This window comes from Heteronotia binoei, chromosome 11, assembly GCF_032191835.1.
Source record: "Heteronotia binoei isolate CCM8104 ecotype False Entrance Well chromosome 11, APGP_CSIRO_Hbin_v1, whole genome shotgun sequence".
Lineage (NCBI taxonomy): Eukaryota > Metazoa > Chordata > Lepidosauria > Squamata > Gekkonidae > Heteronotia > Heteronotia binoei.
In genome coordinates, this window is record NC_083233.1 from 5,283,834 (window position 1) to 5,347,346 (window position 63,513).

Consider the following 63,513-nt stretch of genomic DNA (forward strand, 5'->3'; position numbering starts at 1 on the left):
GTCTTGAAGGATATTTCAACTTCTGGCTTCCGATGGGGTCCAACTGATACCCTCTGATTCAGTTAAGAGGCTAGCGGTTATACTACCCGCCCAGCATTATTACGGAGAAGCAAGCCAAAGCAGCTGCAAAAAAAGCAATTCACTTAGTCCACTTAACTTAGTTTGTGTTTGGCCATGTGGATCCGTGCCATGATTGCCTCAGGACCAGGCAGCTATAATGTCCTCCACATCAGTCTGCCCTTGAAGGCAGCATTTAGTACAGAACAGGGCAGTCTAATTACTGGAGGGTGCCAGGCAGAACATGCATGTTACACCCATCCTGCAGTCATACCATTGGCTATTGATGAGTTATCGTGCTCAATTAAGCCCTTCATGGTCTAGGATTCATGTATGGGACCGCTTCTATTATGCTTTGCTGCAGCAGCAGCTTCAGTTGTCTGAACAGAACCTTTTGATGTCCTCTCTGCAAATTGGTAAGATGTTTAACTGTCCACTCATGCGAATCCCACCTTGTGGAAAAGCCACAACTACCTGAGATCAGGAAGGCTCCCACAGTACTATCATTGCAAAACATGCAACACAGAAATGTTCAATACATTCTTGTAATGAATTAGGATTGTGGTGGGACAGAATGGTCCAGAAAGGGCCCTTCATATGGGAGGGGTGACCTCATTGCCTTGTACCTTTGTAATCCCACATTCTGCAGTTTACACTGCAAATAAATTGCCTCTACTGTATGATTACTTTAATGCCCTCTTTCTGTACTCTGTTGGTAAGAGCCCCTTGGCACAGAGTGTTAAAGCTGCAGTACTGCAGTCCTAAACTCTGCTCACAACCTGAGTTTGATTCCTAGCGGAAGCTGGGTTTTCAGGTAGCCAGCTCGAGGTTGACTCAGCCTTCCATCCTTCCGAGGTCGGTAAAATGAGTCCACAGCTTGCTGGGGGGGGGGGGGGAGTATAGATGATTGGGGAAGGCAATGGCAAACCACCCCATAAAAAGTCTGCTGTGAAAATGTGAAAGCAAGGTCACCCCAGAGTTGGAAACGACTGATGCTTGCATTTCAGAGAGGTCTGAGAGAGAGCAGAGAAAATTCTGAGTTGTGGTTGCTGGGGATCTGCCGTTTGTTTGGTTGAGTGGGCTGAAGATGAAGGTGATTGTTGCTGATTGATTAGGAGTGGCTGTGTTCCCCACCCTCTTTGCATTGTTAAGCTGCACCTTGCCAGAACTAAAGGGCTCTTGGCCTGTGGCTCTTAGTCTGGGGGCTCTGTAAGGACCAGGAACCCAGATCCCTAATTTCCTTGTGCTCCCAGTAAGGTAAGCTGACCCTCCAGAAGGGGAGCCACATAAACACATCAGGATTTAAAGAGGACTGTATATATATATATATAAAAAAAAAACAGTTATCATGAGGGTAGAATGCCAGCAGGGGGGGGTGGCTTTCCAGTGTTTTGCACTGAGTGTCACATGTATGACCATCTGCCGATAGGACAGAAGTCTTGGGTGTGTGCTCGATGCAAGGAGCTCCTGGTCCTTAGGGAACGAGTTCATACCCTTGAGGCTGAGGTGACTGCCCTGGAGAAGCAGAGACGGTCAGTTAGGCACTCGGGGAAGACTCTCGGGGGCGTATTAGATGAGCCCCGTTCTGAACATGGCAGCCCCATTGCTGCCAGAGAGCGTGAGGGTCGAGAGGGAACAGGGCATCCTGCTGAGGATAAGGGGAATGCGCCCTCAGAAGGGACCTCTTCTTCGGTTGGTGAGCGGGAATCATCCCTGAACAGGGGGAGAGGGGGGGGTTAGGTAGTTGGTGATTCGATGCTTAGGCAAGTAGACAGCTGGGTGGCGAAACAGCGTACTCACCGTATGGTGACTTGCCTGCCTGGTGCGAAGGTAGCGGACATTACGCGTGTAGTAGATAGGCTGATAGACAGTGCTGGGGAGGAGCCAGTGGTCGTGGTGCATATTGGCACCAACGATGTGGGAAAATGCAGTCGTGAGGTCCTGGAGGAAAAAATTAGGCTGCTAGGAGGGAGACTTAAGGCCAGGACCTCCAAGGTACCCGTCTCAGAAGTGCTACCTTTCCACGTGCAGGGCAGGAGAGACAGGCACAAATTAGAAGTCTCAATGTGTGGATGAGACGATGGTGTAGGGAGGAAGGGTTTAAGTTTGTTAGGCACTGGGATACTTTCTGGGACAAGCGGGAGCTGTACAAAAGAGACGGTCTCCACTTGTCCCCAGATGGAACCAGGCTGCTGGCGCTTAAAATCAAAAAGGTGGCAGAGCAGTTTTTAAACTAAATCTTGGGGGAAAGCCGACAGGAGATGAAATGTCTCTGGTTCGGGAGGACTCCTCTCAAAGAGATGAAGGGTTAGCTGTTACTTTTTTTTTTCTCCTTTAAAACAATTTATTGGTAACATATGGCAATATATCTATAGCTATATCTTACATTTGTTTAACAAAAAGATTATCTACCCCATATATTACTTTCCACCCGCCCCTCCCCCCGTTACTTGACCCCCGCCAGTGTTATTTATTTAAAGAAAACAAATATTAAAGGTACCCTTAACTATTAAAACAAAAATTATATTCTTTTTAAAACTTAATCTTTATCAAAAATTGTCCAATGTCCTTTTATTTTCCATTCTTTTTCTACGTATCTTCTAAACTTCTTCCACTCCGTCTTAAAAACTTCTAAATTATAGTCTCTTAATGTTCTTGTTAATTTGTCCATTTCACTCCATGTCATGGGTTAGCTGTTACTTTTCTACCGGTTAATGGATCAGAGTTGTCCACTGAGATGGTGACAAACAGTATGGACTGTCTGCCAAAGTCTCGAGGCAGCAGGAGGAAGGCTGCGGGCCTAGCTTGCCTGGGAAATTATAGATGTTTGTATACAAATGCTAGAAGTGTTCAAAGTAAAATTAGTGAGTTGGAATGTTTAGTGTTGGGGGAAAACATAGACATTGTGGGAATTTCAGAAACTTGGTGGAATGAGGAGAATCAGTGGGACAAGTAATGCCCAAGACTTGGTGAGAGATGTAAAAGTGATCGCACCGCTTGGGAGCAGTGACCATAACGTTATTGATTTCACCATTTGTATAAATAGAAAGTTGCCCCAAAAGACCAGCACAACCACGTTTAACTTTAAAAGCGGTAAATTCTCTGAGATGAGGAGGCATGTGAAGAGGAAACTGAAAGGAAAGGTAAATACAGTCAAAACCCTTGGGGAAGCTTGGAGGCTATTTAAAACTACAATTCTAGAAGCTCATAAAATATATACCACAAGTTAGGGAAGACACAAACAGGTATAAGAAAAGGCCTGCATGGTTAACAAACAAAGTAATGGAAGCTGTAAAAGGTAAGAAGGACTCATTTAAGTGGTGGAAAACTAGTCCAAGTGAGATTAATAAAAGGGAACACAAGCTGTGGCAAATCAAATGCAAGACTGTGATCAGGCAGGCAAAAAGGGACTATGAGGAGCATATTGCAAAAAACATAAAAGACCAACAATAAAAATTTCTTCGAATATATTAGAAGCAGGAAACCAGCCAGGGAAGCAGTGGAGCCCTTGGATGACTAAGGGGTAAAAGGATTACTGAAGGATAGGGAAATGGCTGAGAAGTTGAATGCATTTTTTCCCTCCATCTTCACTGTGGAAGACGAGAAGTGTTTGCCTGCTCCAGAACCACTAATTTTGGAAGGGGTGTTGAAAGACCTGAGTCAGATTGAGGTGACAAGAGCGGAGGTCCTACAACTGATACGACAAATTAAAAACTAATAAATCACCAGGTCCGGATGGCATACATCCAAGAGTTCTGAAAGAACTCAGTTGAACTTGTGGTTCTGACAAAAATATGTAATCTTTCATTGAAATCTGCCTCCGTTCCTGAGGACTGGAAGGTAGTAAATGTCACCCCCATCTTTAAAAAGGATTCCAGAGGAGATCCGGGAAATTACAGGCCAGTCAGTCTGACTTCAATACCGGGAAAGTTGGTAGAAACCATTATCAAGGACAGAATGAGTAGGCACATTGATGAACACGGGTAATTGAGGAAGACTCAGCATGGGTTCTGTAAGGGAAGATCTTGCCTCACTAACCTGTTGCATTTCTTTGAGGGGGGTGAACAAACATGTGGACAAAGGAGACCCGATAGATGTTGTTTATCTTGACTTCCAGAAAGATTTTGATAAAGTTCCTCATCAAAAACCCCTTAGAAAGCTCGAGAGTCATGGAGTAAAAAGACAGGTCCTCTTGTGGATCAAAAACTGGCTAATTACCTGCCAATTACCTACAGAGTCCAGTACAAAGTGTTGGTTATTACCTTTAAAGCCCTATATGGCCGAGGACCAGCCTACCTAAGGGACCGTCTCTCCCCACATGAGCCCCAGAGGGCACTGAGGTCAGTGGGTAAAAACAAAATGACCATCCCTGGGCCGAGAGAGGTCAAACTTAAAAACACCAGAACACGGGCCTTTTCAGCCGTGGCTCCTGCACTGTGGAACCAGCTTCCGGAGGAAGTGCGGGCCCTGCGGAACCTTGACCAGTTCCGCAGAGCCTGCAAGACCGCCCTTTTCAGACAAGCCTATACTGATACCAACTGCTGAGTTGCTTGGAATAAAGAGCCGCCATCCATAATACGATCATGGAATCATTTAAACTGGCAGAACCAGCGCCAAACAATTTTATTGCTGCCAGATACATTTAATACAATTTGAACTATGTATTTTAATTTAATTGACTGGTTTTTATGTTTAAAATTTTAATTGTTAAATTTAAAGTTTTATCTATCTATGTTAATTGTTTGAAATGTTGTTAGCCGCCTAGGCGGGGAGGGCGGGATAGAAATAAAATTTATTATTATTATTATAATTAATAGGAAGCAGAGTGTGAGTATAAATAGGCAGTTTTCGCAGTGGAGGACGGTAAGCAGTGGGGTGCCGCAGGGCTCAGTACTGGGTCCCATGCTCTTTAACTTGTTCATAAATGATTTGGAGTTGGGAGTGAGCAGTGAAGTGGCCAAGTTTGCAGATGACACTAAATTGTTCATGGTGGTGAGAACCAGAGAGGATTGTGAGAAACTCCAAAGGGATCTGTTGAGGCTGGGTGAGTGGGCGTCAACGTGGCAGATGAGGTTCAGTGTGGCCAAGTGCAAAGTAATGCACGTTGGGGCCAAGAATCCCAGCTACAAATACAAGTTGATGGGGTGTGAACTGGCAGAGACTGACCAAGAGAGAGATCTTGGGGTCGTGGTAGATAACTCACTAAAAAATGTCAAGATAGTGTGCGATTGCAATAAAAAAGGCCAACGCCATGCTGGGAATTATTAGAAAGGGAATTGAAAACAAATCAGCCAGTATCATAATGCCCCTGTATAAATCGATGGTGCGGTCTCATTTGGAATACTGTGTGCAATTCTGGTCACCACACCTCAAAAAGGATATTATAGCATTGGAAAAAGTCCAGAAAAGGGTAACTAGAATGATTAAAGGGTTGGAAAACTTTCCCTATAAAGAAAGTTTAAAATGCTTGGGGCTCTTTAGCTTGGAGAAACGTTGACTGCGGGGTGACATGATAAAGAGGTTTACAAGATAATGCATGGGATGGAGAAAGTAGAGAAAGAAGTACTTTTCTCCCGTTCTCATAATACAAGAACTCGTGGGCATTCTATGAAATTGCTGAGCAGTCGGGTTAAAATGGATTAAAGGAAGTACTTCTTCACCCAAAGGGTGATTAGCATGTGGAATTCATTGCCACAGGAGGTGGTAGCGGCTACAAGCATAGACAGCTTCAAGAGTGGGTTAGATAAAAAATATGGAGCAGAGGTCCATCAGTGGCTATTAGCCACAGTGTATATATATATATATATGTGTGTGTGTGTGTGTGTGTGTGTGTGTGTGTATATTTGGCCACTGTGTGACACAGAGTGTTGGACTGGATGGGCCATTGGCCTGATCCAACATGGCTTCTCTTATGCTCTTATGGGACCTTTCCTTTCCTTTTGTACTCTGTAATTGGCTTTGAGTCTCAGTAAGAAAGATGGTCTATGAATGAGTCAAATAAATAGGTATTATCAGTGATGAAAACAGACTCCAAGTTTTTGCTGTCTACCTCCCTAGAATTAAAAAGAAATCAATGCACCCAATATAAAAGAAAAAAGCAGCACACCTCCAACTCTGTTCTTATCTTAAACATTTATTTTGAAGGTAGCTTTATCGCGAACAACCAGAAATTCAGATTTTCCCTGTTGCATCTGGACTTTGTCCAAGAGAGAAACAGCAGCAGCTATGAACACTGTTGAAGATGAGTGGAGGCATTTGTTTTCAGAAACTGACAGCTAATAGTTCTTTAAAAGCAATATATATATATATATATATATATATATATATATATATATATATATATATATATACATACACACACACACACACACACACACTCTAATTCACAAAACCCATTTAATGCACTACAGTTGTTCCAAGTGGGGTAACAGTGGACAAGTTGACATTGTGCAAATTGCAGACTCCACAAAATCGAGCCATCATAATCTCTCCATCATTCCTTTTTGCTTCCGGTTTGCATTCTGGGATCTGCTGCTTGCACAGATACAGAAGCGCTGTGGTGGCTGCTTTAAGGGCTGGAGGTGTGGGAGCATCCTAGGGAAGAGGCTCTTACTCGTCTCAGGTTCTAGCCATTAAACACTGCTCAGAGCAGCTACTCCAGGAAGAACTTTACCTGCAGGCAGTTTTAAAAGCAGACAAAAGTCAGTTCATCATTTATCTTTTAAACATTATGTCAAACTGTAATTGCTAGCACTACTGCAATTCAGGCCAACTTTGTCAGAACTATTCTTAAGGCAATTTATAACAAATTTCAACAATTATAACAAAAAACAAGAAAATTCAAGTCCCAAAACATCAGCAATCAAACAGTGTAGCCAAACAGCAACAAGGAGCAACCAGTATGAGCCATATGTGAACAAACTTGGTTAATGTAATCTCTGAAGTTTCAGGTTGGCAGCCTCCAGTCAGCCGAAGTTAAAGCTGCCTTCCAGGCAAAACTCCAGTCAAGAATTGAGGACCTCAGTTGCCCCACAGACCCTTCTCCAGAAGCACTCTGGGAACACCTAAAAACTACCGTCCTGCAGATCTCTGAAGAAGTCCTCGGGTTCTCCACAAGGAAGAACAAGGACTGGTTTGATGAGAACAATCAAGAGATCCAAGAATTACTGGCAAAAAAGAGATCTGCCTACCAAGCACATCTTGCTCAGCCCTCCTGTCCTGGGAAAAAAGCAACCTTTCGCGCTGTATGTAGCAACCTCCAGCGCAAACTTCGAGACATTCAGAACGAGTGGTGGACCAAGCTTGCAGAGAGAACCCAGCTGTGTGCAGACACTGGTGATTTAAGAGGGTTCTACGAAGCCCTGAAGGCAGTATATGGTCCATCATATCAGGCTCAGAGTCCCTTGCATAGTGCAGACGGCCAAGTGCTCCTCACAGACAAGGCATCCATACTGAACCGGTGGTCAGAGTATTTTCAGGTTCTCTTCAGTGCCAACCGCGTAGTTCAAGATTCAGCAATCCACCTCACCCCACTTCAACTGGTGAAAACAGAGTTGGATGAGATCCCCACCCTAGAAGAGACTGTTAAAGCCATCAAGCAACTGAAAAGTGGCAAGGCAGCAGGAGTTGATGGAATTCCACCAGAGATCTGGAAGCATGGGGGCACAGTACTACATAGCTCACTTCACAAAGTACTTGTCACCTGCTGGGAACAAGGCAAATTACCACAGGACTTTCGCGATGCAATCATCATCACCCTATACAAGAACAAAGGGGAAAAGTCAGACTGCTCCAACTACCGGGGGATAACCCTGCTCTCCATCGCAGGCAAAATCCTTGCCAGAATACTCCTGAACAGACTGGTGCCCACCATTGCAGAAGAACTCCTCCCAGAGAGCCAGTGCGGCTTCAGAGCTAACAGGAGCACCACCGACATGGTATTTGTTCTCAGGCAGCTCCAAGAGAAATGCAGGGAACAGAACAAGGGTCTGTATGTGACTTTTGTCGACCTTACCAAAGCTTTCGATACCGTTAGCAGGAAAGGCCTGTGGCAAATCTTGGAACGTTTAGGATGTCCCCCAAGGTTCCTCAGCATGATCATCCAGCTACACGAAGACCAGCGAGGCCAAGTCAGACACTGCAACGACCTCTCGGAGCCCTTCCCAATAGGCACAGGTGTAAAGCAAGGCTGCGTTCTCGCGCCAACTCTCTTTACGATCTTCTTTAGCATGATGCTTCAAAGAGCCGCAGTAGATCTAGATGAGGACGATGGTGTCTACATCCGCTATCGCACCAATGGCAGCCTGTTCAACCTGAGGCGACTAAAGGCACACTCCAAGACAATGGAAAAACTCATCCGAGAGCTACTGTTTGCTGATGATGCTGCACTCGTCTCCCACTCGGTATCAGCTCTGCAGCATATGACGTCCTGCTTTGCAGAGGCTGCCAAGCTATTCGGCCTAGAAGTTAGTCCGAAGAAGACAGAAGTTCTCCACCAGCCTGCACCCCAGGAAGATTATCACCCTCCCTGCATCACTGTGGGTGAATCAGTTCTGAAGACAGTCCAGCAGTTCAGCTACCTGGGGTGCATCATCTCCTCAGATGCCAAGATCGACAAGGAGATTGACAACAGGCTGGCAAAGGCAAACCGTGCATTTGGCCGACTGCACAAAAGAGTGTGGAGCAACAAGCATCTGAAAAAAGGCACAAAGATCAATGTTTACAAAGCGGTTGTGATGACAACCCTCATCTATGGCTCCGAATCGTGGGTTTTATACCGTCATCACCTGCGACTCCTGGAGCGCTTTCATCAGCGCTGCCTTCGCACCATCCTCAACATCCACTGGAGTGACTTTGTGACCAACACTGAAGTCCTCAAGCGGGCAGAGGTTACCAGCATCGAGGCACTGCTGTTGAAGACGCAGCTGCGCTGGGCAGGGCATATTTCTAGGATGGAAAACCACCGCCTTCCCAAGATTGCCCTGTATGGCGAACTCTCCACCGGCCATCGAAATAGAGGGGCACCAAAGAAGAGGTACAAGGACTCCTTGAAGAAATCCCTTAGCACCTGTCACATCAACCATCACCAGTGGTCTGACCTAGCCTCAGATCGCAAAGCATGGAGGCACACCATCCACCAGGCTGTCTCTTCCTTTGAGAACACACGCATAGCTGGTCTTGAGGACAAAAGGAGATTGAGGAAGAATCGCACTGCTACAGGACCAACCCTAAATCAGACTTTTCCCTGCAGCCGCTGTGGCCGGACCTGCCTGTCCCACATTGGTCTTGTCAGCCACCAGCGAGCCTGCAGCAAACGTGGACTATTGCACCCTTCTTAAATCTTCGTTCGCGAAGCCAAGCCGAGAGAGAGAAATCTCTGAAGGCACAATGACGAAGTTCCTCAAACTGAGAAAAACTAAGAATAGTGGCTACTTTGTACCCCAAAATGTAAGCTATCATAGGCCTTCTTTTAGCAGTTTTCATTCTTTCCTATCACCATTATTTCCTAGGCAACAGAGACAAAGCGCCCTGTTTAGCACACAACTCCTGGAAAAAAACAGTTGCAGGCTACTTCAGTTCAACTTCTTTTTCAGAGAGTACATTATAGAATGAGAAGATTTACAGAGATTGGGAAATGGCTAGTTATCAAAGGAAGCTAAAAGATATTCACAGCCCATGAAAAAAGCCAGCCATAAATTCTCATTGCTTTAAAATGCAAGTCTTTGCAGATCCAAAAACAGTGACTGCTAGAGGAAGCTTCAAATATTATGGCACTCCACACTCTATGAGTACAACCCCCACATGAAGGCACTGAGTCTCATCTGCCTTCAGCCCCAAAGCACTTGTGTCAGGATTGGGCTCAAGCTGAACTACCGAGGGGGTGAGGGGAAAGCATGCAAATTAGGACCTTAAAGGGGAAAAACAGACTACCTTCTAGAAGTTCCAAGCTGGCACCACCACCAGTGCTCACATGACTAACTTTATCTTCAGTGTTCCATTTGGCACAGCATGTAGCAGTGTCTCCCCCACCTGTTCAGCAAAACAAATTGGAGAGCTTTAGGAGAGAATTTTATGTGCATAACAAAATACCAATACAGAAAAAAACTAGGTATCTGTGGGACACATGAGGAGAAAAACTAGCTTATTACCAGAAAAAAAAACCCTTTCATTTGCAATAAAGAAAAAAACCAAGATTTTTTCAGCTACTCAGATGAACAAGAGAGAGGAAGCAGCAGATCAGTTCTTACCAATGATGGTGATGCAGCCTTTCCCTGTAACTTCAACGACTTTATCCATCAAGGCCTTCGTTCCTTTGGCATACTTGTCCCACTCAAACACACCGACAGGGCCATTCCAAACAATCTGCTTGGCTCTGCCCACAGCTTCAACAAACTGTTTGATGCTTTCAGGACCACAATCTAAACCCTAAAGCCAGAAAGGGGGGAAATAAGCTGTTTAATCATTTCACCTAAACTCCGAGAAAACAGTATTGCAAAGCCTCCCCTCTTAACAGAGCTTCGCCCTTCAAACTACCATCCATCCAGCAGGAATCCCAGAAGCCACCGTGGCTTCTCCAGTATTGGCATTCTCATCAAATTTATCTGCAGTGACAAAGTCGACAGGCAAAGTGATTCGCACTTGATTCTTCTCTGCCTTGGACATCAAATCCTTGACTATTTTTGACCCTTCTTCATCAAACAGAGAATTGCCAATCTGAAAGCAGATGAGAATGCATTGTTATAAATACTGCATATCTGCTTATCCAGACAGCTAAACATCCCAAAACTTCAAAAGCAAGATCTGTATCAGGTATATCCCCTCCCATTTTAAATGAATAACAAATCCTTGTGAGGCAGATATCCAGTATAAGACTGCAGAACTCTGATGTCAGCTTGATTTCTGAAAATTCTAATGAAAGTCCAAGGAATTACAAATTATTTCTAAGACAACCAGATTACGTAATTTCATAACACACAACACATACATAACATGCAACACAAGCTTCTTAAATGTACATGCAGATCTTGCATCTTTTCAGGCAGGAAACCTGTTTTAGCAGAATCCATATATACCTAAAGCCCATATTGAAATCATCATCATTTAAGAGAACACAAGCAGTATGCAAAGGAAACCTTTCATGTCCATCCATCCTCTACCCAAAGGCTACTTACCTCCATGTTATTGAGCACTTTGAGGAAGGTGAAAGCCATTCCGCCTCCAATGATCATCTCATTGACCTGATCCAGCATGTTATTGATCAGCTGAATTTTGTCCTGAACTTTAGCTCTGATGAAAGAAGGGCGGGGAAAGAGAACCATATCACTGACTATATTATATGTGAGAAGAAAAAATATTTTAGAGATGAAAACAGCACTACAGCATTACCTCCACAACAACTACAATTACAGCGTGCTAGGAGCTAGAACCAGAAGCCAACATCATGTCTATTTAACCCGTTCAGTGTTAATATGACTCCATTCTATTTTATGAGTACATGAGGTGAGTTACTCAAGGCCAATAAGGAACATTAACAGCAAGGATAGCTGTATACTGGGCAGGATAGCTGCAATCAAAATGAATATTTTGCCAAGGATAATGTATTTGTTTCAAACCATCCCGATTGTAAAAGAAGCAAAACAATTCAACAAATGGCAAAGGAAAATCTCTGATTTCATTTGGGCCGGAAAGAAACCAAGGATAAAGATGAAGATCTTAACGGATGCCAAAGAGAGAGGAGGTTTTCAACTTCCCGATCTAAGACTATACCACAATGCAGTTTGTTTGACATGGATAAAAGATTGGATAATGCTGTTAGATAAAAAACCTTTGTGGTTAGAAGCTCACGGAAATAGATTCGGCTGGCATGCATACATGTACTATGGGAAGAATAAAATGGATGGTTTTTTCTCTCACCACTATGTCAGAAATACATTACTAAATACTTGGATAAAATACAAGAAATACGGGGACGAGAGAAAACCATTATGGATAGTGCCAGCAGAAGTAATAAAAATAACAGCTGATTCTGAAGAAAAAAGAGAAATGTCATATAACCAACTGCTTAAGATTCAAGGAGACAAAATTGAATTAAAAACCTCAGAAGAGCTAAATAACAATTATGATTGGTTTCAAATGCAACAAATTAAAAGTTTGATGGAAAATGACATAAAATCAGAGGGGATTAGACGAGAACAAACAGAACTGGAAAGAGTCCTGTTAGGTGACAATGAAAAATTGATATCAAAAGTATATAAGTTATTATTGAAATGGTCTACAGAAGAAGAAGTAGTAAAGTCTCAAATGGTCAAATGGGCAATTAATGTGAATAGAGAAATACAAATGGAAACATGGGAGCACCTCTGGAAGAACTCAATGAAGATATCAACTTGTCAAAGCATTAAGGAGAACTGTTTTAAAATGATGTATAGGTGGTATATGACTCCGAAAAAATTGGCTAAGATAAGTAAGAAAATGTCGGATAGATGTTGGAAATGTAAAAAACATGAAGGTTCTTTCTTCCATATGTGGTGGACATGTGAAAGAGCGAAAGAATTCTGGAAGATGATACAACAAGAAATCACCAAAATTTTGGGCTATGATTTTAAGAAAATTGCAGAGACGTTTTTACTTGGATTACAATTAGAAAAATACCCAAAAGAAGACAGGACTTTAATTTGGTACCTGTTATCAGCTGCTAGGACTTTGTACGCGCAGCTTTGGAAGCAAGAAAAAATACCAGAGAAATGGGAATGGACCATGAAAGTTTTATCGTGGTGTGAAATGGACAAATTAACCAGAACACTAAGAGACTATGATTTAGAGATATTCAAAAGGGAGTGGAGAAAATTTAAAGGATATATGGAGAAAACTTGGAAAGTAAAGAAATATTGGACATTTTTTTAGTTGTAAGAATATATATACGGAACTTTGAGCAATCAGAAGTGCCTTTAGTATGGATTTGAACTTATAACCTCGGGGAAGTCAACATTGGAGGGAGGGGGGATGGAAATGTCATATGGGTTAATGTGAAAAAAGAAAAAATTAAGAAATAGATAAGCTTTGTAACCATATGCTACCAATAAATTGTTTAAAACGAACAGCAAGGGAGAAAACAGACAAGTAAACATACTCAGGCCAAAACCATCCAATGGAAGAAGCTTCATCTACTGAATAATAATCCTACAGCAGTGCCCCGGAAACCTCCCCCCCAATTTTCCTGCAACAGCAAATTACTTAAAAGAGAAGACAATGTTACTAAGATCCAAGACAACTGGTTTCCACTATCTTTGGCTATGTAATTTCCCTTACAGGGTGGGCCTTACTTCTGCCATCAAAGCAACTGAAGGCTTTGTAGCAGATATACCCACCTCAAAAATCTGAGTGGAACAATCTGGAAGGTCACTCTACCTGTGTGAATGGCTGGATAGAACTGATGCTCAACAATACGAAACAATTCTACTGAATAACAGTCCCTGAAGGCATACAATGCTGCATAAAGACTGGAATTTTCTAATAACCAGAATTGCTACAAACCACCAGGCTGTTTCTAGCATAGTCTTTCAACAACATAAGCAGAGCTTTCTAAACACATTTTTTAAATAGGAGGCTTGGGGGAAAGTATCACTATTGTTTGGAAGGGTTTTGGAGAGAAATCTGGCAAGTTGTGCACAGGAATATTGTTTTGTATCTACAGAAGTGCTATTATTTCCATTACAGATGGTTAATAAAAATTTACAGAGATCACATAGTAGCTCACTGACTGACATGGGATGTCAACAAGGAAATTTTCTGCAGGGATGGACACGAACCAGGAAAATGAAAGTTTGTGGGGTTTCACAACCCATGGTTTGCAAAGCTCCATGAACCTTTCTATTTCCCAAACAGACTGGGGTTTGTGCTCCCCTCTCTCCTGAGTTGCTCCAAAACAGCAGCATGCTTCTAGGAGTGAAAGGGAAGGCGAACTGCTTTCCCTTTGCTTGTAGAGGTGTGCCGCCAAGGTGGCATGACTCCCAAGAGGGGAGATTTTTAAATGCCTCCTCCTCCCTCCCCATGTTGTGCAACAGCAGCAGCATGCTTCCAGGAGTGAAGAGAAGGCAAACTGGCCATCCTTCAGTTGTGGAGGTGCTGCCCAGGTGGCATACTCTGGAGAGGGAAGGGGAGGGTCTTTAAATGCCTCACTGTCCTGTACCGCAATGGCAGAATGGCTCCAGGAGTGAAGGGAAGGAGAGATGGCCACAAACTGAATGAACCACTGCAGAAACCACTGTGGTTCATGTACAAATCACAAACCAGGTGGGTTTGGAGGTTTACAAACTGGCCTGGTTCATGACAAAACCTGGTTTATAATTTGGCTTGTGCCCATCCCTAGTTTTCTGGTCTCATTATGTACTATGCCAGTTTTCACCATTTGAGGCAGAACAGTTACAAGTCTGATCAATAGTGGATTAAAGCAATGGTGCTAATGGCATAACTGAGCTAATAATGGAACCTCAGCATAAGTACATTCCGATAATGGAACCTCAGCATAGGTAAAAGGCACTGCTGTAAAAACAGTAGAAAGCTGTAAGGAGCTTCTATTGTCCATAATACAGAAAGCAGGAAAAGCCTTGCTGGATGCATGGCACTAGGCACATATGTTCCAGGCCACAGACATTTAATGCACTGGTACATGCAGCAATAGAAACAATGGCTATGCAGTGTGCCTAGAACACTGGTGACCAACCTTTTTGGCCCCGGGGACTGGTCCCAGGGCCGGCAGGGTGGGGGCACCCAATTTGACCCCACCCCCACGGCATTTTCTCCTCCCTCCTTTGCTCCTCGTGTAGCCTCACTGCCTCCTCCTGTTTTTCTCCCTGTTTCCTCCTCCCTCCTTTGCTGCCCCCCCCCACGCAGCCTCCTCCCCACCACCACCGTTTTCACCATTTTAAGGCCAGAGAAGGGGCCGTGAAGTGCCTCCCAGGCCAACACCCCACCCCCACCAGCAGCTGATGGGCAGGAAAACCGCAGCAGCAGCACGCCATGCTGCCCTTGCCTCCTTCCCTTCCCCAGCCTTAAAATGGTGAAAACAGGAGGAAGAGGAGGCATCATGGGGGGCGGGGGGAGAGAGGCTGCGGAGGGGGGGGGGTTGGCAAGGCTGCGCAGCCCATTTCAAACAGGCCATGACCCAGTACTGGTCCCCGGCCTGGGGGTTGGGGACCCCTGGACTAGAAGACAATTTGGCCCAGTATCTATACTATACGTATCACATGTCTTCTAAGTATATGGATGTTTAACAGGGTTTCCCCCCCTCCAGTGGACAAAGAATAAAAGCACTTCTCCCTAAAAATCAGTACTGAAGAAGGCTGCATCTGTGCTGGGGGGGGGGGGAGTCTTCCATTAAGCCTGGTATGTATTTGTTAGGTATCCCTTAGGTATCAGTTGCACATCAGACAGTGTTAGTTTACAGACAACTGCTGGGAGGAGATTGTATTTGTACTCAGGATTCTGGTGAAAATTCAGACAGATCTGGCCTCTAACTCAAAGCACACTAACAAAGCTCAGCACAACTTTAAACAAAACAAAACAAAAATAAATTGCACTGAATGGATAATGCCTTGGGGATTTAAAGAGTATTTGCCTCTAGAAGCAGGCTCAACCATTTTTACCACAAACAGATCAGTTATTAAAATAAGTAAACTCAATCTCAGTCACTTTGTATCTTTTATTCTGTGATAAGGATCCTAAAATTATTTTAGCAGTGGCCAGTTTTTTTCAGCCCTTTTAAGTTGTAGCTCTTTCTGCTGCTTAAGAGCATTATCTCATGGGGCTTCAAGGGGAGAAAGGAAAGCAAAGCAAGCAAACTGTTCAAGCAAGTTGATAAAACCAAGAAAAGTGAGTGAAAGAAAAAAGGACGGGACTCTTACCCTCCAAGGATGGCCAAGAAGGGGCGTTCTGGACTCTCAAGAGCTTTAGCAAAGTAATCCAGTTCTTTCTTCATCAGGAAACCAGCAGCTTTCTGTGGCAGATTTACACCTACCATGGAACTGTTGCAGTGGAGGAGAAAAATCACTATTTTTTTCTCTTGCTCTTTTGAATCTACTAGAGATCAATCATCACAAAATTTCTGAAGTCTACAAATATTTCCACTGAAAACATAACTCAGGAATAGAAATCCTGGTACTTTAGTGGTTCATAGGTGTCTTTCAGATCTGCCCATTCACTACCCATGTAAAAGACTTGTGGGTGTAATCTTCAGCCAAGAATTAGAAAAGGCAGTCCCGTTTCATTAAAATATCTTCATGGAGGAATATCAATTCAAAGGCATAGGGAAAGATTTAAAACACAGAAGATATGACTACTTATACTCACTACCAAACAGATAGATCTAAGTAGGCAGCCGTGTTGGTCTGAAGTAGTAGAACAAAATAGGAGTCGATTGCACCTTTAAGGCCAGCTTAGTTTTATTCAGAATGTAAGCTTTCGTGTGCATGCACACTTCTTCAGACGAGGAACGAGGTACAGCTTATGTTCTGAATAAAACTAAGTTGGTCTTAAAGGTGCAATCGACTCCTATTTTGTGTCACTACCAAACAGACAAAGCTAGAATCTTAGCAGGAGTCTTAAACTGGAGATTTAATTCTTTTGAACTACCCAGTTCTGAGTCAGAGCACTACCTCATCTTTCATATTAATGTGAGTTCCTACAGAGGAAGACTCTCTGAAACCTCAGGCACAGAAAAGTTTTCCCCATCAGTTGCTACCTGAGATGCCACGGATTGTACTCTACAAGAAGGATTCCCTTTCTAAAGCTCAGAAGTACTCAAAGAGAACAATCACTGTAAATTCTGATGCAGGCCTTATTCTAGTTCCAGGGCAGTGATCTCCTTGGAAATATATGGCAAGACAACACAAAGTTGTCTTGCTGTATATACAAAGAGTGACTGAGATGCACAGATGTCTACCCAAAAGAATAGCTGCTACACACCTGTGAGCTCTGTGTGCAGTTCCAAAAGCATCATTGACATAAACATCTCCTAGTTTAGAAAGCGAGGCCCTGAAAGCATCCACCTTGGCAGAATCAGCCTTGATCTGTAGAGTGAAAAAGAAATGAGATAACTAGTTAGTCACAGCCATTTCACTATCTCAAGAGGCATTAAAGTCACCAAATCAGTTGATGTGTGAAATAAAACTGTTCAGAAACATTTCCAGAAGAAAAGCAATCTACTCAGCAACACACCACATTTGATACTGAAGGATTTAGAAAGCCTTTCTTCAAACCTCGCCAACTTGGGTTCTACTTTATCAGAACAATGGCATCAAGGAAATGATGACATTACTCTTACAAATGGTGGTGATGGAAAGCAGTCAAAGAATATAGACTTCAGATAGGGTGAACTCTTCCAAGAGAATGTTTCTGTCCATAAATGCCTAACATAACAGGGACAAACATATACAGGCATAGAAAGCATTATACAAGTCACAAATACACAGCTCAGCCCTGTTGCATTTTACTTTATGGAAACTGATCCAATAGCATTATAAATAGTATCATGATTATACAGTACCATGATTTAAGCTCTACAGCTGAACAGCTTTGTATAGATCTTTAAGTTCTACAATAATAATAATAATATCATGATAGTCAACAGCAGATAGAAATAGGGATGTGCTAGCTATTTAAAAAGGTCAAGAGTCTCCTTCCGTTCACAACAGCAACTTGCACAACCTCTGCTGTTATCTGTAGCATTTTTTGTCACTTACCATTAGAATAGCTTTTTGTACCAGACCAGCTGTTTTTCCTCTACGCCCCCCCCCCAAAAGTAACAGTGACAATTCAAACCAAGACTTGATTTTTCTGCCAGAGTGATGCATGTTTTCTCAAGATCAGGCACTACCTCCAGAAGTCTTGAAGCTATTTTTTTAGGGGGATTTATTTTTCCAGGAAGCAAAAAAGAGCTGAAATATGCAGACTTTCTTCCTGAATGTTTAAAAATTTCCTTTTATCAACATAATTTTGGATAGTTTTTACATAACTTTATGTGGCATCCTTATGAAACTTGAAAGTTTAAATAGTTTAGCTTTCTACAGGTAAAACTCAAAATATACCCAATGCTACATGGGGGGAGAGCAAGAGAGAGCTGAAAACTGCTATACTCTATGCTATCATGGCACACATCTTCGCTTTGTCATCTGACGGAATAAGACAGGATATAAATTCAATAATTTAAATAAATGAATGAATAAATAATTTGAAGGCATACAAGAAAATTCTGCACTAAATAGAAAGAAATTTGGACAGAAACTTTTAAAACTCTCAACAGGGATAGCAGTATACCGTACTTAATGTCAAACTAGACACTGAACGAAATAGTTTATCATCACACATTTTGGAATTAATTGTGGACAAAATATTAATATTTAAACATACACACCTGTTAATATGCTATACGTATCAACATTAAACACAGGAATTCTTTAATGCTTGTCATTTTATTCTATAAAAACCTTTGCAGAACACATTTTGAGTTAGTACAACTTTGTCTTAAGCAGCATTTCATTGATTTCAAAGAGAAAATACTTCACAGGAGTGTTTGGTTCCTTTCCTTAAATGCAGCAACTTAGCAACAGTGATCCATGCTGTGGTCACCTCAAGACTAGATTGTTGTAATGCCCTCTACATGGGGCTGCCCTTGTCTCAAATCCAGAAGCTTCAACCGATGCAGAATGCTGCAGCCAAGCTGTTATTGGATCTCCCCTGTACTGAAAGTGCTACACTGGTTACCTACAGTATACTGGATTTGTTTCAAGGTGCAAGTTCTTACCTTTAAAGCCCTATAAGATCAGGGATCTGCATGCCTATGGGACCGCCTTTCCCCACATATTCCCCAGCAGGTACTACAATCAGGGTCACAAAATCTCATTTCGACCCCGGCCTCAAAGAGGCCAGGCTAGCTTCAATGAGAGCGAGAACTTTCTCAGTCTCAGCTCCTTGCTGGTGGAACTGTCAAGCGCACTCATTTCTGGCCACATTTTACTATGTAGAGAGCAGGTCATCAGCTCTCCAGCTCTCCCCCATTATTTACAACCCAGAGGGCACGTAGCGAAAACATCAGGCCCTGGGATGCTTATACTAGAGGCTGGCCGCTGGTACCTCCAAGCCACCTCCCCCCAGGTTGCACACAGACAAACCTGATCTCTTAACAGAGAAGTGTGAGAAGGTTTGATGTTTTCAATTGCCTAAGATTCCCTAGTAGTAAAACAGATAGTTGCTTAGTAACCTTTGAACCCGCCGTGACTCCAGTATGCATCTGTAAAGTAGCCTTTGATGAGATGCTATATAACAACTGTGTAACCGTTTGTACCCCATTACTCCCAAGGCTTGTGTCCGTGGCAAAGCTGAGTTTCTTACAATAAACCTGTCTTTTGATGAAAAGCAAAAGGACTGTTATTGGGAAATATCAGCGCTTGACAGGAACGAACTCCCTGAGGATGTGTCATGACTCAGGGGGTCTTACCGAATGCTGCCACCACTCTGGGTTAAGGGTATCTCTTGAGAAGGCCCAGAGTACCCTCCCAAGCCCTTCCAGGCCTCCCTTAGCTTAGGCCAGGGGTCCTCAAACTACGGCCCGCGGGCCAGATGCGGCCCGCTGAGGACGTTTATGCGGCCCGCCGGGTTATGGCAAAATCAGACCGGAAGTGACGTTCGACCTAAACTCACGTTAGCAACACACACTTCCGGCACTGGGCTGAGGCAGCGGAGACAGAGTGTGAGGTGATACCAAGGTGAGGTGAGTTCCCAGGCCGGGGTGTGTGGTGTGGGGAAGGGAGAGAGATGCAGAAGACGGAGAACTGACGGCCCGCGGCCTTGTACAGTAATGGCAGTCCGGTCCTCCCAACAGTCTGAGGGACAGTGAACTGGCCCCCTATTTAAAAAGTTTGAGGACCCCTGGCTTAGGCCAATTAATAGGTGTGAGGACCAGGCAGAGTGAACAACAAAAGGTTTATTTAAAAAGTCAGTGCAATATAACAAACAAGGTGCATAAAACAGTAAAAGGGGTGAAGGGAAAAATAAACAAATGCACTACCTCATCTGAACCTAGCTCATCATACCTAGCACATCTGAACTTACTGCCCCCTACTGTCTCCGTCAGACCTAGCCTACTCACCCTTCCTCTAAGGACGAGGGTCTCTTCCTGGCAGCAGCTCCTCCTCAGCTCTGCCTCCTAGGAAAAGAACACCCCCTTCCTGGCCTTGGCCCTTTTATCTTCTCCTCCCAGGCCCCAGCCCTCTCTGGGCCAGTTTCCCTCCAAAACCCTTGCCACCCAATCAGAGGGCTAGAGGGGATCCTGGGAAATGTAGGCTCTTCCCAGTACTCCTAAGCAGGCTTCTCTGGGGCCTGCAGGCCTCACTAGGCTCAGGATCATGACAGGATGTCAGGGCCCTATGGAACCTTCTTCAATTCCACAGGGCCTGCAAGATGCTGCTCTTCGAGCAAGCTTTCAAGAGCTAATTATATTAACATCAGAGACTGCTGCCTGGAATAAACTGACTTGGCCACCTGAAACACAGACTTGGACCTTAATTTCCATTTAGAGCACCTTGAAGTGTGGTCCCATTTCCATCTGGAGTACTTGGACATGATAGCTACGTGCAAGATTTGCTGTATCCACCATTATTAATGCAAAAACAGCACTGTATTGTTTTTATTGTTAATAACTTTCAGCATTTTTAATGTTACTTTTCTGCCAACTGCCCATGTAAGCTGCCGGATCTTGCTTCAGCAGGGATGGAATGGTGTAAACTAAATAAATATATTCCAATGCTCCCCCAGATTTCTATTTTTTTCTGCTGGAAAAACTTTCTAAATTTCTTTGGGAGGAAAAACATTTCCCCATTTTTCCTGAGCCTTCACATATCTACTGAAGCTACATAAACTGCATCCTTAATTGCCTGTTCCCAACTTTCCATATGTAATGCTCTGAACTGTTACTGCGTAATAATTCTTTCTCCCATCCGAAAGGGCAGCTCCGGAGTTTTAAAAGTGCACAACCCAAACGACAAGCAGGATAAAAAGGTTAGAGAAGGATAAATGTGAGCTACACATATGTTGGAAGGGACAGAAACATCGTGTAGCTTGATCTCATCACATCTCAGAAGCTAAGCAGGGTCAATACTTGGTATTTTAGTGGCTTGTTTGGCCACTTTCAGTTCATGTGTTTCTTATTGAGACAAAGAAATAAATTAAGGAAGATTCTGCAGAGGAAGGCAACAGCAAACCTCCTCTTGCCTTGAAATCCCCCAACATGGATCAACGTGAATCTGCTGCACCAGGACAACACATTACACACACGTATATATGCTGGCTTCTTTTCAAACGGAATGGCAAGTAAAGTAAAAGGTTATGGCAAAGGGTTAACACTGGAACACCCCCTTCAGAAGCTCATTTGCATGGTCTGCTATATTTTTATAGCACTGTGTGGTGTTGTGTGTCAGCCTGTGAAAGGGCACCATACTGTATATCAGCATTTCACACTGTGGCTGTATTTAAGGGAGCCAAAGCGGGAGGCTTAATGGGGTCACAGGTGCTAAGAAAAGAAAACCCTTGGGAGCAAATGTTCTTGCTGACCTTCAAGGAAATGTCAGAGGTACAAGTTGGTATAGACACCATATAATTTACTAAAGAGAAAGTGACTTGCGTGTTTCAAGCATTTCTAAAACTCAGTACAGAATCTGAACCTCCAACCAGCATACATTAAGCTAGGCATAACAGATGTGGAGCTTGCTGATGTCTCAAGTAGGAGAAAGCCTTCTCTCCCCAAAGACATTTTCTACCAGAATGTTGTACACCACAGTGAATTTCCACGGAGCAACCTAATTCTCCCCCACCTCCCTTTTTTAAGAGCATACAAGTAAGGATGCTCTGGTCCAAATTTACCTGAACTATCCTAGGATAGTCATAAGCTACAAATGGCCGCATTCAGTTTATTGGCTGTGCACATTAAAACAGTTTCACCAGCAGCTGCCAGCACAATTGGTTTTATTCTCTCTTGTTCTTCTTTGCAGTTGTGTCTTTTAAATCACCCCTCTTCTCCCCTGTACTTGGTCCTTCTGTGTGTGGCTTCACCTTCTGCAACAGCCATTTTGTGCTTCTGCCCACCAACCCTGTGCAGAATTCCAAGGGTGTCCACAAGGGATCCTTATACCAAGGTAAACTGCAACAGCTGATAGAGGAATGATGGATCTGTAAGAACACTAATCTCTGTGGAATTGGGACTTAAAGCAGATTTCTCACTTCAAACAAATATATAATCACTGTATTAATTTATTTCTTTGTCTCAATGAGAAACACATGAACTGAAAGTCTTTTATTCCTCTGGTATAAACCTGTGTGTAAAATATCAGCCAAACAGGCCACTAAGCTACCAAGAGTTAACCTATCTAGGTCACTCATTGGATAATATGGTCTGTTCTCACCATCCTACCCAAAACCATTATCATAATATAGATTTGTAGCAGTATAAAAAACCATGAGCCATTACTCACTTTTTGTTAACTTCTCACAGTGCAGTTTGGAAAAAAGCAAGAAATGCACTTTGTAGAAATGGAACAAAGTTTGAGTCTAATAGCACTCTTAAGACCAACAAAGTTTAACTCTGGGTATAAGCTTTCGTGTGTGCACAAAGCATGCATGCTCACGAAAGGTTCTACCCAGAATTAAACTTTGTTGGTCTTAAAGGTGCCACTGGGCTCAAACTGTAGGACTGCCTTATTCCAACTGGCCTATGGAGCTTAAAATGGGAGAATATGGCTGAGCCACCTGACAGCTGATTTTTTTTATATAGACCTATGCTCCTGTGTGCCACTGACTGATTCTGCCAGAGTGATACCATCAGAAATTGAGATCTATGAGGATGCTGCCTAGCCTTTTTCTATCATGTTTCATTGAATTTAGCACCAATATTTTGTTCTCACATTTGGTTTTAATATTTCTATTAGTAATTGATGATTATTGTGTTTTTGAGATGCCAGCTTGACTTGTTAGCCACCCTAAGCCCACTTGTGGGGAGGGTGGGATATAAGTGTAACAAACAAACAAACAAACTTTGTTCTGTTGCTTCAGACCAACACAGCTGCCCACCTGAATCTAGTCTGCAGAAATGTAAAAGAGAAAATGTTACACAAAGCGGGGAGGGAGTCGCTCACCTTGTTCCCTGAAGCATCCTTCCCTTTTCCTTCCTCTTCTACGTGGAACCTGAGGTTCTCCAGGAGAATGACTGAACCAGCAGGAGGATTGGCACATGCCTTTTCCACCTCTGGACCTACACAGTCTTTTAGAAACAAGATGTCCCTGGAAATATGATCCAAGATATAAAGTTTACATTTGCCAATATCAAGGGTATGTCAAAGCACACTAATTTATAGTAACAATCACAACACCATACCTGCCTAGTAATGTTTTGAGTTCCGCTGCCACTGGCTCCAAAGAGAATTTGTCAGGCATAGGAACTCCATCAGGTCGCCCAAGATGACTCATCAGTACCACAGACTTAGCCCCGTGGTCCAAGCAATGTTTGATAGATGGGACTGCTGCCTTGATTCTGCAACAAAAGTAACGGAAAACATTGGGGAACACTGGGGAGGGGGGATTATCTCTGTACACAACAAGTTCTCACACTGCTTCCTGTGAGAGAGGCAGCTCCCATGATACTCATGCTGTACACTAATAGAGCAAAGCTCTAAAAGTAGAAGTTACACACAATGACTACAAAGTCATGGAGTGATTAATTATTAAGCCATGTTATCATCAGTCCCTATGGCAACACCTTCATTCTCACTTTGCCAAAGGAAGGAGATGGGACAAAAGTTTACTAGACAGACAGTTCGCTTAACTTCCTCTAAAAACCACTCAGGCTATTCCCCACCACCACATGGGATGTCTAGCGCAAGCACAGCTGAATCATTAGCAGGAAACATGGACAAAAGGATACAGGGAGGCATCTTACAGCAACCATGAGCGGAGGCAAGCTTTAAATCAATTTGATGTGACACCTTGAATGTGAAATCAAGACACAGCAGCTCAGCTTCAAGCTGCGTACTTAAGCTGCAGTTCCCTGGGGAGGAAGGACTGAGAATCTCCAACTCCATTCAGAGTTCTCACCTTTGGTTGTTGGTTATTTTGTTGTTCTTCATTGGAACATTGAAGTCAACCCTGGAAAAAATCACATAAACAATTTTTTTCAAAAAAATTATCCCTCTCTGCTCCCTGTGTTGGGAACCAATCAAAAGAATAATAAAATCACAGAGTTGGAAAGGACCATACAGGCCATCTAGTCCAGCCCCCCGCTCAATGCAGGGTCAGCCTAGAGCATTCCTGACAAGTGTTTGTTCAGACCCTGCTTAAAGACTGCCAGTGAAGGGGAGCTCACCACCTCCCTTGGTAGCTGATTCCACTCTTGAACAACTTGAACCGTGAACAAGTTTTTCCTAATATCCAGCTGGTACCTTCCTATCCTTATTGTAAGTCGTCTTCTCTGCTGTCAATAGGAATAGTTCCCTGCCCTTCTCTAAGACACACTTCTCAAACTATGTCACTTTTTAACCTCCTCTTCTCCAGGCTGAACATTCAAAGTCCCTCAGTTTTATCTCATAGGGCTTGGTCTCCAGGCCCCTGCTTATCCTCATTGCTCTCCTCTGAACCCCCTCCATTCTGTCCACATCCTTATTGAACTGAAGGCTCCAGAACTGCGCACAATAAATACTCCTGGTGTGGCCTGACCAAGTGTACAGTGGAATAGGACATCTTGTGATCTGGATGTTCTGCCTTTGTTGATGCACCCAAAGATCCCATTAGCCTTTTTTGTCGCTGCATCACACTGGCTACTCACATTTAACTTACAGTCCTCCCATACCCCAAGATCTTGTTCACACACACTGCTACCCAGAAGTGTATCCCCCATCCAGTATGCATGTTTCTCATTTTTGTTACCCAGATGTAGACCTCTGCACTTATCCTTATTAAAGTGCATCTTGTTTTTTAATTTGTAATAATTTAAAAAAATTACAATAACATTGTCGATAATAGGTAGGTTAATATGACAGGATCACAGATAGGAAGATTAAGCACATAAGTATTAATACAAATTGAATATTTACAGAAAGAAAGAAAAGGGGGGAAAGCACAAAATTGTAAAATTTAAATGATACATTTTAAATAAGTATTGCTTTCACAAAATTAGATAACCAAGATGGATAATGTAAACCAGAAAGGTAAGTTATAAACGGCATCCAAACTGAGTCAAAATTGGCACCCTAAGAGCCTGTTTCAGTTTCTTGTTAATATTCTGTTGAATATTAGGGGTCTCTATTAAATGACATAGTTACAAATATTGAACCATGATAGTGAAACACCAACTTCAGCTTCAAAATCAACTTTAGTTAATATTTAAAATTCTGATTAGATTTTGTGCCCTCATATTTTTATGTTGCATCAACACTTGGTGGAAACCACGCTTGTCCAATATAACTAACAAGATCCAGGTGAGGCTGAAGGTGCCAATTTATATTTATTCCCATAGGGGTAGGGAACATTGGTTCTCCAGATGTTTTTTTTGCCTACAACTCCCATCAGCCCCAGCCAGCATGGCTAATGGCTGGGGGTGATGGGAGTTGTAGGCAAAAAACATCTGGAGAGCGAATGTTCCCTACCCTAAAGGGATTAGTTTTAATAGTTACTGGCCGATTACTAGGTGCATTCCAAATAACTTCATGAGACTTCATAGGAAAAATGAAAGAACTTTCCATTAATATCCAATGTAATTCTATTTCAGCCTGTGCCATTCTGATCTAATTTGCCAATTGGGCAGCCTGATAATATAAAACAAACTTTGGATAAGCCATGCTGCCCATTTGAGATGGTTTGGTTAGGATGCTGAAGCTAACTATTGCCTTTTTAAAATTCCATAAAAATTTATTCAAAGATTCTCAACACAATTTAAATTTATTATATGGAATGTGTACATAACATCCTAAAAAGAAACCTAATTTTTAGCAAAATAAAAGCTTTGATTAAATCCAATATTCCGACAGAATGTTAAAGAATGCCGCCACTTAAGGTCCAATTTTATTTTTATATAAATCTTCATAATTTGATATAAATAATTCCTCAAGTTTCAATGGAATTTTTATACTCAAATATTTTAAATGGTGCGTAAACCATTTAAATGTACAAGTTTCTTAAATTTGATTACATAAGTGTTGTCAATATTAATGGGATAGATTTCTAATTTCAGGTGATTAATTTGTAATCCAAATATTTTCCTAAAAGTTTCTAATTCCATCTGAACTACTTGCAATTAATTCAAAGGATCTGCAAAGTATAAAATAACATAATCAGCAAAAAAAATTATTTTAAAAATTGTATTATTTATTTGGATACCATTAATTTGGGGCTTTCATTGTATAGTGCTGGCTAAAGGTTCGATTGCAACTGCCAACAGAATTGGTGACAATGGACAGCCTTGTCTTGTGCCTCTTGCCAATACAAACATATCAGAGGTTTGCCCATTTATCTTTAATCAAGCTTGAGGTTGAGCGTAAATTGCTTGAATGGCATGTAAAAAAACCACAGGCAACCCAATTCAAGATCTGAAGCAACAAGAGTTATTCCCTGATGGGATACGGTAAGATTACTAGGTGCAGACCACTTATAATGAATATATCCCTCTGAAAGCAAGGTTGAATTTGGTTTCAGTGATCATCATTTAGACAGAATTTCAGCAGCCACATCAGGAAATATCTGAATTTTTTATTCCTTCTAGGGTAAAAAGCCCTTGGGCTCTGGCTTCCTGTAATATTTTAGTTTTTGTTCTATCATCAATAAGCTCAGCTACAATGTCTCTTGGTCCCTTCAGTTTAGGATCATTCTTGGGAATTAATCTATAAGCTCCAATTGTAGATGGAGCTACTCCAGCTTCCAAGTTAAAGAGCGATGCTAGCCACAGGGCTATGAAGCTTGATAATTTAGTCTTTTCCTCCTCACCTTCTTGTAAGCCTCAAAATTTTAAACAGCATAAATGAGTGGAATTTTCCAATGCTAAAAACTTTCTTTTGCCCAAGATTCAAAAGTTTAGAGTTTCATAAGTCCTTTCTGCATTGCAAGACCAAGCTATATTGCGGAGTCAGCTTTTTCTGCAACATTATTTAATTGTTTATTAATCTCATCCAAGTGATTTGTCAGAGGCTGAAGCACGCTATTTATTTTTTCAGAAGGTCTTGTTTAAAGGAAGAGAAGGAGCCTGCTAAGGAATCAGCCAGGTCCTGTTTCATAAGAGTTTCACCAACTCTGGAGTGTCAGCCATTTTGAAACTGTATTCCATAGACGATGATTCAGAGGCAATTTACACGTAAAAAGGGCTTTAAGATAGATGTGAGTCCAGTTTATTTTTTACTGTTTTCCCAGTGGTGTATTGTTTCATGACCACAGCAGTTGTTTCAGGCTAGTTATGATATTTGGAAGGATAGTAAAAGGAAGAGGAGTTGGGTGTTCGAGGAGGTAGCATCCACTCACCCCGTCATCAATGCCACACACCCCAACCGCATTGTGTTCACTTCTGCCCACTTTTTCAGTATGTTCAGGTCTCTTTGAATTCTATCTCTATCTTTTGGTGTGTTTGCTGCTCCTCCCAATTTGATGCATCTCCAAATTTAATGAGTAGCCATCCACACCCTCATATAGTTCACTGTGAAAAATACTGAAAAGTACCAGGCCCAGAACTGAGCCCTGTGGCACCCCACTAGACACCTCCCTCCATTCAGATGAAATGCTATTGACAACTGCTTTTTCAGTGCAGTTCCCTATCCATCTAACTGTCCTAGGAGTCCAGTTCACAGTCCTCTAGTATACCCATCAGAACATCAAGGGGAAACCTCTCAAAAGCGTTACTGAAATCCAAGTAAATAACATTGATAGCATTCCCTCAATCCTCAGTCAACCAAAGAAGGAAATGAAGTTGGTTTGGCAGGACCTGTTGGCAACAAATCTGTGCTGACTTCCCTGGATCACCAAGTTGTCCATTAGAAGGTCACAGATTGAGAGCCTTCTGGGGGCCTTGATGTGGCCCTTGGGCCACATGTTTGACACCCCTGCTCTAGAAGGTTCTTTGATCAATCTTGGGTGCATACCATCTGGCCAAAGGCATTTGTAATCATCCAATGCAGCCAGATGCTTCTCAACTGCCTTTCAGTACACGTCAATCAGCAGCCCAGACACCTTGTCTTGCCTACTACCATCTCTAGATAAGCCTGTTCTCTTTTTCAGCGGAAAATAAAAACCTGAGGCAAGATAGGCATTAAGCCTGTCTGCTTTCTCTGTCAGTATCTCCATTTTCACCCAACAGTGGGCCCAATACCTCTTCTTATATTGTATTTTCTGCTCACATATCTGAAGATTTTCTTGTTGTAGTGAGCCTCCCTGGCCAGTCTGAGTTCACTGTGAGCTTTGACCACTGATAGCTGACCTACAGTGCGTAGCAGCCCACAGATACACTTCTTTAGATGTATGTCATTGCCTCCATTTCTTGAACATTTCCTTTTTCTCCCCTAGCACATCACAGAGTTCTCTCTTCATCCACACTGGCTTCTTAGATTCCCTTCCATGTTTCCTTCTTGTTGGAACAGTGATAACTTAAGCTTGCAGGAGCTCATTTTAAGAAAGCTTCACTTGCTCCTTTTCCTTCCAACGGTCTTGCCCATGTAATGAGTCTCTTGATGCTTCTTGAGTTTATTTAAGTCTGCCCTACTGAAATCAAACATGCATGTGTGGCTACAAACTTCCTTGGTCCTCCACAGCAGAAGGAATTCTAGCAGGACATGGTCACTTCCCCCAAAGGCCCCCACCCCATCTACCATTTCTTGCCTGTTGGTCAATATTAAGTCAAGTACCTTTCAGACAGGTTAGGAACATGCATGACTGTGGATGCCTTGCAGAGCTTGTCTCCCAGCACCCATCAGGGAAGCTGAAGTCACTCAAAATGACCAGGTCATGTTGTTTGGATAGTCTGCCAAGCTGTTCAAGGAGGGCAGCATCCACATCCTGGTCAGGAAGTCTGTAGCAGACTCCAACCACAATACTTTTTGTCCTTCCTTCCCTTATCCTCACCCAGATACTTTCCACTGCACCGTCACCCTCCTTCTCCAGTTTTTCCTGACAAACAGATCCTCTCCTCACATGCAGCGCCACTCTACCCTCTTCTTCAACCCTTTCAGGTTTTCTTGAACAACTCATATCCATCACTAAATCCCACTCATGAGAATCACCCCAACAAGTCTCTGTAATCCTTGGAGGCTTTACAAAACCCAAATATTCTGATACACTGTTCTAAAAGAGAACTAATATAAGATAACCCACCTTCCACTACACTTTAATGCATCCTGTTTTTCTAATGGCTAATATTACTTCTCTTTTAGAACAGTGTATCAGAATATTTGGATTTTTTGTTTTTGTTTTTTGTACTTACATACTCAAATGGGGGATATTGGCTGTTTGTCATTGCATATACCAACCCATCCTCCACTGTATTTTAATGTCTTTCTTTTTTTCTAATGGCAAACTATAATCGATGTTATAATCTCTTGAGAAACCATGCCCTTTATTTAAACTAACAAAGCCAGAATGTTACCTAGATTTATGGCACTTTGCACCTACAACAGCAGTCTGCTTTTTATTACCCTCCAGTATTGTTTCAGCCCTGCTTTGTCCTAACACTAACAAACACAGATCCCTATTTGTGATTCTTTTAATCTGCTAAAAACATTACCATGATTCTACACTGCCCATTTATATTAAGAATTGCCGCTTCCATTCCCTTTTTGTCTGACGAAGTCTGCTTAAGAGCATACGAAAGCTTACATTTGGAATAAAACTTAGTTGGTCTTAAAGGTGCACTTGTCTACTGCTTTGTTCTACTGCTTCAGACCAACACGGCTGCCTACTGGAATCAAAATAACTGTGATTTAACAGACAACACAGGGATGTTTTAGATAATATCGTAAACCCCTGCCTTTCCTCCATGAGTTACTTATTCTGTCTCTCTCCTCTACCCACTTAAGGGAGGATCCAGCAGGCAGAAAGCTACAGGTGATCAGACTACCATCATGCACCTAATGAAGTGATATACCTGTGCAAAAAAATATTCATAATTAGCTCTCTGCCAAGCTATCCCACTGGGATACATTGAAACTTGTTCCTATTCTATTTAACAGGGCCTGGGACTTTCTCAAACTTTCATCTCATATGAGCTCTCAGAGAACACAATGGCACAATAACCTATTAAAATGTGTTTAGGCATGTCAGATGCATGAGAGGGCCACCATAATCCCACCCTTACAAACTGTGCCTTGTGCGTGCACAGTTGAAGGAGACAGGAAGTTGCAATGTGTCATGCAGGGAAAGAACTTGCACAATGACAGAACTGAGAATTTGAGATTAGCTAATTTTTTGAGTTTATTCGACAGGAGAATGTTGCAACAGAAAAATCAAACTGTGTGAAAATTACTGACAGTTGAAATGGAAAGAAATCAGCCATACCAATTCTCTTCTGAGCATATAATTATAGAGCATGTTGTGCCCTTTATTCACATAGGGCCTTACTGTTATAAGGACAGAGTTATTATTTCTGTTTTTAATAGAGATTATAAACCAGATGAACAAAGTTTGAGCCCAGTGGCACCTTTAAGACCAAGTTTTATTCAAGGCATGAGCTTGAATAAGCTCATGCACACTTCCTCAGATAGCTACAGCTACCCACCTGAATCCATAAACTAGATCAGTGTTTCCCATTTGCAGGGTCATGACCCGGTACCGGGCCACGGAAGCCTCACTACCGGGTCACAAGAAAAGCCAAAGCTAGCCCCACCCCATCTCTGTGTTGTGCAGAGAGGAGCTGGGCTGCCTCTCCTTCCTTCTGGAGAGCCAGTTTGGTGTAGTGGTTAAGTGTGCGGACTCTTATCTGGGAGAACCAGGTTTGATTCCCCACTCCTCCACTTGCACCTGCTAGCATGGCTTTGGGTCAGCCATAGCTCTGGCAGAAGTTGTCCTTGAAAGGGCAGCTGCTGTGAGAGCCCTCTCCAGCCCCACCCACCTCACAGGGTGTCTGTTGTGGGGGAGGAAGGTAAAGGAGATTGTGAGCCACTCTGAGACTCTTCCCAGTGGAGGGCGGGATATAAATCCAATATCATCTTCTTCTCCCCCACTCCCAGTGTTTGAGAGAAAAGCTAGCATCCACTGGCACTTTAGACCCATGAAGTGTTCTTCAAGGTATGAGCTTTCATGCGCTTTGCAGTATTTTCTTTTGGGGAGATTTCCCCGGGAGGCCTGGGTGGCAAAGAAGGGGGTATGTGTGTTTTTCAGCCGGCAGGGGCAGGGAGTGGGCATTTCAGTAGCTGGTTTGGTTTTTTTTTATCAAACAATCCCTGGACAGAATTTTTGCTGGCTGAGGTCATCTGATGGTGAGGAAGGCTTTTTTCCTTTCTTTCTTTCTTTCTTTCTTTCTTTCTTTCTTTCTTTCTTTCCCTGCAAGTGATGCTCTGTCTGTATTCTTGGTGCTGGGAGGGGGGGAAGCAACAGTGGGAGGGCTTCTAGTGCTCTGGCCTCACTGGTGGACATTCTGGTGCTTTTTGGGGCATTGTATAAGGGAATTTTGGACTGGGTAGTCCACTGGCCTGATCCAACATGGCTCCTCTTATGTTTATGTTCTTTCTTTCCATGTCTTTCTTTTCCTTTTCTTTTATTTCATGCTTTCCTTTTCTCTTTCTTTCCTTCCATTTTACATGAAACTTTAATGTTCATCATACTGTTGTTGCAGACATAGGAGCTCTGCCAATGAAAAGTTGGAACCCCCAGCTGTAGCCAGGTGGCCTTCTATGAGATTTCTGTGAGAGTGAGAATAAAAGGTGTGGGACAGAAAGAGATTATTGGAGATTACTGCAGTATATCTCAACAGCACTGGAAGAGATGGTACTATGAACTTGGCACCATTTTACTGGTCCTGCTTTTAACAGCTGTCTTGACACCAAAATTAAACTCCTGTAGATATTAAAAAGGATGAAAGTAGTTCACTGGGTAAGCATCTGCACAACAGGTTGCTTTTAAAGGCATGGGAAACACAGCCAGTAAAAAGCTGCAAGCCACTCATAAATATCCTTTTTGGGATAACTGCAGAAAAGCTTGTATGAACTTCATATAACTTGGAATTAATTCATTAATTGCAATACAATTCTCTACTACCTTTCACAGCAATTTCCCGTGTTTCAACCAAAGGAAAGTATAAAAAATAGCTGTCGAAAGATTTTCTTGAAACCAAGCAAGCTTGGTTGTCGCTTGAGGCAGGGTCCCAGTAGTAGCAGCTGAAGGAAGGGCCTACTAAATGTGTCAGCATATTTTGAGGTAGAGCAGCTGCCAGGGCCCACTGTGGGTGGTACACAGTGCTGGCATTCCTGATGGCGATGGCAACAGCACTCCCAATTGTATACAATTCCAGTGCTGTTGAGGAAGGGATGTGTAGGTGGTTCAGGCAATTGAACATGGGCATTAGGAGTGCTTGCAAGCTGGAGAAGAATACACAAAAAGATAGGTGCATGTAGGTGTGAGGGTGAAAAAAGAGGACCACCCACTTTCCACCCCCATTTTGGCTCAGCATGAGTTTCAAGAGAGATTTTTCTGAAAATGAATTTACTTCAGAAGAAGAGGCAGGTTTGGGGGAGTGTCCTGGAAGTGACATCACAGGAAAAGGTGGAGTTTTGGTTCAGTGTGCCCCAGAAGTGTCATCACTTGGTCCTTGACACCACAGAAAATGACCTAATTCCTATCTTCCGGCTCCACCCCCAAAGTCTCCTGGCTCCACTCCCAAATTTTAGTGGGCCACGAAGGAAAAGTGTAAAAATAACCGGGCCACAGGAAAGAAAAGTTTGGGAAACCTTGAACTAGATGGTAAATTTTGGCTGGAAAAATCTGACACCATAACAATTAAGGATATCAACCAAAAAGAAAATGAAACCCAGATTTCTCATGTGAGTTCCTTCATGGCCATGATACCTCTTTGTAAGTGCAAGACTTGAAGTGGGAGACTATATTCCCCACCATCTCCTTCCTATCTGATAATATGGAGAAGTGGTGCACGCTTCAAGGTTACATATAGGGCCCTTGTCTAAATTGCAAGGGGTGGTGAAGCAGAATATTACTTGAAAATCAAACACATGCATGCCCATGAAGTTGCCAGCACTTAGGAATACTAGTGTGGCCTGAAATGTTTCAAGTTAAATTATGGAGAGTGCATATGGACTAATTTGCTTTCTGCAAGGCATTCAACATACAAGTGCTCCACTTTATGCAAGAGGTAGAAGAGTAGGAGAATCAACTAAGAATGAAATGAATAGCAAAAATTAATGCTTCTGAAGCGAGAAAAATGTTCTTTTGTGGGGGTGAGAAAAGTCACTTTTGAAAAATCTTAAGTAGCTTTGTAAGTATATAATAAAGAAATGGAGTAGAGTTTACATGGAGAAAAAGCTACCAATAGTTTCACCACCAAACCAAAAAAATAAAACCATTTGTTTTCAAGGGACAAACACGCATTTCAGTAAAAAATACCTTGTTAAAACATCTTGAAGAAACCCTGGCATTCACAAAAAAGCCTAAAGCAACATTACATGTATAAAGAACCACAACCCCACCCACATGCAATACAATATTTTATTCAGCCAGGATTTTCATAGCATAGTCTTCTCAAGCCTAGAACTTGAGGTTTAAAATCAGATGGGCCAATCATCCCTTCTGATTTAATAATACTGATTAGGCACCACTATCACAGTTTTAATTCACAGTAACAATTAACTTTGCACTCCCCCCATTAGTTTTACAATCCCTCCTGCATACATTTTGCAGTCTGGCAGAAATTGATCCAAAAATCAGTTTCAGGGCTACAGAAGCTGTGCTCTGACACTCCTTACTGTCAGTCAAAGGCTGGTTATGATGATATTGGATTTATATGATGATATTGGATTTATATCCCGCCCTCCACTGGGAAGAGTCTCAGAGTGGCTCACAATCTCCTTTCCCTTCCTCCCCCACAACAGACACCCTGTGAGGTGGGTGGGGCTGGAGAGGGCTCTCAGCAGCTGCCCTTTCAAGGACAACCTCTGCCAGAGCTATGGCTGACCCAAGGCCATTCCAGCAGGTGCAAGTGGAGGAGTGGGGAATCCAACCCGGTTCTCCCAGATAAGAGTCCGCACACTTAACCACTACACCAAACTGGCTCTCCAAGCTGGTTAGGAAGGTGAGTCCTCTTTAATCAGTGTTGTTTTTAGTGAGAAAAAAAATTAATCCCATTGAATTAACTATAGCTGCAGAGAAGAGTTCTATGTATTAATTGAAATGTATTTTAAAGGGCACTCACCAACCTCAAATTTCAGTTACAGCATACATGGATTCTAATTTCACACTTATTCCTTGCTCCCCCCCCCCCATGGGGACATAATGCATTCTATATAATTCTCCTTCCAGTTTATCCTCACAAAAACCTTGTGAGTGGGTTAGACTGAGTGTGTGACTGGTCCAAGGTCACCCAACAAGCTCCCATGGCAGAGTGGGAATTCAAACCTGGGTCTCTCAGATGCTAGTTGGACACTCTAATATCACCCTGTCTCTCCTTGCAATGAAGAAACCTTAGGGACTAGCAGAAACGAAAGTTAAGGTTTTATGTTGAAACCATCCCGTTCTGCTTCCACCTCTGCCCCTCCTCTCTTGCGCCAGGTGCTACAACTACCTTGGCCCCATTTACTGAGCAATACAGGGCAGGCGGGCTTTGAAGAAAGGAATCAGCAACGTTTGTGTGAGCAGTCGGCAAGGGCCGCCGCCACGTCCGAGTCCCCTATGAGGCCGGGACAAGCCAGGCTGAAAGGAGCCCGTTTGGCGCCCGCAGCTGGTCCAGGCAGCCCGCCCCCCCCCCCCCTGGGCCAGGCGCGAAGGGCCCGCGACTCGCTGCTCCGCCCGGGGCCGCCTACGGGCCTCGAAGGAACCCCCCGCCAGGCCTCACCTCATGACCACCCGCTTGCCCTTCACGTCCACCTTGTCCAGGGTGAGCTTGGTGGAGAGAGACATCTTGGCGGGCGGCTCTCGCGGGCCCTCAGCGGCGGCGGCCAAAGCGGGGAAGAGCGAGCGAGCGAAGCGGCGGACTAGGGTCACCTTCGGCTTCTCGCGGCCCGCCTCCTGCCGCCCGCCCATTGGCCGCGCTTGGCGCAGGCCTCCTCGGATTGCTTGCTCACGCCTGTCCATCAGCAGGGGCCGAGCGGGGCGTGGTCTCGGGGGGCGCCAGTCACGTCTCGCACGCAGCCCGGCCTCAGAAAGGGCGGGAAGCCGCCGCGGGGGCGGAGGGGGGGCTGCAGCGGCGCCGCGTGGGAAGCGGGCTGCTCTTTCCGCCTTGACGAGGCCTTTCCTTTTGTATGGCGGGACGCCTCATGCCAGTGTCTGATGAATTCTGCATGCGCACGACACGAAAGCTTGCCGTCTGAATAAAACTCTGTTGCTCTTAAAGGCACTACTGGACTCCTGCCTCGTTCTGTTGCTTCAGACCAGCACGCTGCCCACCTGGGTAGGGCTGCCAAGCCCAATTCAAGAAATATCTGGGGACTTTGGGGGTGGAGCCAGGAGACATTGTGGGTGGAGCCAAGATCAAGGCTGTGACAAGCATCATTGAACTCCAAAAGGAGTTCTGGCCATCATATTTAAAGGGATGGCACACCTTTTCAATGCTTTCCTTCCATAGGAAATAATGAAGGATAGGGGCACCTTCTTTTGGAGCTCATAGAATTGGACCCCCTGCTCCAATCTTTTTGAAACTTGGGTATTTTGGGGAGAAGCACTGGATGCTATACGGAAAATTTGGTACCTCTAACCCAAAAAACAGCCCCCCCAGAACCCCAGATACCCATGGATCAATTCTCCATTATTTTCTATGGGAATAAATCTCCATAGGGAATAACAGAGTTCCCAGCAGACATTTCCCCCCCTCCCCCCGCTTTCTGACGACCCTGAAGCGGGGGGAGGGCCTCCAAACCGGGGGATCCCCTGCCCCCACCTGGGGATTGGCAGCCCTACACCTGGATCTATCCTAGTAGAGCAGAGTTTGAGTCCAGTGGCACCTTTAAGAACAAGGTATGAGTTTTCACGTGCAAGCACACTCCTTCACTTTGCCAGAGACTGCAGGCTGAGCCCATTTCAGAGAGCTTTGCAAGAGAGTGGATAAGAAGTGCTGTAAGGGTGAGGTTTGACTTTCTAAACAGCTGGGGAAGTTGCTGAGAAGTCTGAGTTATAATAATAATAAATTTTAATTTATATCCCGCTCTCCCCGCCTAGGCAGGCTCAGGGTGGCTTACAAGACATGGTACATATACCATGATATAACAATAAAATACTATTAATACAATAAAAATACAGTTAAAATACAAATTCGTGAATTTAAGTTAGATAATTCAAAACCAATATAAATTAAATTAATGGTGCTACAGTTCCAGTACATATATAAAGATGGCTTGATATCATTGCCAAGATTCCACCCTAAAAGGCAAGTTGGAAGAGGGCGGTTTTACAAGCCCTACAGAACTGGTTAAGATCCTGCAGGGCCCGCACCTCCTCTGGCAGCTGGTTCCACCACAGGGGAGCCATTATCAAAAAGGCCTGCTACCTTGTTTTTAGCTTGGCCTCCCTTGGCCCAGGGATTTTCAGAAGATTTTGTGAACTAGATCTCAGTGCTCTCTGGGGAACATATGGAGAGAGATGGTCCCTAAGGTAGGCAGGTCCTCAGCCATATAGGGCTTTAAAGGTAATAACCAGCACCTTGTAACAAACTCGGTACACAATTGGCAGCCAGTGCAGTTCCCGTAACCTAGCCTGTACATGTTCCCACTGAGGTAGTTCCACTAACAGTCTGGCTGCTGCATTCTGCACTAGCTGCAGTTTCTGAGTTCGGTACAGGGGCAGCCCCGTGTAGAGGGCATTACAGTAGTCCAACCTCGAGGTGACCGTTGCATAGATCACTGTTGCCAGGTCGCCGCGCTCCAGGAAGGGGGCCAACTGCCTTGCCCTCCTAAGATGGAAAAAGGCGGATTTAGCAGTGGCTGCTATCTAGGCCTCCATTGTCAGGGAAGGCTCCAGTAGCACTCCCAGGCTCTTGACCCTACGCACTGGTATCAGTGACGCACCGTCAATCCCCTCTCCCAGCCCGCTGCGACCCAAGCAAAGGACCTCTGTCTTCGCTGGATTCAGTTTCAACCCACTCAACTTAAAGCAGCCTGCCACGGCTTGAAGCGCCTGGTCCAGATTTATAGAGACATCATCAGTCCGGCCGTCCATCAATAGATAGAGCTGGGTGTCATCAGCGTACTGGTGGCAACCCAGCCCATACCTTCGGGCAATCTGGGCAAGGGGGCGCATGTAGATGTTAAACAACATCGGGGAGAGAACTGCCCCCTGAGGCACCCCACAATTAAGTAGGTGTCTCTGGGACAGCTCTCCCCCAATCGCCACCCTTTGTCCCCGACCCTCAAGGAAGGAGGAAAGCCACTGTAAGGCTAGTCCCCTAATTCCTGCATCGGCGAGGCGGCGGGTCAGCAGCCAATGATCGACCATATTGAACGCAGCCGATAGGTCTAACAACAGCAATGCCGCCGAGCCGCCTCAGTCCAGATGTCGCCGGAGGTCATCCATGAGGGCGACCAACACTGTCTCCGTCCCGTGGCCCGGGCAGAAGCCGGACTGGAATGGATCTAAGGTGGAAGCGTCATCCAGGAAACTCTAACTGCAACGCCACAGCCCTCTCTATAATTTTGCCCAAAAAGGGCAAATTTGAGACCAGCCGGTAATGCACCAATTCGGCCAGATCTGATGTAACCTTTTCAGGAGGGGGCGGACCACTGCCTCTTTCAGGGGTGTTGGAAAAAAGCCCTCCGAAAGAGATCTATTTATGATGTCCCGTATAGGACATCTTAGCTCCTCCTGGCAAGCCTTAATTAGCCAGGAGGGGCAAGGGTCCAGATCACGAGTCGTTGGGCCTGCAGTGACAAGGATTCTGCCGACTTCCTCCAAGTTGAGTGAATTGAAACAGTCCAGGATCAAACCAGAAGTTGTGTGATTGCTGAGGATTTCTGAATTTGTGTGGTTGCTGGGAACTGCTGTTTGTTTTCAGGGGGCTGTAGGTGATTGTTGCTGATTGATTGGGAGTGGCTGTGTTCCTAGGGCAGACTGAGGCCTCGCCCTCTTTGCATTATTAAGCTGCACCTTGCCAGAGCCGCGAGCTAAAGGGCTCTTGTTCTGTGTCTCTTAGCCTGGGGGCTCTGTAAGAAGCCCAGGAAGGACCAGGAACCCGGATCCCTATTTTCCTTGTGTTCCCAAGAAGGTAAGTAGACCCTCCAGAAGGAGAGCCACATAAACACATCAGGATTTAAAGGGGGACTGTATATTTTTGAAAAAAGCTATCATGAAGGTAAAAAACCAGCAGGGGGCTGGGGGCTTTCCAGTGTTTTGCACTGAGTGTCACATGTATGACTATCTGTCTACAGGACAGAAGTCTTGGGTGTGTGCTCGATGCAAGGAGCTCCTGGTCCTCAGGGAACAAGTTTGTGCCCTTGAGGCCAAGATGGCAGACCTGGAGAAGCAGAGACAGTCAGGCACTCGGAGAAGACTCTCGAGGACGTGTTAGATGAGCCCCACTCTGAACATATTTGCCACAATCACACAAGCAATTAAACAATGGCAACAAAATATAAGCAAAGATGCAAAAACAAAACCTATTGTGTCAAGAAACAATTGACAACTTCCAAAAATTAGTACATTATATTGTAGAAAACAGCCAGACTAAATACCAACATTCAAACATTAAAGAACAAAGAACAATCCCGTATAAACAATATCAAAGGATGACTCCGAAAACAATCTTCATACAGTCTGTAAGGAATATTAAGACTCAAGTGTAAAGTTCAAACCGAGTCCTTCCATGGCGTCGGCTTCAAAGGAGAAATTCTCCTGTATGCGCTGGGAGAGAGATTGGTCTAAGGACCTTTTCAGGTTGTATGTTTGAGTAGTTTCTATTTATGTATTTAATTATTATATATTAGGTATTTTGGTATTATATGTGTTGTCACATTTGGTTTTAGGGTTGGCTTATGAAGAAGCTGTAAAGGCAGCGAAACGCAATTCAAACCGGTGGTTGCGTGAAGGAAAGAATTTCTCCTTTGAAGCCGACACCATGGAAGGACTCCGTTTGAACTTTACACTTGAGTCTTAGTACTCCTTACAGACTGTATGAAGATTGTTTTCGGAGTCATCCTTTGTTCCTCGTGGGGTTTTTCTACAAAAAAAGCCTTGGCTGGTGGGCAGTGGTTAAGAATGCAAAGCGGTACAAAGTTAGAATCCAATGGCAAAACAGTGAAATTAACAAACTGAAAGAACATGTGGTCTACATAGCATTTGCGTGGGAAAACAACAAAGGCAGTAACATGTCAGAATTGAAGAATGATGGTGAGAGTGTCACAAGGCAATAAATGCAGTCTGTTAATTGTGCTATTGCTCCTGGAGCTTGGGTTAAATTGAGAAGATGTTTTTTCTCAGAGGTGTTCCTGTCCACTTAATTTATTTATTAGCATGCAACCAATGTTCCCTCTAAGCTGCAGTCTTGTGAGAAAAAAATTCTACTTTGTGAGCTATTGGCATTAAAGTTGTGAACTACAGCATAAATGAGTGTGCTCTGGGGTCATCTTTCCTGAGCTAAGACAAAAATCCGTGAGCTACGGGCTAAAAATCTGTGAGCTAACTCACGCTAACTCGGTTTAGAGGGAACAATGCATGCAGCATACGTTATAAGCATTCTAGTTTGCCAATACAAAAAAAGAATATATTAGAATATAGTGGAAGATGGGTTTAGCATATGTAATAAGATAAACAAGCAATATCCCTTATTTAAATTTGTTTGTCAATACAAAAAAGACATTTTCTGATACACTGCTATAAAAGAGAAATAGATGGGAATAGGTGATATAATTATACAATACTAAAATATGATACCATCTAAAATATACATAAAATATGAATATAAACTGTATAAAATATAGACACAGACGACAGAAAATTAGTGTTAAAACCAAGAATAAACTTAAAACTTTATCTAGACCTCTTTGTTTCTTCCCTGATTCGATAAGCCAGCCAGCCAAATTTAGCAACCCTCCTAGTCAAATTCTGATTATTGCATGCAAGCATAATTTACATACGTATCTTCCAATTGCGACCAGGATAGGCATTGACAATTGGCATGACCAGTACTTTCCGGATGTCCTTATGTAAACTGCAGTCAAAAATAGCATGTTCTAATGATTCATCAACTTCCATCCCACACAAGCAACTCTTCTTTGAAGATCTAGTAAATTTGGCCTCGATTATAGCTGAGGGTAAAGCATACTTTAAAAAAGTAAAAATTCTCCTGTGGTTACTGTTGTGTAAAAATTTAATATAGGGTCTTAAAATTATCTTGTTAAGTGTACTGACGTCAAATACAGGGCTCCCAATCCTACTCATGTCTATCTGTTGTCTTAGCGGACCATAAGTTAACATGAGTCAGCAGTGTGATGCGGTAGCTAAAAAGGCAAATGCAATTTTGGGCTGCATTAACAGAAGTATAGTGTCCAGATCACATGAAGTGATGGTATCATTTTACTCTGCTCTGGTAAGACCTCACCTGGAGTATTGTGTTCATTTAGAGAAAGTCTGTGATGCCTCTCCAGGGTTACAAAGTAAAAATAGTAAAAACAAAAATGATATTAATTAAAATCCAGCATTAAAACCCAGCCCTGTGTATGAGCACGGCATCAATGTGTGTGTGTGGTCTTTTTTGGGGGGGGAGGGGTTAGTTAAACTTTTTAAAAAATTAAACAAAAATGCAAATCTTGATCACAATTTCTTCTCTGTAGAAACAGTTTGAGTACAGTGAGTTTCATCACATGAGGGAAGGCCTTTTCAGGAATACTTATACCAGAGGTGGACAAACTGTGGTTCAGGAGTCACATGCAGCTCTTTCACACATATTGTGTGGCTCTGGGAGGTTAGGGAGGATTTTAATGCAAGTCTACTCTCAAGTAAGTATGCTTAGCATTGGGACCTCAGTCAGCCTCTGAGTGCTGCTGACCCATAGGTAGGTGACTATTTCTGCTTTGCGTGAAGTGGGAAGAAGGAGGAAATAAGGCAGGCTTGCAAAATCCTCCACCACAGAGGTTGCCCAGAGACCTAGAGCAGGGAAAGGGAGCGCAAGAACTGAGGGAGCCACTGAAAGGAGGGTTGGAATTAAAGAGTACAGCATAGGGTTCCCCCTTTATTTCATATAGGGTTGCCAAGTCCAATTCAAGAAATATCTGGGGACTTTGGGGGTGGAGCCAGGAGACTTTGGGGGTGGAGCCAGGAGACATTGGGGCGGAGCCAGGAACAAGGGTGTGACAAGCATAATTGAACTCCAAGGGAGTTCTGGCCATCACATTTAAAGGAACCGCACACTTTTTTAAATGTCTTCCTTCCATAGGAAATAATGAAGGATAGGGGCACCTTCTTTTGGGGCTCATAGAATGGGACCCCCTGGTCCAATCGTTTTGAAACTTGGGAGATACTTTGGGGAGAATCACTAGATACTATACTGAAAATTTGGTGCCTCTACCTCAAAAAACAGCTCCCCCAGAGCCCCCGAAACCCCCAGATCAATTCCCCATTATACCCTATGAGAATCAATCTGCACATAGAGAATAATGCTCAGCAGACGAGAGAGGGTGCAAGGACTACAAGTCCCAGCATGCACCTCGTGAAGGGAGGCCGGACTGGAGCGAATAGCAGGCCGGCGGTGGGTGGGTCTTTGTGACTCGGAGGAAGGGAGAAGCCAGGCAGGGAAAGAGACACGACGCTGTTCCACCCCCCCACCCCCACCCCCAGTATCAGATTTTTAGGGAGCGGGGGATTAGGCTGCTAATCCAGGGGTCCCCCAGCAGGGTGGGGGGGTTGGGAAGCCTACTTTCATAGCTCTTGTAGGAGCTATTTTTACTAACGTTGGTCAAGGCATAATGATGTATATGGTGGTTAGTGATTTATATGGTACGTGTGTGTTTCCTTCTCCCACTGGTGCCCAAATATATTTGCTAACCTTTTCCTATGCTGGTCATATGGGGACTGTTATTCTTAGAGCCAGTCGCCAATGCTAAGTGGGAGACCCCTAGCGTCACCCGTTAAGCCAAATGGCAGTGTCCACATTTCTGCAGACTACAAATGCACAATTAACAAGGTGCTGCAAGGCCACGCATGCCTGGTTCCCGTGGTTAGTCATGTGTTGGCCTCCCATTTTTTGGAAAGTTGGACTTGGCTAAAATGTTTGGAAAGCTGGACTTGACCCAGGCCTGTCAGCAGCTCCCAGTCAACACCACCACTGCGGAGGCCCAAACCATCGTAACACACAGGGGGGCTTTCCGGGTCAAGCGGCTGCAGTTCGGCGTCAGTGTGGCCCCAGGGATCTTCCGGAACTTAATGGACTGCAGAATGCATGGTTGTTTTATGTATTCTGGCCTTTTATATCACTGTATAAATAGGTCAAGTAGCCTTTGAAGTTTTGCTAAGAGCTCTTCAGGAAAGAGCAATGTAATGGCCATGTAGAAGAATAAAAACTGAGGGAAGAATCTAATTTTTTTAAGTGTTTCTTCCTAGCCACAATAGGTTAAACTTAGAACAGTGTTTAAAGTCTTCTTCCTCCTTTTTGTATAACTGGGTTTAAAATTACTTTGAGCTAAAAGTTCCATGTTTCTGCAAAGTTAATGCCAGGATATCTGATCTCTCTTGTCCTCCAATTAGAGCTCGCAATCTTCGTTTTTTCTTCTTCTTCCCTTAAGAATTCTGATTTGTTTGGATTCACTATATCTCCAGAAACCTGGCCAAATTGCTGTCACATCTGTTCACTCAGCCTTTCTTCACTCAACCTTTTTTTGGTTACCTAACAGGCCCAAGGTCACCCAGTATAATACAGTGGGTTCTCAGGCATTGAAGAGCGAAGTGGAAGTGAATAACAGCTTTATTTGGTACAGCAGGGGTGGCCAACAGTAGCTCTCCAGATGTTTTTGCCTACAACTCCCATCAGACCCAGCCAGCATGGCCATGCTGGCTGGGGCTGATGGGAGTTGTAGGCAAAAAACATCTGGAGAGCTTCCGTTGGCCACCCCCATGGTACAGCATTGTAGAGGGCTGCACAGTGAAGACTGAGGATTGGGCCAACGCAGCTAACTTATATATGACTCCTGGTTCCCACACCAGCATGTTATTGGATCTTTCAAACTGGCGGGGGTTTGTGATTGGTGTAGAGGCCTCTGGAGGCCACTTTCGGGGTGTGGATCCCCCAGTGGGGTGGTCTCCCGACTCCCTCCGCCGGCTGTTTCTGATAGCCCTGCGCCCCCTCTTTCATTTGATATGTGTCCCGTGCGGGTGCCACCCTCCCGCCAGGAGATGCCGCAAAATGAGCCCCCTTGAGGCTTATGGCGGCAGGGCTCGGGGGAAGCGAGCTAGACTGCTGTTCTTTTGAGGGGTTATAGAGTGTTTCGAGCCTGTCCCTGTGGCATCGGTCCCATCGTTGTGGGGCCCAGGGGGCCGGCGCAGCGCCACGCTGAAGCAGCCTGTCGGTCACTTCCGGGTTCCTGTCCTGCATCTCGACCTCTGGAGGCCCTCCAGGGACCCGCGGGGGCCTCTCCACTGCCGGCGCTGGCCTCTGGAGGCCTCCAGGGACCAGCGGCGGCCTCTCCGCGGCCTCCGCGGGCCTCTGGAGGGCCTCCAGGGACCCGCGGGGGCCTCTCCACTGCCGGTGCTGGCCTCTGGAGGCCTCCAGGGGCCAGCGCCGACCTCTCCGCGGCCTCCGCGGGCCTCTGGAGGGCCTCCAGGGACCAGTGCCGGCCTCTCCGCGGCCTCCGCGGGCCTCTGGAGGCCCTCCAGGGACCAGCGCCGGCCTCTCCACTGCCGGCGCTGGCCTCTGGAGGCCTCCAGGGACCAGCGCCGGCCTCTCCGCGGCCTCCGCGGGCCTCTGGAGGGCCTCCAGGGACCTGCGGGGGCCTCTCCGCAGGCCTCTGGAGGCCTCCAGGAACCAGCTCCGGCTGCTCCGCGGCCTCTCTGCGGCCTCCGCTAGTCGCTGGAGGCCCTCCAGAGTCTCTGGAGGGCCTCCAGCGACCAGCGGAGGCCGCGGAGAGGCCTTCGCTGGTCGGCGCTGGTCGCTGGAGGCCCTCCAGAGTCTCTGGAAGGCCTCCCGGGACCAGCGCCGGCTGCTCCGCGGCCTCCGCTGGTCGCTGGAGGCCCTCCAGGGACACTCCCTCCCTCACTCGCCGCCTTCCCCGCCGGCGCCCGCGGCCCACCGCCTCCGGGGCTGGCTAAACTGGGACCTCTAAATGGTCCCGGTATAGCCAGCCTGGGAGGCGGGAATAGGGGGCCAGAACCGGGACATTCCCAGGCGCCTGGGACGGTCTGGCCACCCTAGATTGTTCCCTCAATTTTTATTCTTTTACATGGCCATTACATTGCTCTTTCCTGAAGAGCTCTTAGCAAAACTTCAAAGGCTACTTGACCTATTTATACAGCGATATAAAAGGCCAGAATACATAAAACAATCATGCATTCTGCATGGAATTATTTGTGGTGGCATCATCTATCAAAAATATTATCAAGTCACAGGATTTCCCTGGAAGTGATAAAAGGCGGATGGGTACCCACTCTTGGGCTGCCTGTCCTGAGCTCCTTTAAAAGTCTCATAGCCAGTGGGGGGAGGGCACAGCACCCCCACTCAAGCTTCTCTATTCTTCCCTTTCCCTTTATGGGGGGGTGGGGGTGCTACAGATTCTATAGGGGGCACCACCCCTGTCTCCCCCTGCTGGCTATGGCCCTGGGCTCAGTCTTCCTCCTTTGTCTTCTCATCCAGGCCCTTCACTTCACCCCTGTGGGCTGCCACTGGCCTGCCAGCCTCCTCTCTAGCAGAAGTGGACTGGGGGCTGCCCCTGTCTGCCCTGCTGGGCTGGCCACTGTTTCTGGGCTGGCCCTTGGGGCACTGAGGTGCTTGCAGCTTGCCTGGTGGGAGGGGGCGGAGTCAGGGACAGGCACCAGCCCTGGACATCATCCCCATTCTACAGAACAGGCCAGTAATTCAGCTCCACAGACAGTTGGTCGCGATCCACGGGATGAAACTCAACAGTTAACTTTGAATAGTCCCTTTATAGGAACCCCGTGGCACAGAGTGGTAAAGCTGCCGTACTGCAGTCCGAACTCTCTGCTCACGACCTGAGTTCGATCCCGGCGGAAGCTGGTTTCAGGTAGCTGGTTCAAGGTTGACTCAGCCTTCCATCCTTCCGAGGTCAGTCAAAGGAGTCCCCAGCTTGCTGGGGGGGAAGTGTAGATGACTGGGGAAGGCAATGGCAAACCACCCCGTAAAAAGTCTGCTGTGAAAACGTTGTGATGTGACGTCACCTCAGAGTCAGAAACGACTGGTGCTTGTACAGGGGGCTACCTTTTAATATTCTGTTATTATTTCTTTTCAGTGAAATTTCTTAGATGCCTATAAAGGCATTGCACACTTGCTAAAAGTATTTTTAAAACATAGTGTCTGGATTGTAGCCTTGAAGAAAAAATCACTCCAGTACATTTGGAAAAAACTTCATGGGTGAACACAGTCCTGTTTGCCTATGGAAGCTGTATGATAAGAGTGCCAGTCTAACCTTCTGGGTCCAGGAATCCTGTAGGGATGCCAGCCTCCAGGTGGAACCTGGGGATCTCCTGGAATTGCAACTGGTCCCTAGACTACAGAGATCAGCTCCCCTGGAGAAAATGGCTGCTTTGGAGGGTGGCCTCTGGCACTGTCCTCCCCAAATCTCTAGGAGTTTCCCAGTCTGGATCTGGCGGCAACCCCCTTATCCCGCCAGCAGCCAGGGGGACACGGGAGTCCCAAACACAAGCCCCCAAACAAAGGGTGCTCTACCAAGTCTGGTCTGCAGTGTCTCCTTTCAAGTAGCATTGCTGAAAAATACTGTTCCAAGCAAAATGCTGCTTCTATGTAATGGCACTGGAGGGCAGCAAAGACCAGTGTTAAAACTGGAATAGATCCAGTTGGGTAGCCGTGTTGGTCTGAACTTCTAAAGCAATCGAATAATGTTTGAGTCCAGTGGCACCTTTAAGACCAACAACATTTTATTTTTGGCAGGCTTGAGATTCAATAGCAGCTCACAGGAGTGCAGCCTGGACCTTTCTGAGGGTTCCCTCTTCCTCCCCACCCTTTCTTTACTTATGTGATCTTGGGCAGCAGGCGGCTTGCTGGCCAGAAGAGCCCCAGGAGAACGAGGCCTGCTTGGGATGGCTGGATCTCTAGCTAGCCCAAGCAGGCCTCACTTGCCCGGGGCTCTCCTTTCTTGCATCGGGTTGCTTTTGGCTGGGGGGGCATATGCTAATGAGTTATACTAATGAGCTCTGCCACCTATTTTTCTACAAAATGATCCCTGAATTTTGCGCTATGAGCTTTTGGGTGCACACACACTTTTTCACATACAATGAAATGGAAGAAAGCTTTTCAAACTTATAGACAGGGTTGAAAAGCAATTTAGCATACAACACGATGTAGACATTTTAAGGCAAACAACAAGCCAAGTGCACGGGGTCAACAGCTGTATGGCTCCAGTTAAAGGGGAGTCTAAATAAATAGGAGCTCTGTGATTTGATCTCCCAACCCTTCTCTCCCCAGCATTAAAGAAGCAGTATGTGTGTGTGGGAGGGGGGGAGAGCTGATTTACAGCCCCCCTGCCAGGGAAATAGGGGCAGAGGTCAGCCTCCTCTCTTGGGTCATTTCCTTGATAGAAATTGCTTCCCCATCCAGGCAACTGTTAGCCATAGTAGGGGGGAATAGTTGGGTGGGGTGGGCCCAACTAGCACCATGGACCAATCCAAACTGTGCACCGTCCCCCACAGCAGTCTTTTTTTTATTTTAAGAGGAAAAATGGGGCTTGCCAGAAACATCAGTGTAGGCAAGCAACAAAACCCCTCTGAGGAATCTGTAGGCAGAAGTGTAGCTTCCCTTGGAACAACAGGGAATCTGTCCTCCCCGTGAAGCATTGAACTGAGCAAAAGTAGTTTCGTTCCCCAATGAAGAAAGAAAAATGTCAGTCTTTCCAGTAGTAACCATAATTAACATGATATGATCTGAAGGACTCTCAGTTTTGTGTTGAGTTGCTGTTCGCGCTCATCTTTTACACACACACACTTTACTTTTTATTTCGGTAACATTAAATGAGCAGCATTTTTGACAGCCAATGCCAATGAATTCTGAGGCCACTCAGATTTCTATTGTGAGGAAGCCAAAAGATGCAGTGGTGAAGGGCTGCCTCGATTGCTGATCTTTCTTTGAAGAGGACAGCTTGACAAGGAATTTGAAAGTATTATTTCCACAGAACAAGCCTCGAGTCGACACCTCAGATTGCTTCTCTTGTAGCCACTGCAATGCCTATAGTGGTAGTGGAAAGTGCTATCAAATTACAGATGATTTGTGTCGACCCCGAAGGGTTGAGAGACGTTCAAGGGTGGTTTGCCACTGTCCACCTTCCTGGGTGGTTTTCCATCCTAATACTAACCAGGGCTGGCCCTGATGAGACTGGGATCCCCAGCATGGTGCCCAGGAATTCCATGGCAATGCTTCTGAGAGGCCATTAGAGATTAGGGTGAATGTGCAGATCTTTTAAAATGTTGCTTTGGCAGCAGCTGCCACCACAGCACAAAGATCTTCACTGTGTGACTGAAGGGAAGCTGTGGCAGACATATTGTGGCTGGCTCCACCTCTTGTGGCAGCCATTTTATGGCAGCCATTTTGTGACTGTGCCAGATCCGAAAGATGTTCATTGGCTTAAGAAGGTTGGGGACCACTGGTGTAGACATTCCTTAAGTTGGTTTGCAACCTGCTTCTCTCCAAATCTAGAAGCCTCTCTCCTTGAGCCTTTTGTATTACACTGCTCTAAGTATCTGTATACTCCATACTTTCCCTCTCATGAGGGACTCAAGGCAACATAGCACATCAAGTACGTAGCACGTCTGGGGGCTGACCTGCATCAGTGGGTGGGGCTCAGCCCACAAACCTGGACTCTGCAATCAAGAGAACACATCCAAGGACCCTGGGTAATGCCGAAGAGCTAGGCCTCCATCACAGGTAAGGACACGTCTAAATTAGAATCCACTGCTTGCCAGCTTTAAGATAAATAATGTTCTATTTGGTACTCAAACATTATACAGTGAGTGAGGACTGGGGGTTGGTTGGCTGTCAGGAAGAACCAGTTTCAGTCAAGATGCATGAGAAGAACTGGGTGATCACAGCTGCCCTGCAGTTTTGGGGCCCCTATCTCAAACCCCCTCCCATCCAGCTGCCCTAGACTATACACCAGAGGTGGCCAAAGGTAGCTCTCCGGATGTTTTTGCCTGCAACTCCCATCAGCCCCAGCCATTGACCATGCTGGCTGGGGCTGATGGGAATTGTAGGCAAAAACATCTGGAGAGCTACTGTTGGCCACCCCTGCTATACTCTATTTTGCCATTGACTTAAATGGCTCATAGGGTATAATGGGGCTGTATATTCAGGAATAGCTGAATATCTCCCATATATAGATGAATTTGGTATCCAGGGATATTTGGCTATCCTGAATACCTTGCCCCTGAATATCCCTGAATCCATATAATACCGATTTATTTTATTTTTTTGCACACCCAAACTGGCTCACTACACTACCCTGGCTCTCTCCAAGTATCAACCCTCTTTAGGTTCTGAGTTCTGACCAGGTCAGGCTGTGCTATGCCACCTCCCCTCCCCTCCCCTTGCCAGAAACACCATTCCATAAATCATCTCCCCATCAAATTATAGGTTTATGTTTTTATTACTAACTTCAAGTAGTAAAAAAAAAAAAAGCTGTGAAAAAGCACCTTTTCCCCTTAAACCTTGACAACATCAGTTGCTCCAATTTAGATTATGATAAAATTAACAGTGAGGCTCTTTATACAAAGAGGGTTCTGTATGTTACAAATTGTGATAAAAGGAGAATTTCACTAGGGCTTCAGTCGGGCATCACTCTTAACTAAAGATTGCACAGGGAAGTGCCCAAGACCAGGCTAACGGATATTCTCTGCAGGAGTCCATCCTTCCCCGCTGTATTCGTGGGAGGAGAATATCTGTTAGCATCAAACTCTAGTGACCCGTGAAAGGAAACAAATGCATCTAGTGGAGTTACAGAGCGATCCAGTGCATGCCTGCTCAGAAGTAAGCTCCACTGTGCTTAAGGTGTCCTCCTACCAGGCAGATGTCAGTTCAGCCTTAGTTTTCCTCCATAAACTAGAACCAGCCAGTTTGGCAGGGAGTTTGTTCCTCCAGCTTCAAGGCCCAAGGCAGTGTTTATTTGGTTTGATCAGAAGAATTGCAGGTCCACTCTTTACATTTCCAGTCCAGTCCACACAAAAAATTATATGGTATCATAACTAAAACTAGTGAATCACAAACAGGTAATGGCCCCATCCAAGCTGAACCACTCGGGAAATGTGCAAGAAAATCTGAAAAATATTCATGTGGTCATTTCCTTTGAAGAAGAAAAAAGACTGTACCTTTATTTTTATAGCTATTAGGATTGAAGGTCTTGATTTATTCAACAGATAAGGAGCAGACTAAATATGAATATCGAGTGCAAATGTTAGAAGAATACTGTAACCTTTGCAAAAACAAGAGCTTTGAGAGGTATTCTTTCAGTCAAAGGATTTAATCAAAGAATGTGAAACTATTGAACAGTCTGTGAGTGATCTGAAGCTATTGAGTCTGTCTTTCAGTCTGGGGGCATTAAAGGAACTTTTGATAAGACAAAAGACTGCTGCAGTCTTAGGAATTTAGAAATATGGCTCATGGAAAATACTGTCTTCTCTAAAAAAGCCAGTCAGGGTTTTGCGAACCTGAAGTGAGTTATTCATTCAAGACCCAGAATGCAAGAGTGAATGAAGATACAACATAGTGATTAGTCCAGATGTACCTGTCAGAACTTGTAACTTTCCTATAGGCTGTTAGCTTAACCGACTCCATATTGAAAGCAAACACTAACCCAAGCAGCTTTGCCCAAATAGTTAACCAGTCCATATGTTGTGTGTGCCTGTGCATTTCAAACAAACTGTGATCACTGAAGTGTGACAGATAGCCCAAGGTCAACATCTGCAGATGGCCTTTGAAGCCAGGCCGGCCCGCACTTTCCCAGCGGGATTCCATCCTCCCTACCTGATAACAAACCCTGAGAAACAGACTGTTGTCTCCACCCGTGTGAACGATCGTTTTATTGTTGTCAACAGAATCACATAAAGTGTATCAAATGCTAGCTGTTGTTATCAGTGTTATTCTGCATCTCAAGCTCTGAAGTTCTCAATAAATGCCTATACTTGCAACTAAGTTTTGGGCTTTTCTTGAAATTCTGCCAGTTCTGCCAGTACCAGCAAGGCACAAATGTTGCAGCCTTCCAAATAACGAGTGGGATGAGTGGTCCTGTTGGTTTTCCAGGGCCTATTAATGTTTGTTGAATACCATTAGCCCTGGTATTCTTCTGGATCAGTGGGTAGGGCTGGGGGTTTCCCCAAGATATTAGTGTCATGAGTTTCCTCAAGATATTAGTGCTAAGATACTGTTCTTCCTCTCTTGGAGAGCTTGTTTGTGGGACCCTTCAGGGGTTTATATTGTCCTCTTTGCTGCTTACTATCCATATGAAAAGGCCAGGAAAGGTATTCCAGAATTTTGAAGGGTTTATTTTTTGGAGGCTGGAAGATGGTTTTCTAGCTGGTCTGAATGGAGTTGTGCTCATCCTAAAAGCTCAGGTTCCCACTCTGAGAATCCCTTTGGATTGTGGATGCTTTGACTGTGGCAGTGGCTAAGAGTGGCTTTTACTACCTGAGTTGGGTTGACTGCAGGCTTTCTTGTGATGCAGCCAATGTAAATTTTTGAACATGGACACCCGAAGGCATATATCACACATTTACTTTGACAATTAAAATAATCCTTAATCTGGAAAATAATAATCCAAGCAAATCTTGCCCTCCTGGTAAATTCCATATATGAGTCATGTCCTTTGTGAGCATATCTGATTTTGAAATAATTTGTTTCAAATTCTTGGACTTCCTAAAGGCTATAACTGGAGAATCACAGCATCCTGGAATATCCCTAATCAAGTGCCAATGCTTCTTAGTAATTTTACTAATTGCAGGTGCTGGTGTGTTCTGTAATAAACTCCAGTGTATAGTATTTGTTGGAGCTCTATTTCTAGGAGTCAATAAGGCATGTCTGTCTACCAAAGTTGCTTTATCTTGGCAATTCCCAAGGATGTTGGGAGGATACCCTCTTTGTAAAAATTGAGTTTGTAATATGTTTTGTTCTATAACATGATAACTTTATTCAGTGCAATTTCTGACTGCCTTGAAGTTCGTCCTGCACAGGATAAAAGCGCTTTGCGGGGGAGCATGTGGACAGGCTTCCACCACTCCATTTTGAGCCAGTCCGATTTGGGACACCTTGCGTGCACCCCAAGCTGCTGGTCTGGACCCAGCCTAGGATAATCATTGTAAAGGAACTTATATAATGATGGATCTATATATCCCTGACTAAGCAATGTAATCCTTAAGGAGTACTTAATATGATCAATAGGAAAAGAACTCAACCTACTATAATAATTGTCATCTCCAAATTCTCCTCCTCATAATCTACTCTGTTTAAAATCACAATCCCTCCCCCTTGTCTGCCTTTCTAATGACAATATCCTGGTTCTGGGTTAAAGAATCAGCTGCCAAAGTTCACCTCCTAAGTGATGTTATACGATCTCCTGCATGGCGGTTTTTTCCAAGTCAGCAATATCTCCGAGTATAACTTTTCCAAATGTCACTATATTGCGTTAAGAACATAAGAACATAAGAGAAGCCATGTTGGATCAGGCCAATGACCCATCCAGTTCAACACACTGTGTCATACAGTGGCCAAAAAACCCCAAACCCAAGCGCCATCAAGAGGTCCACCAGAGGGGCTAGAAGCCCTTTCACTGTGCCCCCTACCCCAAGCGCCAGAATACAGAGCATCACTGCCACGTTGACGCCCACTCACCCAGCCTCAACAGATCCCTTTGGAATGCCTCACAATCCTCTCTGGTTCTCACCACCCTGAACAGTTTAGTGTCATCTGCAAACGTAGCCACTTCATTGCCAACTTCCAACTCCAAATCATTAATGAACAAGTTAAAGAGTATGGGACCCAGTACTGAGCCCTGCGGCACCCCACTGCTTACTGTCAGACCCAGAGGCAAGGAATGGACAAGTAAAGATCAAGATCTTTTTTCAGCATCATAGGCAGGTACAGGCGTTGTCGAAACTGGCTCTCCCTCCAGTTCCCTTTTCTTATAAACCCCTTGCCTTGACCGTTACAATTCAAGCTAAGTGTGCCAAGCTGCAGCAGGGATTTTGCGCAGGTTCCCTCCTATTCTATCATCACCCCAGGTGTCTGTTATCTACCACCTCGGCCACATCTGCACTGCCTCCCTTGACCTTGGTTGCATAGTAACGTGCGGGTTCCCAGATATTCCATCCTTCCTCTAGATAAGCAGCGAGGATGCTTCAAAGCAATCAGCCAGCATAGCAAGCAAAAGCATTAGCGTTGCATAACTGTTAGCTATTTGGATACATATGGCAAGAGGAACAAAGATGGAGTGACTCTTGACATTCTGCCCCTCCTAAGTTCCCTTTCCCCCTGGCTTGTCGGGATGTTTATTGTAAAAGTCCTTGATCAACGCTTTGCAATTTGTATCTGTGGCTTTGACCCATTCTGCTTGACTCAGTAGAAAATGAGTCCATTTGATAAGATAAAAGAGTTCACCACGTTTGAACTTGGCATCAAGGATTTCCTGCACCTCATGATGAATCTGACCATGAACCAGGGTTGGGGGCGGCGGTTTCATCTGGGGGTGCCATGACGAGGGCCCAGGGTCCTTCTTCAAATAACTGGCAGGGAAACAAGGGTCACATGTTAAAGATTTTTTGGTAGCTCTAGTTCTACAGTTACTTTATTTATAATCCGTTTTATCGGGAAAGGCCCCAAGTACTTCAGTCCCAACTTTTTACAATTTTGGGCATTGTGTGCTTAGTGGAAATGTACACTTTATCCCCCACTGCCAGGTCCCACAGCTCAGAGTGTTTCTTGTCATATTGGGATTTATAGGCCTCTTGCGCCCTCTGGAGCTGTTGCCTGATAACTGTCCATCCCCTCACTATTCCTTTCCACCATTCTGCAAAGTCTATAGGAGCTGACGGGGGGGGGGGGGTAAGCTCAGGGAAAGGTTTGCCTTCATAGCCATGCACTGCTTGGAACGGGCTTATTTTGGTAGCGCTGTGCATACTATTATTGTAAGCATATTCTGCAAAAGGCAGCACAGTCACCCAGTTGTCTTGCTGAAAGGATGTGTAACAGCGTAAAAATTGCTCAAGCACCGCGTTGGTGCATTCTGTCTGTCCATCTGTTTGAGGGTGGTAGGCAGAGCTGATCCCTTGCTCTATCCCAGCCAATTCACACAGGTGCGACCAGAATTTGGCAACAAATTGTGGTCCGCATTAGGAAATCACCTTGCTGGGGAAGGTGTGTAGCCGAAAGACATGCTGGATAAACATTTGGGCTAATTGTTTGGCTGTGGGTAGTTGCTCATAGGGTATGAAATGAGCTTTCTTGAAAAGGTGTCTACCATCACCCAGATTACGGTTTTCCCCATCAACGGGGGGAGGTCAGTTATGAAGTCCATTGATATACATTCCCAGGGGCGTGAGGCAGGAGGGAGGAGTTGTAGATGCCCGGGGGGGAAGACCCCCCCCCTTCTTGGCCATGATGAAAATGGGGCACCCTGTCGTGTATTCCTCCATGTCTTTCCTAAGCCCTGGCCACCAAAATTGTCTTTGGACTAAATGTACTGTTTTGACAAACCCAAAGTGCCTCCCCCAGTTTGGAGTTGTGCAACCTCTGAATTACTTGTTTGCGTAAGGGAGGGGTACATAGAGCTTCACCCCCTTCTGCCAAAGCCCATCTTCGGATTTTTCTAATTGAAGTTCCCCCCTGGGTGGGTTATCCAAAATAGCTTGTTTCAGTTCCATTAGAAATCCCTCCAGAGGCTCGGCCCTCTTCCGGCTCTGCGCACACGTGGTGACTAAAGCGCTCAGTTGGGAGGGCGTGAATAGCAAATCTATAACCTCCTCCCTCTTGCTGTCGTGTTGAGAGAGGTGGGACAGTGCGTCGGCTAAGAAGTTCAGCTTCCCAGGGATGTGGTCCAACTTAAAATTAAATCGCCGGAACAAGCCCGCCCACCTCACTTGTTTGTTGTTGAGGTTGCGGGTGGCAATAAGGGCAGCCAGGTTTTTGTGGTCTCTCCACAGCTCAAATGGTTTCTTTGCTCCCTCTAGGTAGTGCCTCCATTTTTCTAGCGCGAGTTTAATGGTGGAGGCTTCTTTGTCCCAAACAGACCAATTGCGTTCAGCTGGACTAAATTTTTGGGACAAGTATGTGCAGGGGTGCAGTTGGCCATCCAGCCCTTCCTGGAGCAATATACCTGCGCGAGCGACGTCACTTGTGTCACATTGGACCACGAACTTTTTGTTTTCGTCAGAATGTATTAGGCAGGGCTCAGACGTAAACCGTGCCTTCAGTTCATCAAATGCTTTTTAACACTCCCCTGTCCAACCTGGAGGCTGGAACTACCTTTTAAGGCTTGCGGTCCCTTTCCCTTTGTTTTTAACTGTTCAGTGAGGGGTAAGGTGACTTCGGCAAAATTATTGATGGACCCCCTGTAAAAAATGGCGAGCCCCAGGAAACTCTGGTTGTATCTTGTTCGGGTCCATCCCCAACCCCCCCCTGGATATGCGATGCCCCAGGAAATCGAGTTCTGTTTTATGAAATTCACACTTGGACAGTTTGGCAAACAGTTTGTGCTCATATAAGGTCTGGAGTACTTCCCTCACCAATCAGACGTGTGAGGGAAGGTCATGGGAGTTCATTAAAACATCATCCAAGTAGCAAATCACGCCCTTATACAGGTACTTGTGCAACATTTCATTGATCAAGTTTATAAACACCCCCGAAGCCCCCTTGAGGCCGAACGGCATGACTAAGTATTTGTATTGTCCAAACAGGGTGTTAAATGTGGTTTTCCACTCGTCCCCCTCCTTGATGCGCACCCAGAAGTACGCATCCCGGAGGTCAAGCTTGGTAAAGATTTTCCCTTGAGACACCTCCCCTAAGAGGTCCCAAATGAACGGGAGAGGGTACGTGTTACTCATAGAAATTGCATTCAACCCACGAAAGTCAGTACATAGCCATAAACTGCCATCCTTTTTCTTTCTGAAGAGTACGGGGGCAGCATGGGGGGACTTGGCAGGTCATATGAAACCCCTACGTAGGTTCAGTTCCAGAAACTTTTGTAGTTCCTCCCACTCCCCTCGGCTCATTGAGTACAGTTTGGCTTTGGGCAGTGACTCCCCCTCTACCAGCTCAATGGTGTGGTCCATATCTCGGTGAGGGGGTAGCTCGTCTGCCTCTTGGGCATTGAGCATCTTGGTATTCGAGGGGTAGGCTGGGTGCCTCGACTTTGGTAACACATAACTTTTCCAGTTGGGGAGGGGGGTGCGGGCCCCACTTTTTGTCCCAGCGGTGACTTTCGCACACTGGGTCTAGCAAGTATATTGCGTTCCTGCTCCATTGGACTAGCAGGTCATTATCGGCCAGCCACTCTAGACTGAGGAGGGCTTGGAACTTGGTGGCCGGGGCTATGATGATGCGGGGCTCCCAGTGTTCTCCCACCCCTAGGGCACACACTTTCGTCCCCGTGCTACACGGCTCCCCCTTCATCAGGCTCAAATATATAAGAAGGGGCATAGTTCTCAGTCCTAACGCCTCTACTAGACAGGGCGATAGCAAGTCTTTCGAGCACCCTGAGTCCAGTAGGGCCCTGATACAGGAAATTGTTTTGTGATTGGGTTCACTTTTATGGGCACATAATACAAAGTCCCGGATAATCTCACCCTTAGTGGCACGGCCATGGCTTGGGCCTGCTGTTGCGCGCTCCTCACAGCAGGTCATTGTCATTTCCCGTCAGTTGGGCCTCTTCGTCCTCCCCCTCAGACTCTTCCAGAATCAGTTCCCGGAACTGTAATACCGTGGACTTGGCTTTGGTGATTGGGACTCCTGATTCCCTGGCTTTCTTCTTCACTTCCGACTTGATCGGAAAGGAGGTTCAAGGTTCCTTCGGTCTGCTCAGACACTCGCTGGCGATGTGGTTCTCCCCCCACTTGAAGCACAACTTGGCCTTGGCTCTACGGTCTTGCTCCTCTCGGGAGAGTGACTCGAGGGCCCTTTTGGGGAGGTTTGATCTTGGGGTATCTCCCAGCCCTCTTTGGGGGGCCCACTTTGTTGCTTCTTGTGGAGGGTGATCATCTTGTTGCAATCCTCTATCTCAAAGGCTAACTGGATCCACCCAATCATGTCCCTCGGTTCCCCTGCCTTTAGGGCTTCGCCATAAATGTGGGAATGCAGGCCCCTCTTTAATTGTTCGATCCTGGGCCCCTCGTCCCATTGGTGGACCTTTGAATTCAGCATGCTGAATTCATTGAGATAGTCACACACCGACCCTGCGCCCTGTTTCAGGTCTTGTAGGGCCGATATGGCATTGATCTTTTGTAGGGGGTCCTCAAAGTGGTGGCGCAGAGCCCTCAGGAGGTCTGTGGCTAAATTTAGGACTGGGGACTTGCTTTCGAACAGGATGACGTACCACTGGGTGGCCGCTCCACGGAGGCAGCTCCCAATGTATACCACCTACAACTGCTCCGTCAGGTAGTTATGGGCCCACACGCTGAGATGGCCCCATACTGACATGATGTAGTAGGTGAGGTCTGCAGGGTCTCCATTGAACCTTGCTTCACTGACCCGAGGCCCGCCTGGCACCAGTGCAGGTTCCTCCATCCTGGGTTGGGGTTGGGGGGCCGGTTCGCCCCCTGCGGGCAGCACTCCTCCCAGTGGTGGCTCTCCTCCCACAGGGGCCTCTGGTTGGTCGCCCTCCCGTGTAACTTGTTGTGGGGGACACGGCCACAACCCGCTCCGCCACCATCTGTGGTTGCTGGATCTCCTGGATTAAGAAGGAGTGCATGGCCTGCATCTCCTCGTGCAGTTTACTGCTCTGGCTGGCGAGGACTTCTTGCACCCACTCGTTAGCGCCATTATCCATGCTGCTCGCACAGTGATAGTCCCCTCCACTTTCGTCACCCTGGAACCCCCATGGGTAATTGAACCTTTGTAGCCCCGAGAGTCAGGTGCGTTGGTGGGGGTCCTCTCTCAGATCTCTGATAATACTCTCCAGGAAATCCATGGAACCCCACTCTCTCCTCTGAACCGTCACTGTGGCGGGAGTCACCCTTGGCCCGTCGGGCTTTGGTTCCTCCTCGTTGGTTGTAGTGGTTATAGTTGTCCCTGTAGCTTGGTCCTGTTCACCAGCCATCGTTAGTCTGGGTTCAGGCCGCTCAGGGATGTGTGCAGTTCCAACAAAATGTCAGACCCAGAGGCAAGGAATAGACGAGTAAAGTTCAAGATCTTTATTCCAGCATCATAGGCAGGTACAGGCATTGTCGGAACTGGCTCTTCTGCCAGTTCCCTGTTCTTATAAACCCCTTGCCTTGACTATTACAATTCAAGCTAAGCGCGCCAAGCTGCAGCAGGGATTTTGTGTGGGTTCCCTCCTATTCTATCATCACCCCAGGTGTCTGTTATCTACCACCTCGGCCACATCTGCACCACCTCCCTTGATCTTGGTTGCATAGTAACGTGTGGGTTCTCAGACATGCCACCTTCCCTCCAGATAAGCAGCGAGGATACTTCAAAGCAATCAGCCAGCATAGCAAGCACAAGCATTAGCATTGTATAACTGTTAGCTATTTGGATACATATGGCAAGAGGAACAAAGATGGAGTGACTCTTGACACTTACCATCTTCCACTGCAAGAATTGCCCATTTATACTCACTCTCTGTTTCCTATTAATTAGCCAGTTTTTGATCCAAAGAGGACTTGTCCTTTTACTCCATGACTCTCGAGCTTACTAAGGAGCCTTTGATGAGGAACTTTATCAAAAGCTTTCTGGATTCTGATACTGCAGGAATAAACATGGATTGCCCTCTGTTCTTTACCTCAGAATGGGCTCCCTGATGTTCCCACGTGTAATAGTTTCCTCAAGGAAGCTTGTCCCCAAAGTGCCACCCAACCCCCCCAGTCTCCACCAGACCTACGGTACCACAGGACTTAAATGCTCCTGCTGCCCTGCGAGGAGCAAACTATCTCACTTGACTCTGGGAGTCCTATTTGCTCTCTTGCTGCACCCATCCTTCCCTTTCTGAGGCCTGCCTTTCTGCAGGGTTTCTTTCTTTCTGCAGGAGGGTTTTGAGTGGGGTATAATGCCATAGAATCCAAAGCAGCCATTTTCTCTGGGAAGGCTAAGCTCTATGGTCTGGAGTTCCGCTGTAATTCTAGGAGATAATGAGGTTGGCACTGTTACCTTTTAGTCAGAGATATTTATAAGGTTTGGCAATTGTGTGCCATCGCTTCCAGTGAGTCACAATATCATTTCTGGTTTGCCACAATAAAGCAATTCAGTTCTGCAGAGCTGGCAGCCCTCGACCGGTCCCTTCATCACAATGAGAACTACATAAAGTTTCTCCTCATGGCTTCATCAGCCAATATAATTCCTGGTCTGCAATTTTCACTGGTGACACATGTCTCCTCTAATAATTACTTCTTTTGTGAATGTTCTTTCATAATTACGAATGTATGTGGTTGGTATATTATCTACCAATTGGCATTGAGATGGAAAAAACTTCTGCAGGCTCACACAGACCAGCCCCTCAAGGAAAATAATGAGAAGCTGATGAATGCAGCCCTCCGACTACTGGGCAGCCCATGAATGTTGCTCATTAAACTGATGGCCGCTATTGAGAGAGACACGAGCAGAGCAGGCAGAGTGGCCTCCCGTGATTGATCTCTGTTGTGATGCAGGGAGGCCAGAAACAAATGAGAAGACTCCAGGGCCCTTGCGAATGTGTGCAAGAAGGACTTCACCCCACCTCCCCGGATACTGGAACTCCTGGTCTGGTTTCCCAAGCGGAATTGCAGGGACTGGAAATTCTTCTGCTGCAGCTTTCAGTTCATCTGTGTCTTTCCTTGTTGCCCACATGTCAAAACCACAAAGACAAGACAACAGATATAATGTCAAGACCTAATAGGGGAAAGACCAAAAGGGTGGAAAATTACAAAACATGCCTGAAATTTGTAGTTCAAAGTAACATTGCACCTCAAAATTAAAAAGTGTATTTATAAATGCTCATAATATGGTAATATGGCTATCAAATATCTATCCTGCAAAATAATAAGCAGTGCAGAAAAACAGTCTTCCTGCTTTTGAGCATATACAAGTTGTAAATGATGTGAAAAGATCCTGGGTACCAATGTTCCTGCTAAACTGTGCTAGCAGCACTGGCATTTTTAGCCCTTCGTGCAGAGAATTCTGGCCCAGTGCAGGGCAATGGTCTGGGGAGTTTAGCAGAAACCCTGGAAAGGGGTGCTTCCTCTCCCGAGGTGGCCCCACCCTCCCACTCAGCTGGCACCTGCGGGTCCTATGAAGGGCGGCACTGGTGCCCATGCCCGGCAGCCCTCTTTCTGACGACAGTGCAAGGACGCTGCGGAGCCCGCCTGCGGTGGCCAGGTGGTACAAGCTGGGAGCTGCCCCTGCTTGAGGCACTGCTATCACCCAAAATCCGCTTTGACATTAAATCGCTGTTGGCCAAGCCCAAACCAGCCCACTGCAGCCCAGGCTGGCAGCCCTCCCACCTGGCCTGTGCCACCATCAGCCTGCTGCCCCAGCCCCACTGCAGTCTACCTGACGGAGCTGTCTGCTGCCTTTCTCCCACCAGCACCCCAATGGCCAGCAGGCCTGCAAGAGAGCAGCAGGTGAGCCTTTCGCACACATGCAACCCCAGGCTGCCCTCCAGAGCTGATGATGCGTGAGCATAAATTGGGAGGGATAGCAAATAGAGTAGAAGACAAAGTCAAGATATGGGATGATCTTGACAATCTAGAAAACTGGGCTAAAACAAATAAAATGAATTTTAATGGGGATAAATGTAAAGTTCTTCATTTAGAGCTATATAAAGATATTTAAACATATTTAAATATTCATTTAGAGATAATTTAAAGATAGTGGCAAAATGCAAAAACTGTCATAATAGGTGATTTAAACTACCCGCAGATTGATTGGGTCAATATGTGTTCAGGTCGAGAGAAAGAGATTGAGTTTCTAGATGCTCTCAATGACTGTGCTATGGAGCAGATGGTCACAGAACCTACCAGGGGTGGGGCGATCCTGGATTTGGTCCTAAGTAATGCCCAAGACCTGGTGAAAGATGTAAAAGTGATTGCACCGCATGGGAGCAGTGACCATAACATTATTGATTTCACCATTTGTATAAATAGGGAGTTGCCCCAAAAGACCCGCACAACCATGTTTAACTTTAAAAGAGGTAAATTCTCTGCGATGAGGAGGCATGTGAAGAGGAAACTGAAAGGAATGGTAAATGCAGTCAAAACCCTTGGGGAAGCTTGGAGGCTATTTAAAACTACAATCCTAGAATCTCAGACAAAATATATACCACAAGTTAGGAAAGGCAAAAACAGGTATAAGAAAAGGCCTACATGGTTAACAAACAAAGTAATGGAAGCTGTAATAGGTAAGAAGAATTCCTTTAAGTGGTGGAAAGCTAGTCCAAGTGAGAGTAATAAAAGGGAACGCAGGCTGTGGCAAATCAAATGCAAGACTGTGATCAGGCAGGCAAAAAGGGATCATAAGGAGAATATTGCAAAAAACATAAAGACCAACAATAAAAATTTCTTCAGATATATTAGAAGCAGGAAACCAGCCAAGGAGGCAGTGGGACCTTGGATGACCAAGGGGTAAAAGGATTACTGAAGGAGGATAGGGAAATGGCTGAGAAACTGAATGCACTTTTTGCCTCCATCTTCACTGTGGAAGATGAGAAGTGTTTGCCCACTCCAGAACTGCTAACTTTGGAAAGGGTGTTGAAAGACCTGAGTCAGATTGAGATGAAAAGAGAGGAGGCCCTACAACTGACAGATGAATTAAAAACTAATAAGTCACCAGATCTGGATGGCATACATCCAAGAGTTCTGAAAGAACTCAAAGGTGAACTTGTGTATCTCCTGACAAAAATATGTAATCTTTCATTGAAATCTGCCTCCGTTCTTGAGGACTGGAAGGTAGTAAATGTCACCCCCATCTTTAAAAATGCTTCCAGAGGAGATCCAGGAAATTACAGGCCAGTCAGTCTGACTTCAATACCGGGAAAGTTGGTAGAAACCATTATCAAGAACAGAATAAGTAGGCACATTGATGAGCACAAGTTATTGAGAAAGACTCAGCATGGGTTCTGTAAGGGAAGATCTTGCCTCACTAACCTGTTACAGTTCTTTGAGGGGTGAACAAAGATGTGGACAAAGGGGACGCAATAGATGTTGTTTTCCTGATCTTCCAGAAATCTTTTGATAAAGTTCCTCTTCAAAGGCTCCTTAGTAAGCTTGAGAATCATGGAGTAAAAGGACAAGTCCTCTTGTGGATCAAAAACTGGCTAATTAATAGGAAACAGAGAGTGAGTATAAATGGGCAATCTTCGCAGTGGAAGATGGTAAGCAGTGGGGTACCGCAGAGCTCAGTACTGGGACCCATGCTGTTTAACTTGTTCATTAATGATTTGGAGCTGAGAGTAAGCAGTGAAGTGGCCAAGTTTGCAGATGACACTAAATTGTTCAGGATGGTGAGAACCAGAGAGGATTGTGAGGCACTCCGAAGGGATCTGTTGAGGCTGGGTGAGTGGGTGTCAATGTGGCAGATGAGGTTCAATGTGACCAAGTGCAAAGTAATGCACATTGGGGCCAAAAATCCCAGCTACAAATAAAAGTTGATGGGATGTGAACTGGCAGAGACTGACCACGAGAGAGATCTTGGGGTCGTGGTAGATAACTCACTGAAAATGTCAAGACAGTGTCCGATTGCAATAAAAAAGGCCAACACCATGCTGGGAATTATTAGGAAGGGAACTGAAAATAAATCAGCCAGTATCATAATGCCCCTGTATAAATCGATGGTGTGGTCTCATTCGGAATACTGTGTACAATTCTGGTCACCGCACTTCAAAAAGGATATTATAGCATTGGAAAAAGTCCAGAAAATGGCAAGTAGAATGATTAAAAGGTTGGAACATTTCCCTATGAAGAAAGGTTAAAACGCTTGAGGCTCTTTAGCTTGGACAAACGTCGACTGCAGGGTGACATGATAGAGCAGGGGTGGCCAACAGTAGCTCTCCAGATGTTTTTTGCCTACAATTCCTATCAGCCCCAGCCATTGGCCATGCTGGCTGGGGCTCATGGGAGCTGTAGGCAAAAAACATCTGGAGAGCTACTGTTGGCCACCCCTGCGATAGAGGTTTACAAGATTATGCATGGGATGGAGAAAGTAGAGAAAGAAGTACTTTTCTCCCTTTCTCACAATGCAAGAACTCGTGAGCATTCAATGAAATTGCTGAGCAGTCGGGTTAGAACGGATAAAAGGAAGTACTTCTTCACCCAAAGGGTGATTAACATGTGGAATTCACTGCCACAGGACATGGTGGCGGCTACAAGCATAGCCAGCTTCAAGAGGGTTTGGATAAAAATATGAAGCAGAGGTCCATCAGTGGCTATTAGCCACAGCATATTATTGGAACTGTCTGGGGCAGTGATGCTCTGTATTCTTGGTGTTTGAGAGGGGACAAAGTGGAAGGACTTCTAGCCCCACTTGTGAACCTCCTTTTTTTTGGCCACTGTGTAACACAGAGTGTTGGACTGGATGGGCCATTGGCTTGATCCAACATGGCTTCTCTTATGTTCTTTTTTAAGTAGGAAAAATCCAACACATCGTTATAGGATGGAGGAGACTTGCCTTGGCAGTAGTACATGCAAAAAGGATCTAGTGGTCTTCGTGGACCATACACTGAACAGGAGGCAGCAGTGTGATGCAGTAGCTAAAAAAGGCAAATTCAGTTTTGGGCTTTAACAAGAGAAGTATAGTGTCTAGATCACGAAAAGTGATACTATTGCTTTACTCTGCTCTGGTTAGACCTCACCTAGAATACTGTGTTCAGTTTTGGGCACCACAATTTAAGAAGGATGTAGACAAGCTGGAACATGGTCAAAGGAGAGCAATGAAGATGGTAAGGGGCCAAGATCATCCTGTATCGTGACTCT

General features: G+C 45.1%; 1 protein-coding gene across 1 annotated transcript; it reads right to left on the bottom strand.

Annotated features, from left to right (window-relative positions):
- Positions 1–6,439: 6,439 nt before the first annotated feature.
- LOC132579398 (phosphoglycerate kinase) lies at positions 6,440–35,291 on the bottom strand. Its single transcript, XM_060249716.1, has 11 exons — positions 35,120–35,291; positions 24,193–24,243; positions 23,477–23,632; positions 23,238–23,382; positions 17,020–17,123; positions 15,960–16,079; positions 11,229–11,343; positions 10,591–10,770; positions 10,305–10,482; positions 9,988–10,086; positions 6,440–6,730 (listed from the first exon to the last, which is right to left on the bottom strand). Exons 1-11 carry the CDS (start codon positions 35,182–35,184, stop codon positions 6,690–6,692), a joined length of 1,254 nt encoding a protein of 417 aa, XP_060105699.1. The 5' UTR covers positions 35,185–35,291; the 3' UTR covers positions 6,440–6,689.
- Between the last annotated feature and the right edge of the window lie 28,222 nt (positions 35,292–63,513).

What these genes read in the sequence shown, in the direction of transcription:
- LOC132579398 (XM_060249716.1), bottom strand. Translation starts at nt 35,184, where the DNA reads ATGTCTCTCTCCACCAAGCTCACCCTGGACAAGGTGGACGTGAAGGGC. An exon ending in CTCAAAACATTACTAGGCAG is followed by an intron (nt 23,383 to 23,476) that starts GTATGGTGTTGT and finishes TCATATTTCCAG; the next exon opens with GGACATCTTGTTTCTAAAAG. An exon ending in AGGATGCTTCAGGGAACAAG is followed by an intron (nt 17,124 to 23,237) that starts GTGAGCGACTCC and finishes TTCACTCTACAG; the next exon opens with ATCAAGGCTGATTCTGCCAA.